The sequence below is a fragment of the Hesperophylax consimilis genome, chromosome 11, assembly GCF_061612785.1.
Source record: "Hesperophylax consimilis isolate HC1 chromosome 11, BYU_Hcon_1.0, whole genome shotgun sequence".
NCBI lineage: Eukaryota > Metazoa > Arthropoda > Insecta > Trichoptera > Limnephilidae > Hesperophylax > Hesperophylax consimilis.
In genome coordinates, this window is record NC_142846.1 from 5,321,945 (window position 1) to 5,382,892 (window position 60,948).

At 32.4% G+C, this 60,948-nt stretch overlaps 1 protein-coding gene across 1 annotated transcript; it reads left to right on the top strand.

Moving 5' to 3' along the window:
- Window positions 1–7,954: 7,954 nt before the first annotated feature.
- Window positions 7,955–60,582, top strand: LOC149419690 (uncharacterized). Its single transcript, XM_089637521.1, has 8 exons — window positions 7,955–7,960; window positions 12,881–13,121; window positions 23,646–23,803; window positions 27,084–27,192; window positions 31,566–31,789; window positions 39,799–39,913; window positions 56,489–56,641; window positions 60,476–60,582. The coding sequence occupies exons 1-8, from the start codon at window positions 7,955–7,957 to the stop codon at window positions 60,580–60,582; spliced, it is 1,113 nt and encodes a 370-aa protein (XP_089493647.1).
- Window positions 60,583–60,948: the final 366 nt, after the last annotated feature.

A 60,948-nucleotide genomic window follows, 5' to 3' on the forward strand; every position in this document is an offset into this window, starting at 1 on the left:
AATTTTTTTCAATAGAAATGTATGAACACATAAAGGGAACAACTTTTAAAAAATACAGTATTATAGCTAAGATTATCTGTGACAGTTTCACTTGATTAACTTTTTTGCTTTCTTATAAAATTATTTACAAGATAAATAAAAACCAGTTTTATGCTTGAAATCGAACGTTTCTAGACTCCGTTTGCCAAGCGATTTTAATGCCTGTTACCTACAATATAAGGTATACCCAGAATTTACGTATTTTTGGCTTGTAGCTTCATCTTTAACGGCTACAATTCTTTCATTTTCTTACATTAGAAAAAAGAAATAGGTTGTCTTAACATGTACTGACTCATTTATACAAAATTATTCACAACCGGCTTAGAAGTACTTATTGTCTAAGTAATATTCACGTTAAAGTTCCTAATAGACGTTATAAATTCATTTAATTTTATCGAGTGTTATTTGATCACAATGTTATTCAATACAACGTCCTAAATATGTAGAATGTGACGATATAGACATATGTATAAACAGCGTCGTATATTAAAAAAAATGCGTTTATTTCATCATCTGTAAGTGATGTCATGTTAAATAGAAGTATTTAAACTAAAAATTATGTTTTTTGTACTATTTTTATGACAAACTAATGATGATATAGACAATGTAAAGGTTATAAGCCAACGTAGCGCAATGGTAGAGCAGCTTACCGGCAACCAGAAGGTTGCGCTTACAGTTCCCGTCGGTGGCATTTATTTTTTTTCGTTTCTATGGGTGTTTCAGACTTATAATTATTGCTTGTATTAAAACATTACAGAATCGGTATACTATGGTTTATTATTATTTCTTTTCTTTCTGTCTTTTCTCACTTTCTCTGTACTATGTATAGTTGCGCGTGAGGTTTAAAATTGAATAGCCTTAAATGTGTACCCTTCACTCCCCTTTTGCCCCTTGTCCCCTTTCCTTGACCCGGGTCCAATGACAAGGAGCATTGTTATCGTTGCATTTTTACCGCGAACATTCGTGTATCTTGAAACCCGCATATGTTGAACTCGGCTGTGATTGTTTTTGGAGCACACATCGTCCAGTGAAACGTTTTACCCGCCACAGTGAATGTCACTGTTTTTGTTTTGTGTTAAGTGAATGTCAAAAAAAGGGAATTGCCCCTTAATTGTATGCAAGCTGATAAGTGTAAAATAAGAAACCAGCGGCTTATGGAGGACGAGACCAGGGTAAGTCTTTGGCCTTTCCCAATCATTTCCTCTTGCAAACACTAAGGCAATTCAATTCGTTTTTGTTTGTCTTAGTCTATATCGCACCACCGCATCCGCACCCCCGCACAATTGCGAACAAAGGATTTGCGCACCACCAATGTTTATAATACTATGTTTTATATTTTATTTTAGTAACAGATAAACCTCGATGTTCGCATGCTTTGAAGCTTTTCAATTGGAGTGTACATCTACGCACATTACAATGGAAATTTCATTAATGTAATAATTGGTAACACTCTGTTAATTTTTCGAACAATTAATAAATTTGAGATTTTCACGGCCAAAAGTAATTTTGTTATTTGTTTTTGGGGTGTTATGCCGTGTTGCGCTAACTCCTTCTTTAGCCAACGTTTCGGACAGCATTGCAGTGTCCATCATCAGGGCAGATGTGTTATTTGAGTAATTGACGGCTACACCAGAGCTAAACGAAGAAAACCACTTTGAATAAATAAAAAATAAAAAAATAATTCGTTAATGTTAGCTCAGAGGGTTGGAGCTGGCAACACGGTATCACAACCTCATACATAAGCTCACATTTTTACACAACCTCAAATAACACATCTGCCCTGATGATGGACACTGCAATGCTGTCCGAAACGTTGGCTAAAGAAGGAGTTAGCGCAACACGGCATAACACCCCAAAAACAAATAACAAAAAAAAATTAATAAATTAAAAAAATTATGTTTTGTTATCATATTATATTAACAACATTTTTTTAATATATTGTTGACTGCTGCTTTAACTAGAATCATCGTAATAAAACGATTTTCATAAGATATAGGCATGATTATAATAATGTCCGTTTAATGCTAATTGTTTGATAGCGCTGGGATTTTAGCGTGTAATTGGCAATGATGGTAATTACCAAAGCAGTTAAAACCACATTAATTTTGCATTATTTTATAAATGTGATAATGTCGGTTAATTCTTAACACTTATCTTGAAAACAGCTTCCTTCCTGATTTACGGATCGTTCTAGTTCCAAAACACTATTTTCTTGAAGGAAAATACTAAAATGTGTAATGTTCTCATTAAAACACGCCTTATTTACGTTTTTCTCAGCAAGAAGGGCATTAGGTGTTTGTTTATTGCAAACGTAGCTATAGTTTAAGATGTTATCATTTTAATTAGATTTTTATAAAAAATATTTGATTCTTATAAAGAGTAACTATGTAAAACTTCATTTCCGTCCGGGTTAAATCTTCCCCATAGGAAAAACTAAACCCTTCCACTCACTTTTCCACAAATGATCATCTAGTCAATCAACACTATGCAAGTGCATTATATAAGCAAAATAAATACAAAACAATACAAGAACAACACGTCAACTCACCAGAGATCAAATGGGAAAATAATTCACCGACTCCAGATATTTTCATATCAGAGGGTTCGGCTCGGTAGAACTTCTAACAGGGCCTATAAATCCTACTGATCCCTCAACATAAATATTTAAAAAATCTTTCGTTATCCTACATGTATTCAAAATGACCGACTTTTGCATCTTTATATATAAATGTTTTGATAGATCTAATACGCCTAAATTTTTTATGAGAGAGCTAGGTATAATGCCAGTATCCGAAATAACGAATGGTAATATTTTTTTAGTCTTAAAATGCCAAATTCTTTTTTTTATAATATTATTATTATTTGCATTTTTAAAACAGTTTATTTTAAAAAAAAATTGTAATTAACATTACGCTTCGCAGCTATTTCGTCTTCGGAATGATTCAGTTCAGTTCAGTTTCAGTGCCGGCAACCCGGGCGTTTATTTAATTTCATGGTTGTTTCCATTGTTTTCTTTTCTTTTACCCGCCTCACTAGACAAAGTCTGTTCCGAGGCGGGTAAATCACATATGTTCCAAAAGAAATCTATGTATTTAAAAAAAAAAAAAATATATATATATATATATATATATATATATATATATATATATATGTAAAAAGACAAAAAGATACAATTATGTGGTGGTATATTAAATATTTACATACATAATTTTTTTTTTTTTTTTTTTAATTTTTTATTTTTTTTTATTAGTTACATTCCATGAGAAGATTGCCTATGTAACATAGATAAAAGAAAATTAAATTTTGTGACAATTGAATATAGATATAGCGGTTACATGATAATTAGTATTGCAAAATTGCAGTTTCTCGCATTTGTTTTATTTGAATATTATGTAATTTCGTGAGAAATTTATATAATTTCGTGATAAATTGTATGAAATGTTATTTATTTAGAATATTTTGAATATCTGTTCTTTCCTTTTCATTCAGCCATAATACAAATCTATTGAACAGCCAATTCAAATTATTTGGGGTGACGTAAGTTTTTGTTTGTGTTAGGAAGGTATTGAAAATGTGTGGTGCTAGGTAAGATTCGTGTTTTTTTGCAAAAGTTGATTTGATATGGGGAACTTGAAAGTGCTTATTAATTTTTGCTCTTGTGTTTTGCGAGTGAGGTATGTGGAGATGTGATGTTTTGATACAGTTTTTGTAAATGATCTTCCTTATGAATAGTTTATTTACGTCTAGTAATTTGTTTTTGATCATTAGCTGTTCCGTCGGATGTTGGTAAGGTTTTTTTAAACATAATTCTAATTATTTTTTTGTGATTTATTTTAAGAGAATTGAGTTAAGTATCTGCTGCTCCTCCCCAAACTGATATTCCATACGTTAAAATACTTTGACAGAGTGCGAAATATATATTTTTTAGTTGATTTAATGACATGATGTTTCGTATTGTTTTGAAGATGTATGATAATTTTCATATTTTTTTTGATAATATATTAATATGGAGATCCCATTTTAGTTTATGGTCAACAGTTAAACCTAGATATTTAATATTGTCTGCATAAACAATTTTGTCACAAGTACAGCATGTGTTATTTGACGAAATATTGGTGCAGGGGTTAAGATGTAGTTGTGGTTGGCTATGTGGTTGACCAGCCTTTTTTTTTTTTTTTTTTAAAAGAAAGACAAACATTCCCAGGTTACGAATAACCCAACAATGTTTGAAAATCTCCTACTACCACCACAGAAAGCCGAAAATGTTGCTTGTGTTGTGATGGAGGACTTAGCCAGCCGAGGAATCGAACACGCGACGCTCGGGTGAGACCCAAGCGCTATGCCCACTCAACCACTGACCGGTCTTTGTTTTGCTAAAAGTTAAATATTTTGTTTTTGAAATGTTCAGTGTTAGTAGATTATTTTGTAGCCATTTATTTACTACAGTCATCCCTGTTTCTGTGTTTTTGAATACCTTTTCCCATGATTGTGCCTTGAACAAAATTGCAGTGTCGTCTGCATAACTGATTACTTTGTACTCAATTTTTCCTAGGTTTATCTCAGTTAGACTATTTATATATATGAGGAATAGTATGGGACCCAAAACGCTGCCTTGCGGTACTCCATACCTGATATCTGCTTTGTCACTGCTGTATTTATTTATTTTTACTATTTGCTGTCTCTTTTCAATGTAGCTGACAAACCATTTTAGCGGTTGACCAGTTATACCGATATTTTTGAGTTTTTGTTGTAGTAAGTTATGCGAAATGGTGTCGAAAGCTTTTGCTAGGTCTAAGAACACCCCAATCACCTTTGATCCGCCATCTATGCTTTTCACTTGGTAGTTGGTTAATTCTGATAAAGCATCTTCTGTACCCATTTTGGCACGAAATCCAAATTGACGGCTTGAGAGCAGGTTGTGTTTTTCAAGGTACGCAAGTAATCTTTTTTTCATAGCTTTTTCTAGAAGTTTAGATAGTGAGTTTAGCAAAGTGATTGGTCTGTAATTTAATATCAGAGTTTTGTCTCCCGATTTATGTATTGGAGTAATACATCCTATTTTTAAGTGATCAGGGACAATTCCGAGCCTAAAACTTTGGTTGAAAATGTGTTGAAGCGGTATAAGTATGTATTCTCGTAGATTTATTAGTATTTGATTGGAAATGTTATCCGGTCCCATCGCGCAATTTGGTTTGAGAGATTTAATAAGATCCGAGATTTCCTTTGTATTTACTTGATAAGCATTAAACGAGTGATTTGGTCGTATGGAAGAGCAAAGTTTGGATAAAGAGTCTTCTGATGTACAGTTTTTTTTAAGAATTTTTTCCGCTAAGGTAGAGCCAACTTTTGAGAATTGTGTGTTAATAAAATTAACTATTTTATTAGGTTCATTGTTTGTTAAGACTTTGTCTCCGTTTATTAATAGTTCTTTGATATGTGAATCTTTCTTCAGAGTGGAATAAGTAATATTTCTTACAATTTCCCAAATTTTTTTAGGATCATTTTTGGCGATTTTTATTTCTTTTTTGTAATATTTGTATTTGGCTTGTTTAATTAACTTATTACACAGGTTTCTATAAAGTAAGTAATCATTCATTAGTTTGTTATCATTCGGGTTTTTGTGGACTCGCATATGCATTGCATCTCTTTTATGAATACTGTTGACTATTCCTTTCGTGATCCATGGTGTAATTTTTTTTTCTTTATATGTGTAGTTCTTTTGTGGATTTTTTGTGGTGTGTTTGGTTATGTAGGTTTCAACCGTATTTATAAATGTGTTCAGCGCTGTGTTTGGGTCTATTTCATTTAGTACGTTAGTCCAAAGTTCATCGTGAATATCCGATTATAGGGACTTCAAGTTTATTTTGTCTTGCATGTTGTCTTTTTTGTTTTTACTTTGTTCTTGGTTAATATGTATGTTTAATGTAGTTGTAAAATGGTCAGTGACAGTTTAGCGAATAATGGATGAAAAAGTTTTTCTTCTAGTTTTAACAAATATATGATCGATGCAGGATTTGGAGTGTGATGTAGTTCTTGCTGGCGAGTTTATTGTAGATTTAAGTCCGTAGTGAGTAAAAAGATTTAAGAATTCCGTAGTTTTTGGTAGGCAGTTTAATATGTTAATATTCATGTCACCAGCAATAATTATTTGTTGAGTTTTTTTATGTTCTTCAAGAAGTTTATTTAAGGAATTTAAGGATTTAATTTAAGAATTAAAGGATTCATTTGAATGCTTTGTATTCTGATGAAAAAATCTTAGGTATTGAAAAATTTGATATTTTTTGTTAAAAATATTGATGTAATCAATGTTTTTACATTCAATTTGAATAAATTATAATTTTATAGTTGATGGAGAAGATCTAAATGATACATGAATCCGAACAAGCACAAAATAAAATAAGATAAAAAGGGTCTGAACTGGGGAAAAATATAATGGAATAAATTATTTGAAGAAAGTATTGTTCATTTTGAAATTGATATCCGAGATCTACAAAACAACGTAAATAATTTAGTATTTTTAATGATAAACTAATTTTTAAGAGACAATGCGTTTTATTCATAGCGCAAAGGATGACGTATAATGATTGTTAAGAAATAATTATTAACTTAAAAATCCTATATAAATTGAAAATATCTTCCGAGAAATTGAACCCGCAGCCTGCTGATTGCCAATCAGGTTTTCTAATTTCAGGATAATAATTATTGCTTTAAAATAAAAAAATATTGAGTTTTCAATGTCCTTGTTGGTTGAAGTGTTTTTTCGGCTAGACAGAGATCCTGGGTTCAATTACCATTTGCGACCGTTACGTTTTTATTTTTCTGCGTCTTGTTTCGTTTTACGTTTCGCTATTAGCATTATCTTCTTCTTCAATTATGTATTACCCTGTTGAGAAATAGAAAGTTATTAAAAAAAATATATATTTCAATAAAATGAAAGAGTAATTACCTTGCATTTAAATATTAAATAGTGTGATATTATTTCTAATATACCTTAATAGATGTACGTAGGAGAATTATTATTTCCAAATAATTTTCATCACGTAAATCGTGTTTAAAGAAAGGTTCTATTTCCTTTAAAATAATTGCCCCTTTTTCAATCTCACTCATTTCGTTACATTATTTCCGTTGCATCTTCACGTATAATTCCACCACGTACATGGTAATAAAGCCACGCTTTATCTTGAATCTTGCTTTATCTCTGACAAAACTTAGAGCTTTTACCTTGCGGAAGCTGAAAACTTCCGCGAGGTGAGATGACATCTTTATGAACTGCGAAAGACATGATTAATTGTCACCGTAATTCAGTCGTAAAAGTAGTGAATATATCACAATGAAGATTATTGCTTTTATGTGCATTTAAAAGTCAGGTATAAATTAGACAAGTTAGGCTAAGCATAACTTTTATTTAGTTTTTGGGCAACAGTAGGTAGGCGAGATCGCAGGTAAAACGGGGATACTTGCTCAGTCTGGGTCCTACTGGAACTTTCTTTGGCGCTGCTATTACGCATAGGCGATAGGCTAGAACCTTCTAGTGAGTTAGCGTAATGTGCCAGACCAATTCGCGACGTATTGTCGTAGGTAGCTCTAGACGTCGAGAGTAGGTAGTCACTCACAAGAAGAAAGGTAGGTCGCGTTGTTTACAATTAGCGAGACAATCTAGATTAATCTCTAATCCCCACAAGTTTACCTTCCGAACGTTAAAATAATGTGTTTGTGATTATACTTTTTAATTATGTAATTAACGGAAATTTACTTATATCAATGATCTTAAGTGGTAAATAGCTCCCACTTAGATCAAGAAGACTCTTCTGACGTTATGATAAAGTCATGTATCCTAACTAACATGGAGAAATATAACATTTAAAAACCACTCAAAATTTTTCATGTTAGTGTATGTATGCATTTCCAAATAACAATGAAGGTACGTCACCTTCCAATATTGTTATTTTTTTTTTTGATAATGTGAGTGCCACACTGGAGTCCCAACTGCCCCCAACCGTCTGGAGCCAAGGGAGAAAGGCATCCTTAATTGGGATATGCTGTGAGACTGAAGATAGAGGGAGGGGAAGGAGATATAGTTGAGAAGGTAGGGAAGTACCTGGCTTTAGTTATTTTAAGCATTTCATTTACAATTTGGGAGGCGGTTATGGATTCCGCCAAGCTGAGAACCATTTGCTCACCTGCTACGTGGCGGGCCGGAATGGGAGACACCAGTTGAGGGAAAACTTTTGACCTCTCCAACAGGACAACAGGACTTCAACCCGTCGCCTTGTGTCGTAGAGGAAGAGATGAATTATTCATACGTCCGCCACTCCTAGACATACTGACCCCCAGATAATGACCTTTCCCTTTCCAGAACGTTTACTCCTACCTTTCTTTAAAGATCCACCAACAACATCCCCAAAGATACCATAAGCTCTGGGGGAAATTATGGTCATCTGGGCCACCTATGTGGAGCTACTGTAAAAAAAGCAACTTTTCATTTCTGAATGGCGGTCTTTCACCAACGCGATACTGATAGTATATAATGTACTATACATTTTCTTTAAATTATTGATTGTGAAACACACACAAATTATTTAAATACAATTTATTTTTACCATAACAACTTTAATCGGCAAGTGGATTGAAGAAGACGTCAGGGCCACCCCAAAAGTAACATTACCTTTTATTTTATTTATTTGATTTTACGCCCAGCTGGGCTATTACACGGATTATAAGAACAGAATATACCTAGTGAGCTATTGGAAATTATACACAATGTTTCTAAAGCATTAAATAACATTAAGCTGATAAACTAAATATGTAGAAAACAGTAATGTAAAATAAAACAGAAACTAGAACAATACTCCACATAAGAAAAATCACTAAAATTAACAACTCTATTAAAATTCAAAAACGTGCTGGTATAGAATACGCTTATTTCTAAAAATGGAGTCAGTAAATATATCAATAGTACCACCAAATTTGCTGCCCGAATCGTGCATCCTATTGGTTTTGTGTTGATAGTTGTTTATGCCTGCACTGGGTTATTTTAGGAATTGAAATAACATAATTCTACGTATACATCCGCGAGCTGAACTGCCGAACTGAACCTCAATTTATGAGAAAGAAAAAAATGCAAATGGCCCGAAACGCCGCTCGCAGTTGCTTCGTTTTTTCCCGCAATTCGTGGTACGGTTCTCGTTTCGGTTCGCAAATGTATACGTACCCTAAGAGGACATTGTGTGCTGCCATGTACAAACGTGAATTATACATGGCTTGTGTTGCTATACCGTGTTGAGAATCTACCTCTCATCTGTGTCTACCCTGTGGAGAAACTACGTGATGGTTAATAATTACTACATTTATTTACTACGGAGAACGTCAGGTTTTTGGTCCGGATGTTGTGATTATAATATACAGGGTTTTCCAATAAGAGGTGTTATTTTGAATAGTCCGCTATTTCGGAAGATTTTACTTTAGAAGCTGTCATTTTTTGACATTTGACAAGTAGAAACTACGTCATTAATAAAAATGGAACGATACATGCTTTAACAACGCATTGAAATTATTAAAATTCACTTGAGTGAATCAAATGCAAATCATCTTGAGTGATGAGGCCCATTTCCACCTCGGTGGCTTCGTCAACAAGCAAAATTGTCGCATCTGTAGCTCGGAAAACCCAAGAGTTATTGTTAAAAAGCCTTTTTATTCTCAACGTGTGACTGTTTGGTGCGGTTTATGGTCCGGCGGAGTCATTGGACCTCACTTTTTCGAAAATGAGACTAGAGCAACAGTTACGGTGAATTGATTGCGCTATCGAGAGATGATTAATGATTTTTATGGCCGAAATTGGATGGTATTGATCTGTCACTGTTTATTTTCAACAAGACAACAAAACAACCATTGATATTTTACGATTGAATATCAAAATAACACCTCTTATTGGAAAACCCTGTATATATTCCAACTAGGTTGAATAGTCTCGCTCCATTGTATTTCAAGGTCTATATCAGGGCTATAAAGGTGAAATTTTTATAAGGAGACTTTCGTTCAACGGTGCCTGAAATAGGTAGATAGTAAACATTCTACTCGCTTACAGTAATTTCAGAATGACGCCAATTATATTTCTGTGGAATTTCAGTTTAATTTGAGAAACCTACTTTCTAGTCAAATAATTCAAGCTTTAGTTAGAAAGTCTAAAGAATCATTTTATTTATTTATTAACAAATATTTTGTGCTGAGAATGACTATTTAATTATAAATATATGATATAGTTTTTTTCTGAGAGAATTGTAATATAGTGTTTTCAGAGTAGTTCTGTAGTTTCGATTTCAGTCAGTATTTGGTGTCTGTATATTTTCTATTTCTAATATATCTATGTTTTTTATCCAGCTTTTTATTTTACATTTAAATCTTGTAATGTTGATATGATTTGCGAATGAGAGTGGGATTTTGTTGTAGAATTCAGTGCTATAGTAGCTTTTTGTCCTGTTGATTAGTAAAAAAAAAGTTTCTAAGATTATTGATAAAAATAATACTGATGGTATAATTTCTAGATATAACATGTATTTTTTGATATTAAAAAAAACATTACATATTTATGTACTGTGGTTTGGTATGTGCTAACATAATTTTTTATCGTATGTAAGATACGTTCATACTAACTAATATTTAAAATTACAAATTACAAATATTAATAATTACACTTCACGCATTTTGTCACTTCTTTTCAAAATTTTAACGCATTTTCCTCTCTTTTTATATCGGTCGATATTTCTTGAAAAATCTTCACAGCTCTATACACAGTGTCCGGAAACTCGTAGTACAAGCGGGAAACTGGATAATCTACACCACATGGGGAACCCAAATAAACATAAAGTTTTTTGATTTGAGCATTTTCACAAAAAAAAAAACCAAAAAAAAATATTTTTCAGCTATTTTAGGGTTAAAGTTTTTTCTGGTGTTTAGGGTTGAGCAACAGATGTTTTAACCCTGCAGAGCAGAAATATTTTATGATTACACCGGATTAAATGAAGGGTGATTTCAAAAAAATGCTTCAAATCCGAGTTTCTTCATTTGTTTTACTTTCAAATAGTTTTAATTAGTTGGGTACTTTGATCTTCAGTAATAATTTATAAGAATTTGATTTTAAAAAAATCAACTTCTAACTCGATTTACTCGATAACGAAAGCTCAAATCAAAAAAAAATATACTTCAAAATCGACTCCAAATGTGATGTAGATTCACCAGTTTCCCGCTTGTACTACGAGTTTCCGGACACCCTGTATAGTAATAAGTTCTGTGAGGGTAGCCTTTATTTTCTTCTTGTATGATTATATGTGTTGATATTTATTAAGTTTTCGCAATAATTCTGAACATTATATGTGTTATAACTTGTTCTGTTAATCGTGAAACAATTTTAAAAATAAGTTACTTGGCTGAATGATCAGTGTTAATACATAAAATCATTTTTTGATAAAAACCGAGAAGGAAATCACCGGTGACCGGTGAGAGGTACGTCTCTCAACATCTCGTATATTGACATTATTAGTTACAATGGTAATTTATAGTTAATATAGTAATAACCTAATAACTTCTGGGAAAACAAACATGCTTCCAGTCGGGTACTCCTCTACCTTACTCTTCCTCATCACCTTCCCTTAAGCCTTAAAATATTACTGATTTCGGGTAGGTTGGAGAGTTGTACAGTTTTTACAATTTGAAAAAATGTAGTTTTAAATTCTGATTTTAATTCATTCGGTATAAAATTTAACACATTTTATAACTTGTGAAACCAACTGTAGACTCATTGATACGTATGAGCAATTGATATAATGACGTTGAACGCATCACTGTTTCGCGATGACAAGTGCATCTTTTCATGCAATCATTCTTGTTTGAGCAGTGATAGAGATAAGATTTGCTCTGCTTCTGTTGGCAAAGTTACTACAAACTCTCTTCAAAGAGATTTCTCACGGGACACTTGAGTGCAGTGAAGCGTGTTTTCGAGGTGATTTATGTTTTTGGAATCTACCTAAAGAACAAGTTTATCTCCAGGATTTGGAAAAGCCTGACGCTATCGATAACTCTTGTGAAAACAAACTAAAACTAAAACCTTTGACAATAATTCAACGCATCAAAAAGCTTACTCTTTAAAGATATTAATTTAATTATTATGGAACCCTTTGAATCATGGAAATATTCACGTAATTTTTGGGTAATTTTATTTGTGTGTTTATGCCTCCCAAGAGCAAGCATTTTCTTCGAAATCGATAGATCTTACATGGTTGGAAAACATGGTTACAATTCTTTGGTAGACTACGATTTTTTAACATCTAATTTTACAATGCCACCAAACAGGCAAAATGTTCAATTCTCGAACATAAACTCGCGCAGAAGACTTCAAAGCAATCGAAAGAAAAACAGGCAACGATTTTTCAGAATAAACACAGCGAAACGTTTCGAACCTGGCGACGATTCGTATGCAAATTTATTTTCCAAGAAAATGTCTCAAAATCCGAATTCAAGCCTTGTTGTAAATGTAAATAACGAGATTAATGAGAAGAATACATCTTTAAATTCTCGTTACGCCATCGTGCAATTTGTGGAAAAAGGCTCAAAGAAATACAAGGAGAGTTTTGGTGGCGACTTTAAAGAAAATGACAATTTATTCGAACCAGAGAAATCACAGACGCCGGTGAACGAAAGTTATTTTTATGAAGTGCCTACGATCCCGAGACCTCCTGTAAATAAAAACTATGGAAATGTTGATGAGGCAGTTGTCTTAGAGAGGAAACCAAAATTTTCAGATTATATCCAAGTACCAGATAATGGTAATAGAAATTCCACTTTGAAGTCTAATAAGGATGTCAATTTGTCAGAAAGTGGAAGAAGTGTTTCAAAGGCTATCGTTTTTCCTGATGCTGACGTCTCCTCTGGAAGGTTCTTGAGTATTTTTGAAGTGGTTAACTTCAACAATGTGGACTGTTTATCCAGCAGTGGTTTGAAGGGTACTTGTCTTCACAGATTGGAGTGTTCTTCTATATCTGGAACTGAATCTGGCGATTGCGCTGATGGCTATGGGGTATGCTGTGTGTGTAAGTTTTTTATTATTATTATTTTAATCATGCCACTAAGACTGAATAGCCAATTAAATATCGTTAACTCAAAGGCGAAAATATGATTTTTCCATGAGTTCGACAAAAATGTTTTATGTCAGCGTTTCTTGCGCTGGCAAGGTGCCTAATTTTCAGATATTCAGATATTTTATTTTATTAAAAAAGGACACTAAATTTTTAAGCTTCAGTTAGCAACAATTAACTTGATTAGCGTGGGACTTTCTAAAAAGATCTCAGGATGATATCAAGATGGATGGAAAAAATCTGAAATTCCGCAAAATGCTAAAACCGTGTGAATAAATTACTCTATAGTCAAGACTTAATTATTCTAATAATTACTTATTTTTATGGTATTTTATAAAATATATACTTTAAATATGTGCTTTTTAAGTGGACGGTATATTATGGTGTAAAGAAAATGCATATACACGCTCGCTTGTACCTAGATTGCGTGTACTTGGCAATATTTTTTAAGAAATTGTAGATTTGTTCAAGAAGGCTATAATAGCATACATCAAATAATGTATCACTCATCGATTGTATATATCTGTACTCATTGGCTAAATTGTCTCCATGATAACTGCTGCACTACTATTATAAGACAAATCAGAAAACAAATTTGCCTGAAGCCTAAAATAATCTCTGTTTTATAGGATTTCAGATTTTCAATGAACTGTCGAGAGATGTTAGAGAAGCTAAATGCCTTGGTGCTTTTCATGGGTTATTCCTAAATAATATAAAGAAGTGTTAGATGTAGTTTAAAGTGTACCTAAATGTCATAGAAATTAGTTTTTAGTAGTTGGTAAAGGTTCATACTAGATAAAAACATGTAATTTTTATAACTATATAAAAAATTAAAAAATATATAAATACGCTTATAGGCGTAAAAATAAAATTAAAAAAAAAGCAAATAAGTTCAGGAACAACTTAATGCCAATTCGAAGGTTATACCCATTAATGTTATATATCATTGAAGAAGAAGATAATAATAATACGTTTAATAAATAGGTCTCAGTGGTCAAGTTGGTTAAGACGCCTGTCCCGGTAAGACAAAAGATCGTGGGTTCGATTCCTAGTTGTGATCGTTATCTTTTTTTATTTTTCTGTTTCTTGTTCTGTTTCATGTTTCGTTAAGATTTATTAGTGTTGTGTTCCCACAAACATTTCTCCAAATCGTCGTGGAAGGAGATTTTAGAGAATAAGTTCCTTATATTAAATCAGGGATTTTTTGAATACTTCGCGTAGTACAACAGTGACTTCGATGGTCGACCTAACTAGGAGCTGGCTAAATGAGATCTGCAAACATCATGTTTGTCTGGAAGCAGCCTAACTGGCCCTAACGACTACTGACTACAAGCTTCCATCTTGCGGTCTTCCAAGCAAAGCTCTTTACACTGCCCTCTATGAGTAAATCTGTGAAGCTCTTAGCTGACTCACTTCGCAACAATTTGTATTATCTTCTTCATCAATAACAAATAATTTGATTTGTTATTATTAATTATCACTTGAACAGATATCGTAAATATTGTGATGCAACATTATTTGCAACGATAAGTTTCCTGTCGTTCTATTTTGTATGAAATCATGGAGAATTGATGAAATCATCTGAAAATGATTCAACAAACCATACTTTTAGTATTTACGTTTACATAAATCTAAAAAAATTAAGTCAAAAATTAGTATGATTAAAAATTTAACTTAAGCATGGTGAAATTATATATGGGTAGTTAATTTGCTCTTGCTTATAAAAGTTTTTAGAAGTTCAATGTGGCAAAAAAAATGGATCCCTCTTTTAAATGAACAATTATTTTCGATGGTACTATCCATCTTCAGTTGTCAACTATGCTGCCAATTAATGTTAACACTTTGTTATTTATGGACCGAGGATAATTGAAACCGCGAATATAAACACATGATAATATTAAATAAATCATATTTGACAGCTCTGAAAATCTCTTGCCAGGTGTTCTGTAAAAAAACACGGTTCAAACAATTTTAACGTCCGACTTATTCGCATTGATGTTGTCTTCTACAGTGAAATTTCATATTTTTTCAAAATTATCGTATAAATTAAGAGCATGCTGAGAATAGAATATTTTTTGGAAAATAATGATATTTGCCACCGGCCAAAAAGCGCGTGACATCGCCGTACGTGCGCGGCGGTATTGCAGCACTGCTGTGCGAATGATGAATTATTGAACCTATTTGTGTATCACGTAACGTCACTTGAAACCATTGCATACATTTTACCTTTGTTTTCTTTGAAGGCTCATAACTTAATGTTTTTTTGAGAAATCGAAAAACTAATATTGTTGTCGTTATAACTCTTTAAATATAATACAATTTCATAAAAAAAATGTCAAACATCATTCGGTTGCAAATAATTATTTTTATACCGGTACAAAAAAGCATTTCTGTAAACGTTACACCTATCCAAAAATAGCTTTATGAAACATTCAAGGGGTGAAAATGGTATTGCTGTCTAAAGCAGTCACGCATACATATCTATAAGCTACAGGGAACATTACTTTTCCCGATACTTCAAAAGAACTCCTTGAGAAAATCTTAAAAACTTTGCTATCAAAATAAAGATAGACGATCAGTTGTTTTTATATCAGAGCTTCTTAGTCTACTTGAGGTTTCCTTAAAGAAACAAAGCCACGATGTTCACTAACATAGAAAGAAAAATTATTTTTGATATTAATTTTCATCTCCATTGCGAGATTTTTATTGGTTTTAGGAATTTCCAAATAATATTTAACTGATTAAAAATTTCCATTTATCATTTAGTGGTTTAAAAAAAAAGTTGTTTTAGTCTTCAATAAAATACTAGCAGAAAAATAGTTTTCCAGTCTTTAACACTGTTAAAGGTACTTCAATAAAAGACTAGCAGGAAAATAGTTTTCTAGTCTTTAACACTGTTAAAGGTTCTTCAACAAAGATAAATTTTAATACTAATAAATTTTAGATACATTTCTGCACCTTTGCTAATTTCATGGGCTTTTAAGTAACTAAAAACTATTAGAAAATTTTTGACTTTTTTAATGTACCTACTAAATATAATATATAAAGCGTTTCGCAATGTTTTTACAAAGTGAATATCTCTGCTTCTCTTATCCATGGTTGATTGTTGTAAACAAACTTAGAGTTCTATGTTCATTATGTTCTAGTTCTATTTCATAATGCACCACTTTTCATACAAATCAGTTCAAAAGTTAGTCATACAAGACGGCTACCAGGCAATTTCTGTACACTGAACTCAGTCAGAAGCTCTCAGATCAAATTATGACTTTTGGCCAGCCTTCCAGAAAATGCCTAAAAAAAATTTGTGGTTCGATTTTTTTTCATCTCAATACCGCACATGCGTTGCAACTACTCCTAATCATCTGGAGCCAGTAAGACTATGTCATCCCCAATCAAATTCACCGTTTACTTCCAATGATTGGGAAAAGAAAGTTGACAAATTACCTAGCTATTCAGCTATAGTCACTAATACGGCTAAAGTAATTTCAAGTGACGATACAATTCTGAATTCAATTATTACACACGCGTACGTTCCACTCTGGAATGTGCGGCAAATATACTATACACTATTTTAAACAAATTAATAGATTGTGAAATAACCCGACATTCAAATAAAATCTACTTTAAGGCGATGCCATACGTAGTAATTCAAAATCATGTGTTTTTGGTTTGAAAATTTGGTCGTCTAGAAATGTTTCAGATGCTTTAATTAAATACTGCGAGTAGAATACATTTTGGCCTTTGAAATAATCGAGTATTTTATAGATAAGTCTTTTTATAAGCCCAGAAAAAAATAATGTATAAGGCCTATGAAAACTGCTTTAAAGTTCAAAATCTCCTACTTACAAACACATTTTCGGTTATAATTTTATTGTATAATATGGCAGATTAAGTTATTTATAAAATGATCGAAAAAATTTTAAATATTTATGCCTAAACTCCACAAAATAACATAAAAAGCACTTTTTGGCCATGTTTTTTTCTTGCATAAATCAAAACAGGCGGATGGTGTTAAGCGGGAGTTTAAACCTTTTCGCCATCTACGTAAGGGTTGTTATTGATAGCGGCTCAATTTAAAATATTACACGACGTAGTGCATCGCCTTAAATTGCAGTCAGTGGATATTGTGTTGAAGCTATGCTTATTTAACCATCACTTCAATGGAATGCGAAGATAGACAAGTAAAAATGAAAATAACTTTATTTTAGGTAACATGTTATTTTTTACGTTTATTTTGATTTTTCGAAGCTCAAAAGATCATGATGAAAATGTGAACTAAGAATAGTTTTGTTGACATTAAAATTGAAATAAAAGATTCCAAACAAATAATATCGCGAGATCAGACTTCACCGTTTTTTCTTCAGGCATAGATTTTTACTTAACCTACCGGCGGGAGCGCATGGTGAATGACACATCTAAAGTCCAATATTTTCATCAAAATATATATTTTTTTAATTTATTATAACATAAAAGATAATTATTTAAATGATCACAATAAGTACATATTTCAAATTACAATTAAAACATATTTACCTTTACAAGAGTCTAACACTCGTGTGTAAAGGGAAAAAAATAAAAGTTAAAACATAACATACACAATCTTATGTATATGAGAAGAAAAAAATTACACATAAAGTGAAGAGATTTTTTTAAATATAATAATATAAAAAAAATAATATAATACGCAAAACACTTCAATTATCTCAACCAAACGTATGTTGACAAAATTAAGTCAAACAAATGGTTGAGTATTGGAGAGTTGAGCGCAGAAATAGAAGGATTTATGCTTGCAATTCAGGATAGAGTCATTAATACTAAAAATTATAGAAAGCATATAATCAAAGATACAAATCAAATTGATGATTTGTGTAGAAAATGTTTGGCTTTTCCGGAAACTATAGAACATATTATATCGGGATGTTCTATATTAGCACCGTCCGAGTATACATTTAGGCACAATCAAGTTTTAAAAATAATTCACCAAAATTTGGTAATTAAACATAACTTGATTGACTGCCGTAATGTAGTACCATATTATGAATACGAACCAAATTCATTTTTAGAAAACGAATTTTATAAAATATATTATGATAAAACTATACTAACAGACCGAGCGATTAGTCATAATAGACCCGATATAGTTTTACATGACAAAATTAAAAAAATAACTTATATCATTGATGTTGCTATTCCAAATTCCTGTAATATTCAAAAATCTGTTAGTGAAAAAATAAGAAAATACACAGATTTAGGAAATGAAATAAAAAGAATTTGGCATTCTCAGACTATAAAAATATTACCATTCGTTATTTCGGCTACTGGCATTATACCTAGCTCTCTAATTAAAAATTTAGGCGTATTAGATCTATCAAAAAATTTATATATAAAGATGCAAAAGTCGGTCATTTTGAATACATGTAGGATAACAAAAGATTTTTTAAATATTTATGTTGAGGGATCAGTAGGATTTATAGGCCCTGTTAGAAGTTCTACCGAGCCGAACCCTCTGATATGAAAATATCTGGAGACGGTGAATTTTTTTTTCCCATTTGATATCTGGTGATTTGACGTGTTGTTGTTCTTGTATTGTTTTGTATTTATTTTACTTATATAATGCACTTACATAGTGTTGATTGACTAGCTGATCATTTGTGGAAAAGTGAGTGGAAGGGTTAAGTTTTTCCTTTGGGGAAGACTTAACCCGGACAACTAAATCGGAAGTTTAAAAAAAAAAAAATATAAAACGAATGCACTAAAAAGTTTTAATGCATGTGAGTAATGAGATGTCATCGTGATTCTAATTAATTAGGTATTTAAGTAATAATGTTGTCATGTTTATGTGGAAAATTAAAGTTGAAGACGAATAGAGTTGTTCTGTATAATTCACATTTATTTAAAGAATCATAAAATACTGCTAATTGTCATAAAAACATGAAATAATACTTCTGTAATGAAGAAAAACAACCTTGAATAGAAATATTTTCAACCGGCCCGGGCTATGTTGACATCTCGTTTGGGTTTATTCTTCGGCTTGCTAATTCCTCCACCACAACACACATTTTCCGCTTTCTGTGGTATAATATTGTCAGGTTATTCGTTACCCGAGAGTGTTTGTCTTTCTTTAAAAAAAATACATTGGATGCTCTAACAGCATTATTAAAATGAAATTGAAATGAATAGTATATTTGAAAAATATGAACATACACTATGCATTCATAGTTTTTCTCTGTTCATCCTTCAACTTCATCTTCGACATAATTCGCTGTGGCAATGTAGGTTTATGTCCGGCAATGTTTAGCATACTATTTCCCGAACAAAATGATTTTTTAAAGTGTGCTTGATACATGTAGACAGCTGATGAAAGAAGCAAAATATGTCATCTTCACTTATAACACACACCACACACGGACAAAGACACTTTCAATACTACGCAACCAAACTTTTTAACACTATGCCCATTACTTTGAAACAACTAATGACTACAAATACATCTACAAACTTTCTCAAAAAACATATCGTAGCCTGGATAAAAAATCAAGATATTCACTTTATTCGAAAGATTATAATTCCAAACCAAACACAACCAAAATATGATAAATAAAATTAAATATTATACACGTTCTTCAAGAATTATCCAAAAATTACATACACGCACATATATATCTGTGTTTTCATGTTTCAATATATGTCTGTGAAAAAAAAAATAAAAAAATAACTTTCTACTACAACACATAAATACCTGTCACACTTAATCACAAACACGTTAACACCTCAGCACAGTTTCTCCTAGTGAGGTGTTCACGTAACATACAATATCACCCACACACAGTTTTACCTATATCAACCTATGTTCTTTATTTTTTATACCTTTTTTCTGTACTTTTTTCTCTGTACTACAATATAAACCACTGTAAAAATTTGTAAAATGTGTATTCAAGAATAGACATAAATAAATAAATGCATACCTTGCAGAAATAAATAAGTAAAAATGTATTTTAAAAAAATAAAAAGAGAACAAAAATCTAATTTTTGTGAAGTTTTTTAGACACGAGAAGCGGTCGACTAACATGAAAATAAAGTGTAGAAGGTGATGTGTGATAAGAATAATGCGTATCAGGAATATAAAATAATAATATTATTATAAGCGGCAGCGTGTCTCACTCTGTGCAATTAGGAGTGAAGCAAACTGAAAATACCGAGAGTAACGGGACCGGGCGCGCGCCTCACTCACTGCGGCAATTCGCGACCTCTCATTTTTGTAAAACGATTGTGATAACAAGATAATGGAAATAGAATGAAATAGGATTACATTAACCTTCCGAGACATTTTGTCTATTCCTTCATCTCGCAAAATACAAACAACTGGGAAGTGTGAATGCCGCACGCAGCGCGGCCGCGCGCCCGCCGGTAGGTTGAATATGAAGTTATGATTTATGGCGTTGAATACTTTTAAATAATTTTACTTTATACTTTTGAAAGTAGTTCAAACAAAGTTACCCCATTTCGTTAATTTTACTTTGTTTGCGTAGGCAGTTGACGACAATTCAATAAGCACAATTTATTTTTGGTCTTGCGATGGCAGTATTTTTATATTTTTCAATGTTTTTTTTAATTGAGTTAATCCAAAAAAGGTACCTTTTTTTAAGAAAGCCTGCTTTCACTAAGCGAAAAGCCATTATATGAAAAGTTCATTACACAAAGTGCTGCTTTAAAGTGTTAGAAAGCAATTTTATATTTAAGAAAACAGCTAAGAGATTTAACTTTTTTGTGCTCAATTGACAGGCAAAAACAATATAAGACCACGAGGATATAGTACAGGGTGTATCGGCACGTACCCAACAAACTTTAACCAGCTATTCCTTAGCATATTTGGAGTAAAAAAAATTATGTGCACTTTGCTGTCCGGTAACGTTTTTTTTAATAAAAAATTTACTATTCATATTTTCACCACATGTCACCACTGTTTTATCCTTTGTCAAAGTTTAAAAACCCATCTGGCAATATTTTATTCGAATTCCGTTGAATAATGTACGTGTGTACCTATATTGGCGCGCTTTTACAATCACAACGAAATGGCACGGCACCATTCGTCTCATTTTTAACTATTATTATTTAGTGTGTGCGAAAGAGCGAAGACGCTCTTCGACTTACTTGCTAATAACAGCTGTTGAACACGAAAAGCAATTCCAATGACAGTGATGTAGTGTGGAAATTTTTAATAATAGATTGTGACGCAAAAGGGAATGGTGGAAGAACTAGGGAACGGTAGGGAAGACAAGGCACCACCAAGTGAATCAAACACCTACTTGATTCGATGTAATATGATGCATGGATTTATTTTATTTTATTTGGATTTATGCCCAGCTGGTTTTTTACATGGATTATAAGAACAGAATATACCTACTGATCTATTAAATATTATTCACAAATTTTTCAAAGTATGATATAACGTTACTGATAAACCAAATATGAAACAATATTACTAAAACATTTGACAATAATGTAATATAAAACAGAAACTAGAACAATACTATATATAAGACAAATCACTAAAATTACATTACCAACACTACTTTCATTTCAAATTGTTGGAATAGATTACGCTTAGTTCTATAAATGGTGTCAGTAAATATATCAATAGTATTCCCCCAAAGTTAGTGATTGTGTCTGGTATAAATTCCTAATACACTTAATTTTTTTAGATTAATACATATAGGAAAATACCTAATATAATATTTGCCAAAAAAAGATATTTAAATACAAGTATTAAAAGAAAAATAAAAGATATCAATAGGATTTTCCTTTTGAATCTATCCTCGCTGTGGCAAAATATATTGAAATCGCAAGAGTGCGCAAACTCTTGAAAAATTAGGACATCTGACCTTACTTGTTAAGATTCCATAAGATATTTGGGCAAAAGAAATACAAATTTGTGCTTTATCGCTTCCCTGAATTATTGAGACGATCAGTTCCAATATCGGAAATGTAATTTAAATTCAAAATAAATCCGATTTCAGTGAACCAGATTAACAATCACTCACAGACAGACCCACGTATTTGTTTATATATATCTAATAAAAAATATCCCACATTCCTGTTTCAAGATTGAAATCGAATAACGAAACGCAGGATAAAAGAATGGCCACAGCGAATTTGTATGAATGAATGAAATGGCTACAAATAACATCATTCATAGCTAAATGAACGGAACGCGTTAGAAAGAGATAGCAATTCAAAGAATATGTGTAAGGGTGAAACGGCTATATTATTTTGAACGCCCTTTGTTTCTCTTGCCTCCTCGCGACAACAGTTGAGAGCTCAGCATAAGAGCTCAGACCAGCTCAGACTGCTCACCGCGCACATACTCGCCAGTATGTGTATATGGATACGTAAATGGGCTGCTTTTACCCTGTTTCTGCGTTCCCTGTCTCATTTTATTATATTCGAAAAGCATTGTTTTTATTGAAATAATCAGGGATTTTTGAGTACACGCGAATAGAAAGAAAGTTCTTAAGATTTAGGTTTTGCTGGAGAGTAATTTGTGCACATCTCGAAAGCACAGAAAGGTATGTTTTTCATACAAAAAGTGCGTAGAGTGACGTGTTTGACAACTTGTCATTCCGACGGGCTTATGTGCGACCATTGTGCGATACTAAACTCAGTAAATCACCCGTTTGTCCACTGGACCCAGTTCAGTGCAAACACCGGGTTTTTTTAGTAACAACGCCACTATTATTGCACACGGGTTCCTATTTTTTATAATTTTGTAATTACCTACCATTACCAGGTCTGTACTACTTATGTTATGTTTATGTTATGTTCTGTTTATGTCGTATAATCATCTGTATATTTATCTACTCTCCGTTGCTGTATTTGTTCATAAATTTGTCCATTTCATGGAACTGTAGTTATGTTAGTATGTTTGATACTGGTATTGTAATTAACCTACTGTTAACACTCTAGTACTTAATTTGAAAAATAAATACATATTATATTTTGATAGTTTTACTAATCGACCGTTGTAAGTTTAACTACGCCTCTATTCGATGAATAAGAACAAAACTTATGGGTGAAAGCTAAACAAATATTCAAACAAAAAATTATACCACGTTTATTACTTGTAACAATAATGATTTTATGGTGACACTGAAGCAACTCTAGTTTATATGCATGGACCATAGAGATGCAATTAGAGGCGCTACCGACTACCAATTAATATATTGACAAAACTTGTTCCACTATTAGAACGCGATAAGCGGTGCGCGTAGAACGGATTCCGTAGTTTTAGTTTAGCGCATTGGGAGAGTTTGAAATCGGCTGTAGGTAAAAAATCGGAACCTGTTTTTTCGCTTCGTGTCTCATCTAAATATAGTACATCAGTGGAATGGACCGGTATCCCAGCGTTTTGAATTTGTTTGCTCTGACTGCTTTCTGTAATTGACTAATCTATCACTTAATCGAGAAATGTCTTCATTTCAGTTCAGTACACCTGTGGGGAACAAACGTCCTCCAAGTGTTCGATCTTCACCAACCCTGGATTCCCGAGTCCTTCACAAGAAAGGCTCGCTTGTACCCTCACAGTTTACAAAGCAAGCCCTGATGTTACGCAGTTGATGCTGGACATAGTACAAATGGAGGTCAGTGATTCTACAAATTCTGCTGTATAGTTCGTTGCTTTGGCAATGAATAAACTTTCTCCAACAACGTGACATTTAATTTATATAACAGATGCCTATGTAACCTTAGAGGCCGAGAACCTTAACCCTTCGATTAAAACATGATAATCACTGTCAAATATCTATTGGTTCTTGCAAAATAGTATTCAGAATTAATTTGATTTTTAGAAATCTCGTAGTCGCTGCCCACCCGGGCACCTAGTAAATTCTTAAAGTTTGAACGCTCGCACGGTTTACTGCTGTTGCGCCACTATACCAGTCCCAGCGAGAGGTCGTAAGTGACGTCATCGTTCTAGTATCTTCTGTCAGGACAATCGTCGTGTCTATGCGAGCTCCCGCTGGTACCAAACGGAGAGAAATGAGTATTACCAATTTATCTCTTCAAATTATTCGTAATTCGGTTAAGAACGGGATTGCAGACTCTTAACGAACGAATTGATAGATTTTGTGATTAACTTTTAGTAAAACTCTAATGTATTATGAATTTACTAAAAAAATATCAGGTAATGGCCTGCAATCCCGATTTTAACCGGGTAATCAATAATTTGAAAAGATTTTTAATATATTAGCGATAGTCTTTTTTCTTCGTGTAATACAATATGTATGTAAAAAAAACATGACAAAGGTCACCGATTTCCTAAATTTTGTTTTCATTTTTTACTCCAAATAATGTCAGGAATCACTGGTTAAAATAAGTCAAAACGTCATTTAACACTCTGTATTATTTTGTTTTAGATGTATTTTATTATTTTATGTATAAGTATCATCGCGTTTAAAATCAACACTTATTTCTCTGTCGGTCAACTTAGTTCCTAACATTGTATTACTTAAAAAAAAATCATTTTTGTTCAATACTTTTCGAAATCCTTTCACGTTAAGTATTCCAGTAGAGTAAATTCTAAAACAAAATGTTTTCTGAACAGACATGTTATTACCAAAATAAATACAAATAACCAAAAGGTAAGAAGCTTAAAGTAACTCATATTTTAATTAAATGAATTAAGGGATTTGTGTTCAGCTTGTGTTTTCGATAATCTATTTTCCAAAATCCAATAATATCTAATCGTGTCTTTCTTTCGGATAATAAAATTGAGTATTAAGGTTTGAAATGCCAGATTTACAAGAGTACTCGTTCAACGCTTCTTTATTAAATTATTTATCATTACGTAATTTTCCTGTCTTTTTATAATTTTCCTGCGCTATAGCTAACGGAATGATTAAAAATATGCTAATCACAAAATTTTACCTGCATGTAGTACCTATACAAAATTATTTTAAATAATGAGATCGTTAAAGATTTTTAATTATTAATGTTTTATTGGTATTATATCTGAAACAAATATTTGTACATTAAATTATAAACAATAAACGTTCGTATGTTCTATACCAATCAATAAAATTCCATTATATAAATTATTGATTTAGTATTTGTACCTAAACAACATATTACAAATAACACAAATAATTGTTTAAACAAGTAAAAAGTACAGTTTTCTCTTGATTATACTATTCAAATCAATAAATTAAACTACCGATAGTGCTGGCGAAGTAAAAGTATTTAAAGTTATCAAAAGTGATTTGCATTTTATTTGTTTTCAGGTTAAATTTGAAAATGTCTACGTGAGGTATTGTGAGTTTTACAGATACTTCATATTAAAGAGTTTTACAGTGTGGTGTTCTAATTAAGTCATTCGATCTGGCCTGCGATTCTGGAGTTAAGCGATCAATCGTTTTCGTATGCGCCGCCTTCGAGTGAAAAACTACTAGTCGCCGCGACTAACTTTTTCGAATGTTTCAATTTTACGTATTCTTGAGCGTCGAACGGTCGAAGTTGGTAGAAGAGATGATTATATTGGCACCCCTGTGAATATTGTCTATGTTCCTGATGTTTTTGGGATTTCTATGGTGTGACTGTCAAACAGACAACAGTTATTCGTTATTCAAAACAGAAATGGCTGCGGGACATATTACAAATCGTCAAAAGCAACTCTTAATTAAGCTTGTAAGCTCCGATAAAGACTTAGTAAGTGGGAAATTTTCACCCATTTTTACATTTGCGGAATCCGCGCGGTAAAACAAAAATTGACAGCTAGACTATATTTTGACAGCAAATTCCATAGAAACGCCAACAACCTACCACTCGCTGCCCTGTTTCTACTGGTTGCACCCAGTAGATGTTGTGTGGAATGACTTTTGACGTTTGGCGTCAATTCAATTCAATTCAGTGCCGGCAACCCGGGCGTTTATTTATTATTAGTTATGTACATACATGATTTTTCTCCTTACCCTCCTCACTAGACAAAGTCTGTTCTGAGGCTGGTAACTAACAATTTCTAATTACATAAAAACAAATAAGTGGTTAAAAAAGAAATATAAATATTATAGTAAAAACAATAATAATAAAATAAGAGGAAAATCAGAAATTAGAAACAGAGTAGAAAAAAGAAAATATATAATTTTAGATATTAAGAATATTACTAGAATATTACTATTATTAAGAATATTCAAAGTATGTACCTTTGACCAATTTCGGGAATAGCAACGACGACCAACGTACGTACTTTCGACGGCGATTACGAGCGCCCTCGATTCAGGAATAGAGCCCTTGGGCCTCGATTCTCGACGAAGTCATTCCACTCGAATAACGAATGGTTTGACCCACTCGTTGTTCGATTGGAATGACTTTTGATGTTTGGAATATGTAAGTGTGTACCTTTAACGAGACTTAAGAATAAGAGTGTCGATAAATGTATGTACTTTCGACGGCGATTGCGAGCGGCCTGGTTCGGAGAATCGATACCCTGATGTCGTGTTCAGGGCAACGAAATGCAATATTTCTAACAGATATGATGAATCAACGAGATATTTTACGATTTTGTAAAATAAAACGTGATCAGAGAATTTTTGTGCGTTTATATAGTAGGGTAGGGTTAAAAGCACCTTAGACATGTAATTTTTTTTTTTCGATAAACGCTATATTATCAGCACTGAACTGAAAAAAACCGAATTCCACACATATCTTTATTTTTCATTGAGGCTTAGATTTATTCAATTTATATAACAAGAAACAAAAGACACAGTCCCTTTCTTTAAGTAGTTTACTTTTTTCAACCCATGAAATCACTCATTAAAAAATTGTTTTTTCTCGATTTTTCAGTTATTGGTGTTTTAAATATTAGATTACAATTGGTTTAAAAAAGATTATCCTGAGTTTATCTTAAATTAAATTCTGATATTTCAGCTCCAGCCACCCACAAATGGAACATGTGTCGAGGATCAGTTTGTTATTACTGGACAAAACATTAACAGTGTAATTCCAATTCTTTGCGGGATCAATAATAACCAACAAAGTGAGTATAATCTTAAAAAATAGTAATTATTAATATTTTTTAGATCCATGTCATTGTTTGCTTGTTCCTATACCTACTGTTATATTAATGATTAGAGATTATTTATATAATGATACTCAGAGTTTAGATTTCTTTAGTTTATTTTTTAGCCGAGTACAGAGATTATGTATTCGTGCTATCTAGTTGTGAGCTTGGATGTGCGAGAGAAATAAAACTAATGCATGGGCTTTTATACTACTATAATATATCTTTTTCGCTCTACACGAACGAAGTCTTTTTTGTCCCACACAAGAATTGATTTCTAAAAACTTAATCACTCAACAGGCAGATGGATATATTTGACATCATGGAAATTGAAAAGGCAATGACGTGTAAAAAACCTGAGTAAAATTTACTTCACTTCTAAATACATCCAAATTATATAATTCTTTGCTTCGTTTGAACTTAATTACTGCAAGAAAAAAATATATAAGTATCGGGGTAGATTGAAAAAAACATGCGTAAAATACGATCTTAGTTTAGGTTATTTAAATAATTATTGCGTATTTAGATCGGAATGAAACCTTACGGCATTCGTAATAACAAGATATTCTCAGTATCGCCTTGGTGCAAGACCACCATTCAGAAATGAAACATTACTTGAAGTGACTTTATCCGTGTTTGGTGAACAGATCTGAATATCCAGATACTTCACTACCTTCCTATACCCCATCACATTCCCCTTCCCACTACCTTAACCTCACAACATACCCCAATTGGATATGCCATAGCCTCACTGGCTTCAGACGATTGGGAGCAGTTGGGACTCTTTCATATTGTTAGAAACCAGCACCGCATCACCAGTATAAATAGGTAGCATACTTTGAAATTGCTCAAATTTGCGCCCAATCCCATATCATTGTTCGGTATTAACACTTTAAAAATCTGTAAATGTTTCAATCTACCCTACACATTGCTGTCTTTACAACGTGCAGATCTTTATAATGCTCTCATGCCCAATTAAATTTCTGAGTTCATTTCAACTCCACATTGTTCTTTTTCTAGCATAGGTCCAAAGAATTCTCGACGTCATAATAAATTTCTGAGTACAAATTCTCTGATATTTAAAGAAAAAAGAACCGGCGTACATATATATAATGAGAGTTCAATAATTTTGCTCAGGACACATTTATTTTATGCACTTTCTAAGCACATACTTACGTATAAATTGATTAAAGCGGTAGTCTTCCCGCACGATTCAATCGCATCGATGTACTAATGATCGAAAAAAAATCTATTGTTTTTTACGGCTCTTTCCTACAGCTTTTATGTCAGGAATGCTGGGTATCTGCAATGCAGGCCGGTATATACTTTTTTCGGATAATAATTTTAAGCCGCCAATACAGGCTTCTAATTCGGTCCAGGAATCGAAGAAATAATTTAGCAATGCTGGTGCTCCTAGGAAGACTTACTAGGTCTGTCTCGCAGAAAATTTGGATATTTTCCACTTGTCTTTCAACAAAAATGAAGTATTGTCAATTATCTGCATGTAATTTTATATATTTAATTAATTAAATAGTATAAAACTAAGTCTGTCGGTTTGTGCGCTTAGTTTTTCCAAACTATGCAACGGATTTTGACAATCTTTTCACCATAGTTTAGAAAATTTCTTCCGGAAGGTTTATATATAAAACATACTTATTATACCTATGTATAGAAATTGGGGAAAATTCGATGTTTTGTGTTCAAGTCGTAATAAAATAATTTCGGACACTTACATTGCTAACGCTGGCTAAACCTTATGAGATATACCAAAATAAAGTACAACCATAGACATATGAATATTAGTAGACCTGCCCTAAGTGATTAAAAGCGTATTATTCCCCACTCCCCATACCGGTTCCATTGGAGCCGGCTGGGCTCGCGTATGGCTTCCCGTGAATCTTGAGAATGTGACGTCATCATTCTTGTTCGAACTCGCGTCGAGCTATGGTCGAGGCATTTTATGAAATAACACGGCAAAATAGTCGCTTGTGATATGAAAACTTGTAAAAATAGATGTGAAAAAGAGAATAAACCCAATTGCCGTATTACATTCCATATGTAAGCATCATTTCAAGCTTATTCACGTCGTATAATATATGAATCAGTTGTAGAAACATATACTATCACATCGAGCCAACATTGGTCGAATGTAGCGATTCTCAAGTGTGCGCATCGTTGTTACTGGGAAGTAAATTATGAACACTTATAAAATAAATAAACTAAATACGTAAACAAAATATTCGACTCTGAAAATAGAAGAATTTTTTTTTGCCAAATTTGGACTTCGCAAATTTGTTCATAACGTGGCGAGTAATTTGCGCTCCCATGTAAAAATGTCTATTCATTCAAAAGCAGATTTTACTTTTAAGAACTAAATGGTGATATTATAATGCGAGATGCCTATATACTGTCAGATTGATTTATTGACGAATCACAGTCAGCTTTACCCCCTTCGTTCTTCAACAGTTGATTTTACCCCTCACTTTTAATTTCTAGTCTATATATTCATATGTCTGTGAGTACAACGGAATTGTATATCTTTAAACGACCTGCAGATAATTTCGCAATGGTATATCTCTTAAGGATTACCCCCATCAACGCCGGGTACACTTTAGCTAGTTATAATATAATGCGGTTTACTAGCCAACCAATTTATTTTGTAATTTTCTTCATCGTTTTTAAAATGTATAGGTTTTTATACCGCTTAAGCAAAATAAATAAATTGAGTTATGTATCCACAAAATAAGTTAAGCGTAATTTATATAATCCATCACTCATCCAGACATCAAAAGCTTTGAGAGTGAGATACTAAGCAAAGTTTATGTTGGTAAGAAGCACTTAAAAGTTCCATTTACTATTATTACGAGCCTCTGATAAGGAAGCCTTTAGAGGGAACGAAAATATTATGGAAATAATTTATGTTTATGTTGATTTTTCACTCATTTTCATAGGTACCATAATTTATTACTTCGAATATTATTAAGTACACGCATTATAATTTCTCTTTTGGTTTATAGCATAATGCTTTTATAGAATCCGGTGAAAATCTTAAATTCGTCTTTCGACTGAGTGAATTACAATATCTATTTATTTTATATGTATATCTTTAACGCCGTTTGGCTTTTGCATTAACTTAAGGTACAAGACATAAACTATAATACGAAAATTAGATTTGCTTAAGTAATAAAAAGCTTTATGAGCGTTTAAAACAGCAATTTAGGAGGTGGTGTTAGGTATGGGAACCATTTATTGGATAACCAACGCCTCTGCTATAGGTCACCTCAAGTAGTTCGTTACGTTTGGTGATTTAGCAGGGGTGACCGGGTTCATCGGGTGAGGTGTGTTCAGGATGCGCTTGCTTACCAGCTGCGTGGCGTGCCAGATGGGGAGAGGCTGGTTTGGGGAGACCCTTTGACCTCTCCAACTGTCTCTCGACCCATCGCCTAGCATCGTAGTGGTGGGGATATATTCATATGGCCGTCCCTCCTGGACACCCTGATCCCTAGATTCCTACACAATACTCATACCTTTTACCTTTTCAGAACTTCCTCTCCCTCCTTTTTTTCAAAAAGACCCTCCACACAGCATCCCAAAAGAAATTATTTTCCTCAGGGCCTTCTGTGTAGGGTTAGTGTAAAAAGCACAGGTTAGTAAAAATTAGTTAAGATTATAACTAGTGTTTTGAGTTAGGCTTGGTTTCGGTAATGCCGTCATCATATTTGTTAGTGACCCTCAGTTCTATCTTGTACATATAGCCTTTAAAGATACAGTTGGGCGTATTAGCATTCCAATCTTTATTTGCGTTTATCTCAAAACTATTTTTTTGTAACTAAGCCCTTGTGATCCTAAACCCAAGATGTATAAAACCTTTCTTTATCTGTGGTGTGTATTTAATAAACATTGCTTTTTATAACTTTAATAACTCTATAAATATAATAAAATCGGGGTTCAGATTTTAGGTATTCCTCCGTTATACATTTATGCACTGAATTAAAAAATAATATTTTACATGGTTATTACAAACAAAAAATCAGAGATTTTTGTTAAAAATCGGGAACAAATACACCAATACAATCAACGCAACGCAACGCAACGAAATGACACGCTATTGAAGTATTTTTTATTATATTTAATTAAAGGTAAAATTATGTTTTTAAAAAGCAAGGTTTTAATGCAAAACACAGAGAATAATAAATTATTAGCCTGGAACACAAATCCGTGGGCTAACTCAGAAAACGTTAGCCCACGTCAATTTATATGCCATATTTGTAATCGAATGAAACCGAAAAATAAATAACTAAGATTTTTGTTATAAATTAATAATTTCGTAATTCATTTATTACTTTCAGTGTTCGTTGAAATTGGAGATTCACCCGGTCCATTCTACCTGTCCGTTTTATCCTCCGAGCCCGCCCAGCGCCTGCTGCAGGTAGGGCTATGCCAAGTATCGGGGGGCACCGGTGCGGCTCCGCGGGGCTGTCTGCAGTTCTACCAGGGGGTCGAGGGGCTGCTGGAGTCCTTCAATTACAGGATCAGTGGGAATCTTCCAGGATTTAGAGAACCTGGATATTTTGTAAGTGAGAGATCTTTCATTTCAGATAAATAACTAAAAAGAGACACTTTCATTCAAAAAGTATTCTACCCAGGAAAGCTTAAGCTTTCCGAAACCGATATTTTCCAATGGAAATAAATTAAGCACGGGAGGTATCTTCCTTTGGGGATATGGAGCGTACGGAATACGGATCCCGCTGCAGTGAGGAATTCTCAAAGTTTTTGGGGCATTCTATGTCACTTGATCCCTAAATATTATTCTTATTATACTTTTTCCCTGGTAACGTATAAAAAAGTCGACATACTTATACCTGCCGGTATCTTGAGAGAAAATCCGCTGTACTAATAATGCTATGTGCAGAGAGAATATACGGATGAAGAAGAAACTGCAACGGGCCGAATTATTTTTTTAATAATGATCCTGTTAAAAAACGTGACAGCATGCGATCTTTAGGAAAAAAATATTAGTCATTCAGAATATATCGATAACACGTGCTCTTTTCCTAATAAATATGCATCAATGTAAGTATTTCAGCATCAATATCAGTAATTGAATGAATTTGTGTTTCGCCGTCCTCTCAAAACATTTGATTTTGACTAATGTTTGTTAGGAACTCTTTCAATTCATTCGTTACAGCACCGCAATCTTATTTTTAACAGGAAAACTTATAATTTGACCAGATTTTCAACAAGTTAATAGTTTTCAAATCAGTAAGTTTTCTTCGCGTTGGGATTTGTGTTTTTCATAGTCAGCACAAAATATAACCAACTCTACTACTTATAATAATAGTTATAATTTAAACATACGTTTATTTGTCAAAAGATCAACAGCTTGTTACAAATTTGTCGTTTGACAAAAGTTCACTTTTACACTTCGTGTAAATATGTGAAACATACGTGGCCTTTTCAAATGTTGTACGACACGATTTATTCCGGCGGAACTAATTGGACACGGAATATAAATAACACTGGAGATGTTCTCCGTTGGGGGCCTAGAAAACACGGAATTCTTTACAAAAATAATATTATTTTCAAAATAATAACAATAATTAATTGATAAATACGACCGGTCGGTGGCTGAGTTGACATCGCGTTTGGGTCCCACCCAGGCGTAGTGTGTTCAATTTCTCGGCAGGTTTAGTCCTTCTTCACAACACAGACAACATTTTCCGCTTAGTGTGGTGGTAGTAGGAGATTATCAAATATTGGCAGGTTATCCGTTAGGGAATGCTTGTCTTTCTTTTTTAAAAATAAAAGAAAGAAAGATTTGTCTATCGCCGTTTTTGAGCAAAATCTCCTCAAGGGCCCTGTGATCGTATATTTATTTTATAAATTACAACGCTTTAAAAAATTAAATTATATTCGATGGCTCGCTAGGTACATTATGTTCTTAAAATTCATGGAAAGGCCCGGCTGGGCGTAAATAAAATAAAATGAAATGGAAAGACATGAATGTTGTGTTAATTTTAGAAAAAGAGGATTATTTTTTATGTGTTAAGGCAAAGCGTTAAACATTTCACATTTTGTGATATATTTATTTGAATCATTTGTGATTCTCTATGCCTAGTAGGGTAGTTATGGTTTACAGATTTTTTAAATTTTGTTTTCCAGATTTCATCCAGTTAATTAGTAATTTACTCTCACATGTATGGGGAGCAGATTATAGTGGAAACATTTTTTTACAATCGCCTTGTTCTATTGATAATCGATTTTTTTTCTGAAAATATAAATTTTACTAAATGAAAATATTGTTCATATTACATTGTAGCGTAGATAACGTGGACAAACATGACATGTATGTCGAATAATGCGGATAGCCGAAGGCCTGAAGTCTGTAATCAAACGATGTCTCCAGTAATATAAGAGTTACATTGTAAAAAACATTCACCCCTCCTACGTAAAACATCGTATATCACAAAATGATCATTTTGAGTTTTTCATGTATTTAGTTTGGATAAAATATATACTTTATGTAGGTAAATAACTTTAGATAACGTAATTTACCGTAACTCAACAATCCAATATTATTTTATAACGTTCATTATCATGAGTGATTTTACTGTAGTTTACGCGGGGCGGTGTGCGAAAAAGACACAGAAAAGTTTGCGCAAGTTTATCGCGCATTTAATGTTAAAAAAACGTTCGAATTGATTCTGCTTTTCGATAAAAGTACAAAAAAATATCATTTATCAGTAGCTTGCAGAACTGAATCAGTTAATAAGGTGCCATTACCCAGCAGGGATTCTGGGGAAAAAATGAAGAATTGGATTCGCAAGATTACGACAGTAATTTTCGTACAAAATGAAAGGTGAATTATCTTTTGTTCGTAATATAAAATAAAGTACGTAAATTAGTATTTTTTTCCTATTTTAGTAGTGAGAATCATTTACGATGGTTTACGTCGTTTTTTTAAATCGAAAAATTATTGTATTACTTTAACCCTTATAATTTTGTACGTTGGAAAATTTAACTTAAGGCGATGCCATACGTAGTAATTCAAAATCATGTATTTTTGATTTGAAAATTTGGTCGCCTTTAAGTGTTTCAGATGCTTTAATTAAATACTGCGAGTAGAATACATCTTGATTATTTCAAAAATAATCGAGTATTTTTTAGATATATCTTTTTATAAGCCCAGAAAAAAATAATGTAAAGGCCTATGAAAACTGCTTTAAAGTTCGAAATCTCCTACTTACGAACCCATATTCGGTTATGATTTTTTTGTATAATGTGGCAAATTAAGTTATTTTTAAAATGATCGAAAAAAAAATATTTATGCCTGAACATCCAAAAAATAAAATAAAAGGCACTTTTTGGCCATGTTTTTTTCTTGCATAAATCAAAACAGGCGAATGGTGTTAAGCGGGAATTTAAACCTTATCGCCATCTACGTAAGGGTTGTTATTTATAACGGCTCAATTTAAAATATTACACGACGTAGTGCATCGCCTTAAAATATATCGTATTTATGTATCAAGTATGTATTTTTTTAAAAAAAAATTTTATTGAAACATATAAACAAGGTTACAATTTTATAACAATATAAACACCAATATTTCAATCACTCTCCTAATAAAGCAGCTGCTTGTGTTTAGGAGAGGACAGCAAAATATTTTTACATTTGTTTAAATTAAACAAAAAATATTAGTAATTTACCAAAAAATAACAATAAAAGTAATAAAAATATAGGTTAGTTAATAAATGATTCAAAGAATTGAAAAGGCAAAAACATATTTCTAAACAATAAGTAAAGTTATGAGGTGGTACAAGAGTATTTTAATGTTTTTTTTTTTAATATTTTTCGTAGTTTTCTTCCGATCGTATATCAAGGGGTAATTTATTAAATAATTTTACACCCTTGAATATATAGTGATGCTGTGCTGTTGTGGTTCGTGCTAGTGGCACGGTTAGTCCTCCAACAGATATTATTCTTTTGCTAATATTCAATTGTGGTAAATTATTTTTACTAAAGAAATCTTTATGTATTTGTAGAAGTGCAATTTTGTCATAAATTTTTATAAGTGGGGGAACCGGGAAATCTTGAAAATATGTATATCACTCGTATGTGTGTATATCGGATATATTGCGATATATCGTATGTTATACTTCTGATAGTAAACATTTTATTTACGATACTTTACTACTGAAAAGTTTGTTTAAATAAATAAACATAATATTTTTGTTTATATTCCTATTACTTCACTGAAGTGCTCTTAAAGTTATTTTAATTTAATTATCCTATGGTAATACCACTAATAATGTCACATTTCCATTATTATAACAAAAATAATTAACATTACGCATGAGCATGACCTTGGTACACTCTCAAATGAGCAAACTGTGAACGAGATTAGCGAATAATTGACGAAATTTAATGTATTATGTTTCTTGATATTCTTATAATATGGATTGTTTTATTAAATAAAGAACTAAATGATAATACGAAAATCAATATCAACATATTTGGTATTATCGTTTTAGGTGAAGCTTGGTTGAAATAATTAGTTATCCCAGGTATTACAGGATATTCAAAAAATATTTACAAAATGATGATGTTGTCATTTACTAACGGAATGGTGTCGTAGTTTCTGAATCTTAAATTACAACTATCTTATAATGCATGTGTTATAGCAATTAATATATCTCTTTCTCAAGCACACATTGATACTTTTCTTGACCACCTAAATGATTTACTTCGTTCTGTACTAACACATAACCACGAAGTGATTTTATGTTGCGACATCAATATAAATATTTTAGATACGAACAATGCAAAATATCAAAAATATCTTTCACTTATGATTCTTCACGGTTTATAACCATTTATTACTTCACCGACTAGAGTTACTTCAAGAACTGAAATTCGTTTACACCACACTATGAGTAAGTCAACAGAGGATCTGCAGGACTAGTTTTACAGACCATTTTGCTACAATATTGAAATCTGAAATCGCAAATCTCCAGCATCTCATCACAAAACTACATATTATAAAAGTAAATAAATATTACAAACAGTCATATTATAAAGATAAGTTTATAGAGGTTAAAGGCAAAATAAAATTACAACCATGTGAATAAGTTTTCAGTGAAATAGGTCAAAATTTTGCTAATATATTTATTGAAGTTCGAAAAACACCAGTGAAGAATGTTTAATTAAAAATAGTAATCCAACACGTTTTGTGAAAAATGCCAGTTTTGAATTTAACCCGAAGAATTGTAATAAAGTTCTAAAGGTGATTTAAGATCTTAAATCAGGTCTTACGAGTGGAAGTGATAGTTATAGCTGTGGTTAATCATCACATTAATTCAAATAAATCAATTTGCGTGGTGTTCCTCAGGGTAGTATTCTAGGTTTTATTTTTGTCATATATTAACGACTCACTGGTACTTCAGTTGTATTCGCAGATGACACACTTTTGGTATTTTCTGGTGATATATGGGATGAACAAATGCTAAGTTCGAGGCGGAATTAAGGGCGGGAAACAGTCAAAATTTGGCTTTATCAAAACCTTAAACATGACCAAAACAAAACATATTACTTTTAGCATTTTCTCTGTCAACCTTTAGAAAAATTAGACAATATCAAGATATTTTTAGTAGATATTTTGTGATAAAAAATATTCAATGGGTTTCAAAAATAGTTATATACAGTCAAATAAACGTTTATTCACATTAAGGCCGAAAACCGATTTTCTTTCAGAAAATTTTATGATCTTCATAAAAACCTGAGTTAGCAACGTTTTCGTTTTATCAGATTAACTGTAAACCTTTAAAAAGCATTTTTGCTATCCAAGGTGAAAGTAATAAAACTTGTTTTTGAAACTAAAAATAATTATGTAATTTCAGCAACGAATTTTAATTATCTAAGGAAAGAGGTGGTAGAATTTCAGTAAAATTATTAAGTTTCCTAAAATTATTTTTAATATTAAATTTATTAAATTTATATTTCATAATATTACGGAAAATGAAGAGATTACAGAAAAGTAGCTTAACTAACAAAAAAATCTAATGTACAATCATTTTTTGGGGATTTAAAATATGAACAGTTAATTTCGCAAAGTGTGGTGTATACCCTATTCCTATTTCGTACCAGTTATACAAAAATGGTTATAGCGAATTTACGCAGGAAGAAAAATTAGTATTGGTGATTTATTAAAATCCGGTTATAAATGGGATTGTAGGTCATTTCGTATTAGGTTTTTAGAACATTCATAATATATCGTAAAATGTGTTCATGCACCTTCATTTGTCCTGATAAAACATAATGACGAAATGCGAAATAATAATGATATAAATAGAAGGATTTATGCTTGCCATTCAGGATAGAGTGATTAATACTAAAAATTATAGAAAGCATATAATCAAAGATACAAATCAAATTGATGATTTGTGTAGAAAATGTTTGGCTTTTCCGGAAACTAAAGAACATATTATATCGGGATGTTCTATATTAGCACCGTCCGAGTATACATTTAGGCACAATCAAGTTTTAAAAATAATTCACCAAAATTTGGTAATTAAACATAACTTGATTGACTGCCGTAATGTAGTACCATATTATGAATACGAACCAAATTCATTTTTAAAAACAAATTTTATAAAATATATGATGATAAAACTATACTAACAGACAGAGCGATTAGTCATAATAGACCCGATATAGTTTTACATGACAAAATTAAAAAAATAACTTATATCATTGATGTCGCTATTCCAAATTCCTGTAGTATAAAATAAGAAAATACACAGATTTAGGAAATGAAATAAAAAGAATTTGGCATTCTCAGACTATAAAAATATTACCATTCGTTATTTCGGCTACTGGCATTATACCTAACTCTCTAATTAAAAATTTAGGCGTATTAGATCTGTCAAAAAATGTATATATAAAGATGCAAAAGTCGGTCATTTTGAATACATGTAGGATAACAAAAGATTTTTTAAATATTTATGTTGAGGGATCAGTAGGATTTATAGGCCCTGTTAGAAGTTCTACCGAGCCGAACCCTCTGACATGAAAATATCTGGAGTCGGTGAATTATTTTCCCATTTGATCTCTGGTGAGTTGACGTGTTGTTCTTGTATTGTTTTGTATTTATTTTGCTTATATAATGCACTTACATAATGTTGATTGACTAGATGATCATTTGTGAAAAAGTGAGTGGAAGGGTTAAGTTTTTCCTTTGGGGAAGATTTAACCCGGACAACTAAATCGGAAGTTTAAAAAAAAAACTTTAATATCGCGATAATACATTCATTTTTTACTAAAAGGTTAACAGGAAACCCTTTTTTACTACAAGTTAAAAGGGAAACCGTTAAGGGCCTGCAGTTACGTTTTTACCTGGATTAGGAATAATTTGAAGATATTTTTAATAAATTAGCAATATTTTATATCGGTAAGTTTGTATGTGCCTAACACCATTCAACTTTCTCTGAAACCGAAATGTATGATTAACAATTTTATTGTTAGTAAGGACAAATGGAGTTTACTTCGAGGCACATTGACGTGCCCATAGTAGATTTCTAAAGATTTATTTCTCCAGTGGGTTACATGATGACATAATACAGAAAATTATAAACTTTATTTTAATTCGATTATTTTCATAGATTTTCTTTTTTTACCCTCTTTAGAGCGTCATTATTTTATATAGGAAGAAAGAAGGAGGAGGATGGAACGATATGAGAAGATGATTAAAAAAATATGTATAAATGACTATGTTAAAACATTACCATATAATACAAGGTTTTCCAATAAGAAGTGTTATTTTGAATAGCCCGCTATTATCTCAACATTAAACTTCAATCATACAATCTGTTCATAGTACAGCCACAACACCTCTTATTGGTTTTCCAATAAGGGACGTTATTTTGAATAGCCTGCTTTTTCGGTAGATGTTACTTTTGAAGCTGTCATTTTTTGATATTTGACAAGTAAAAACTATGCCATTAATAAAAATGGAACAATACAAGCTTCGACAACGCATTGAAATTATTAAAATTCACTTGAGTGAATCAAATGCAAATCATCTTGAGTGATGAGGCCCATTTTCACCTCGGTAGCTTCGTCGAAAAGCAAAATTGTCGCATCTGGGGCTCGGAAAACCCAAGAGTTATTGTTGAAAAGCCTCTTTATTTTCAACTTGTGACTGTTTGGTGCGGTTTATGGTCCAGCGGAGTCAATGGACCTTACTTTTTCTAAAATGAGGCTGGAGCAACAGTTACGGTGAATGGATTGCGCTATCGAGAGATGATTAATAATTTTTAATGACCGGAATTGCATGGTATTGATCTGGACACAGTTTACTTTCAACAAAATGGCGCTACGTGCCACACAAGCAACGAAAACATTGATCTTTAACGATTTAATATCAAAATAACAACTCTTATTGGAAAACCCTGTAGATAGTAATTACTGTTATCAAGGCATGTTTCCAATCTTAAAAAGGGTTCGATTATGAACTATCACATCTCTAATTCACGCATCGCGCACTTTTCGTTTAAATTATAGTACCAATTAATATTTTTTTCCAGAATAACCTGAATTACGCCATTTGCATAGAACGTGCCACAAATTCCTGCAGTATAACATACACCAATTCAGATGAAAATGAACAATATGAGTTCCAGATCTCAAACTACGATGCAGGTAAGCAATTAAAATTGTCTTATTTTGATGCGATACTGGACAAGAGTTATAGTTGCACAGAATCATTGGGTCTATGGCTTCATCCGTGTAAAGAAATTTTGTCATTAAGAGTTTTGGAAGAGTTCCACAGATCTGGTCACTTCACGATTCTAATTCTGAATAGTCATATATGTATTCCACATTTAATGGAATTATTTAAGTTTTATGTTCCCTAAATTAATGTTACAAGATCGCGCAAGCACAGTGCGTTTGTTGTTCCGAGATGCAGAACTAACCTACCCTTGGTAATACCGCACGGAAAAATGATAATTCTTTTAAAAACCCTGTCCACTAATTTTTTTTATTTTTTTTTATAGTGAATACCTCACAAGAGTCCCAACTGCTCCCGTCTGGAGCCAGTGAGACTATGGCATCCCCAATTGGGGGATGTTGTGAGGCTGAAGGTAAGTGGAGAAGGGAAAGAGGAAGGTGGGGAAGTACCTGGCTATTCAGATCTAGTCACTAAACACGGCTAAAGCCATTTGGAGCAACGTTTCAATTCTGAATGGTGGTCTTACACCAGGGCGATACTGGTAGTATCTTCCCCTCTGGAACGTGCCGCAAATATACTTTATATTATTTTAATTAATTAATTGTGAAATAACACAAATTAATCAAATAAAATTTATTTGCGCACGCCGGGTTCGAACCCGCGACATTCGGAATGGCAGTCCAATGCGTTACCACTGGACTATGCCGGCCGTCATATATATTTTTCACATAAAATTTTCAACATCAGTAATTTCAAATTTTAAGTATAGATTCTTTTCTAAATGTTTGTTGGTCTTACACCACGGATCGTGACGCAAATTTATACAAACACATAATATTCATACAATGATTTTTAAACGATAATTTGACACAGAAAAATAAAAAAATATAGGTAATTACCAGAACTTAAACCCAGGACGGGGCGTTGCTCTACCAACTGAGCTAATGGGACCCTATTCCTTTCGGTTATATTTAACGGCATCATACTTCGATCAAGAAGCAATCTAGATAGCGTCTTGGATAAATATATCATAATTGGTTTTTTTATGTACAAGTCTAGGATGAATATTTTTTTTTTGGAATAACTTAATACGTAAAACTTCAAATTATAATATTTAGATATTGAAGACAATTTCAATAATTAAATATTACAATTAGAGATTTTATTTTTTAAGTTATTCCAAAAATTAAATATAACATTTTAATGCATTCCGTGTTCACATATTAGTTTTATCGGCATTCGTAGAGTTAAACCAAAAAGCTATTTTTAAATAACCTTAATAATCAGATAAAATTAACATTACATGTAAGTGAATTTTACATATTTGAGCGAAATAATAGCAGAGGTCAAGCGCCTGATAAAATACGTGTCATATAAAACGAATTTGTTTTCTGCATTCATTACACGTAATAATGTCATAAATTTCTGCATTCATTAGTAGGTAATAATGAAATAACTTTTTGCATTCATTAGTACGTAATAGTGTCATAACTTTATGCATTCATTGGTAGGTAATAATGTAATAACTTTCTGCATTCATTAGTAGGTAATAATGTTATAATTTTCTGCAATTATTAGTAGGTAATAATGTAATAACATTCTGAATTCATTAGAACGTTATAATGTCATAACTTTCTACATTTATTAGTAGGTAATAATGTAAGAACTTTCTGCATTCATTAGTACGTAATAATGTAAAAACTTTCGGCATTCATTAGTAGGTAATCATGTAAGAACTTTCTGCATTCATTAGTAGGTCATAATGTAATAACTTTCTGCAATTATTAATAGGTAATAATGTAAAACCTTCTGCATTAATAAGTACGTTATAATGTCATAACTTTCTGCATTCATTAGTAGATAATAATGTAATAACTTTCTACATTCATTAGTAGGTAATAATGTAATAACTTTCTGCATTCATTAATAGGTTATAATTTTCTAACATTCTGCATTCATTAGTAGGTAATAATTTCATAACATTCTGCATTCATTAGTAGGTAATAATGTCATAACATTCTGCATTCATTAGTAGGTAATAATGTCATAACTTTCTGCATTCTAAAAGAAAAATAAATTACAATAACGAAATACACGGACACGGAACGAGAAATTCTAAGCAAATTAGATTGCCAACAAGAAAAAAAACAAGCACCCAAAAATCTCTGATGTACTCGTACCAGGCCGTTCAACTCTATAACAAAATCCCGAAGGAAATTGCTGTGATAGAAAATATTAATAAGTTCAAAAATGAATTAAGAAAATAATATGTCTATCTCAATTATTAATGTTATTTTTTGTGACTTTATTGAAATATTTAAAGAAAGATTATGTTTGCCAAACAATGTACATGTTTATATGTTTATAAAACTATTAGCACACACGAAGATGTGAGCTAACTTAAGATTAATAAATAAATAAATAAATCCATAAGTAGGTAATAATGTAATAACTTTCGTGTAATATTTAAAACGTCATTGCTCAGTTTGCTCACCTACTTAGTCTTATAATGCGAATTTTTGTTTTTTTTTTCTAATACCTGTACAGCTTCCGCGCGTTCACGTCAGCGGCTAAACCATTTTATAGCATATTGAATACGTGATTTTGCGCAAATGGTATAATTATTACGAGTAAAGGAAGCTTTTCTCGTCCACGTTTTTGCGAAACGTAGATTTAACGTTTTACGTTTTTACGGTTTTAGACCCAACGGATTTACTCCTACAGCAAACTAATTATGATATTATGGAGGTTGTCTGTTTTTAAAACTGCCGTGTTATTAACTTTAATGAATTGTTCACAAAACAGCGCTTCTTATTGCCTCTGATGATGTTTTGGTATCGTAGTACTTGTTGTAACTTCTTGGCAATCTAAAACTTTTATAATGGTTGCCTCTTTCTTTCTTAGGCTCTTGAAGATATTGTTTTTTTATATCCTGTACCGACAGGGTCGATCCTGAGCCAAATGGCGCGAGTAAAACGTTGGACACCCTTGCCAAAACCAGTAAACGTCTAAGTAGACTATCGCTGTAATCAAAAATATTCAGATGTTTTTTATTTTTGTGTATCTCCATTTACATAAAAAAATAATCTCATGGGAGATGTTTTAGCACTGTTAGGTGTTATTTATCAACGTTTCGGCACCTTGGCAACTCGGCGCCCGGAGCGGACTGCTCCAATTGCGCCCGAATAGGGTCGGCCCTGTGTGCCATCTTCAGTTCCTAGTATCGTATTAACTCACAATAGGGATGTTTCTGTATTATTCGATGAACTTTGCTTAACCCTTTCGTCCCGGAAAGAAAAAAATCACATTGGATCCGAAGCGGGGTCACTCAATCCCCCAATTTGTTTTGCTTATTAAAAGGTGTTAATGACATAATTCGATGAAATTTCTTTTGGTTATAATTAGAGGGAAGTATATATTACATATTTCAGTAGTTGTTATCAAAATCGTTTCATAAATAAAGTCATAATTAATGTTCTAATGAATTTAGACCATAACGCATATGTTTTCAAAGAAAACAGAGAAGGCGGGTACGTAGCAAGCATCGCGCCTCGTTTCCGAATCTCGACTGCCGATAGGCGATTAAGCGTCGACGTGGGTGGCTAGTTTCTTGCATAGGGTGGTCTGTAAATGATGGATATATTTTTTAAGTTTTAAAAACCTAGCACTACTAAACTAGGTGCGGATGTTATTTCGAATATTATGTGAATATTTAGATGTAAGTGAAGATTATAATTCCTAATTTATTATTTTATATAGTATATTTACATTTAGGGTTAAATCGTAGTGTTTGCCTTACCAAAAATAATGGGTTCGTTTGTATGTCGAGGGGTTCGAGATAAAACGAATTTTTGGAAAATAGTGAAAAATAAGGTATTTTTAAAACTTAAACGTGAAGTAAATTATTTTTCTATTGTAACCTCAGATATTCCTGTTGATTTTTCTATGTGAAAACACCACAACAGTCCCAACTGCTCCTTATCATCTGGAACCAGTGAGACTATGGCATTCCCAAATGGGGTATGTTGGAGTAATAAAACTTCTAACTTTTAGGTGTACTAAAGTGAAAATATTTCAATTATTAGTAGACCCAAAAGTCACGAGCCGCTACTGTTATGTTGTAAGGCTAAAAGTAGTGGGGAGGGTAAGGAGATGGGGAAGAGGAAGGTGGGGAAATACCTGGCTATTCAGATCTGGTCACCAAACAAGGTCAAAGTCATTTCAAGCAACATTCGAAATGAATTCTGGTCAGTAAATTGTGAAATATCACAAAGTAATCTATTAAATTTTACTTACGCACACCGGGATTTGAACCCGCGGCCTCCGGTTTACTAGTCTAGAGCCTTACCCCTCGACAACGGATGCTGTAATATTTATGAAAGAAAAAATATATTATATCAAGTTGCAGGGCGGTAGATGCTTTCAGTATTGGCCTAGTAAAAGACCACCATGTAGAATCCAAACGTTGCTTGAAATGACTTAAGTCTATATGGTTATTAGATTTGCATATGCATGTACTTCAACCTTTGTCTTTCCCATATCCTCCCCCTCCCTATCCCAACTAACTTCAGCCTCACAAAATACCCCAATTGGGGATGCCATAATTCCACTGGCTAGGACGGCTCTTGTGCGGTTTTCACACAAATGAATTAAAACGATAGAATTTTCTGATCTTATTTAAAACATTGGTAAATATGCCGTAATAAACTGCAATAAATACATGCCGACTGATTACATAAATTCTAATATTGTAAGTACAGAATAAATATTTTACAACCCTGAAATAGATATTAATTTATAAACACCATTTCATAAGTGTAAATGTACTGCTTACCAGTCTGAAGATGCCCATAGCAGGGCGAAACTAGTCCGCTTTTACAGAGAATTATTTACCACGAAAATTTAGAGAATTAGCAACTAAAACCCAATATACAATTTAACAGAAGTTTGCGATAGACTTTTTAACCATATAGTACTTAGTTTTTATTCAAGTTCCTTCAAATTACTTAAAAATGTTAACAAAATGTGTCTCTTTCTGACCGATTTATTTTCCATGTGAGAAACAGAGACAGACCTAATTTTAATAATGTTTCTAAACATGAGAAATTTACCGGATGTATGCCAGACAGGCCGATCTTAGTCCAGCAAGCGAGCATTTTAGCATCGCAAAAGGAAATACCAGAAGTGCAGTGTATGCGACCGGGAGTTAGCCCTTTCCATAAAATGCAACTTTTACGGTCCAATACGCTCGTCTTTTACGCTCGCTGGATCGTTCTCGGTGGAGAGCGGAGAGTGGGGATGAGGACGGGGGAATTTTAGCCGATGCTACGAAGCTGAGGTGCGGGGCAGGGGACAGGAATTTTGCCGGAATTTTGTACAAACTATTTAATATCTAAGAAACTAGAAATAATATATAATTTTTTTAAATGCAGATCGATAACCAAATAGTTTTTTTAGGAATACCTAAATTATATAGTATGTGGTGTAAAAAACAACTTAGATATAGCATAAAACTCTCGTTAGTGTATGTGTGTTCCCCCCGTCCGGTACGGGAGTGTTAAACTGGCAAAGCCTCAGATGCAATCACAAGAATTGACATCATGCAATACCGGGTCATTATTTTTTTATTTAGTTATAAATACATATCTATTTATTTTTTTTTTCTTTAATGACTAAATAAAAATATTTTTATACAAAAAAATTATACAGGGTTTTCCAATAAGAGGTGTTATTTTGATATTCAATCGTAAAAATTCAATGATTTCGTTGCTTGTGTGGCACGTAGCGCCGTTTTGTTGAAAATAAACGTTGTCCAGATCTATATCATCCAATTCCGGCCATAAAAAACATTATAAAAATCATTATTAAATTAATTATCTCTCGATGGCGCAATCCATTCACCGTAACTGTTGCTCCAGCCTCATTTTCGAAAAAGTAAGGTCCAATGACTCCGCCGGACTATAAACCGCACCAAACAGTCACACGTTGAGGATAGAGAGGCTTTTCAACAACAACTCTTGGGTTTTTCGAGCCCCAGACGCGACAATTTTGCTTGCTGACGAAGCCACCGAGGTGAAAATGGGCCTCATCACTAAAGATGATTTGCATTTGATTCACTCCAGTGAATTTTAATAATTTCAATGCGTTGTTGAAGCGTGTATCGTTCCATTTTTATAAATGGCGTAGTATTTACTTGTCAAATATCAAAAAATGACAGGTTCAATCTACCAAAATAGCGGGCTATTCAAAATAACACCTCTTATTGGGAAATTCTGTTTATAGATTAAGCCCTTAGAATTACTTAGAATTAATTTCTATAACATTAAGACACATTTTACATTACATATGAAACTTATTCTTTATAGCATTTAGCATAACCCACTAAAGGCTGCAAAGCTTTTAGCTTCTTTAACATCTGTCAGTAGCTCATTGAATATCTTGAATCCTTTAAGGCCCCATAGTTAGCATTTAAAGATGATTTCAAAGGAAGATATGTAAATACGAACGTAAGAGGGAGCGCGTTAATTTAGCGAAAATGGTGAAAATATTTAATAAAACACGACTTGTTTGAAATAGAGCAAAAATCTATCTAATAACACATTAATAACAGAAAAAAAAGTGTTTTTAATAATGTTTGGAGCTTGGCAATTTTTTCTATCGAGGGAATTTCATATAATTAACGTTTCGGCATAACAAATGTTTGGATTAGCGATTTTTTCTATCGAGGGAATTTCATATAATTAACGTTTCGGCGTAACAAATGTTTGGATTAGCGATTTTTTATATCGAGGGAATTTCATATAATTACGTTTCGGCGTAACAAATGTTTAGATTAGCGATTTTTTCTATCGAGGGAATTTCATATAATTAACGTTTCGGCGTAAAAAATGTTTAGATTAGCGATTTCTTCTATCGAGGGAATTTCATATAATGATCGTTTCGGCGTAACAAATGTTTAGATTGGCGATTTTTTCTATCGAGGGAATTTCATATAATTATCGTTTTGGCGTAACAAATGTATATAGATAGTATCTTCAAAAATTACAATATTTTTTTTTGGAATTTAAAAATTTAAAGAGTTGACCAGAAACCTATTATAAATCGGTAGAAATAGGGTATGCGGTAATTTTGGGTCCCCGACAAATTTGCTTGCGGAAGTCTAAAATCTCTACTACTTCTCTTCGAGTAGCCATGTATTTCAAAATACAAATTTAATTACACTTGTTTTTTGAGAGAATTTTATTTTTGAGCATAATAATAATGATAATAAGAGATTATTACAGAATTTATACAGGGGTAGTGCAATGCAATAGATTTCATATTTTGATATAACAAACAATTAATAATAACATAAAAATTCGGAATAGGAATGAAAAAAAAACATATACACATTAATTTATTGTATTTTTTCCGCTGCCTCTATTTTGAATTATGTGCAATTTTTTTTTATTCTAGTTTGATTGCACAAGAAAAGGTAACTAGCGCAGTAATTTAAATGAGATGCTACTATAATGTTAGAAACTAATTTACTTGTATTAAAATACATCTAATTTATTTCTTATTCTTTTTTAAAAATTACTTTTTTGCCATTTTCTTTCTTCCTCTTAACTTCCTCTATTTCTTCGTTATCTATGATAATTTAATGGAGTCCGTTGATTTATTTACTATATTTAATAGATTTTTATTTTCATATTTAGATAAAATTTCTTTATCTTTAATTAAAAGTTCTTTAATTTCTTTCCTATTATATTTAATCAACAGCAAATAAGAATGTAACGGAAGTTTTGACATCACAATATAAAGTGCAGTAGTAACTCGTATCTTTAGTTATAGTAAATCGCAATTGTTTTATCAATCTTAGCGCCCAAACATTGCTAAATAGCATTATGTTATGTTATGAAGGCCACCAACGGTAATTAATACGGGTTCAAGCAAACCCCTGTTATTATAGTCTTAGTCACCTTAAGTCATATCCGCAGGTGCATGATATTTCTATAGATGATAAAGGGTACAAACACAATTGAGATGGAGAATAGGATTAAGAAGTGTAGGAAAATAATTGTGTAAAATATATCGAAATAAATAACCTCCCTTTTAGAGCGATTCCTACGAATGTAAGTTATTTATATTTAAGATGAATTAAAACAGTACCTTATGCAGGGATTATATTTTTATATACAATGAATTTGTAGCTTCCCAATGGATTTCATCAGCAATAAATAAAATAAACTACACGGACAGATCGATGTTTCAGGCTTGCTAGGGCCGTGCGCCAAATATTGTTTTAATACGACTACTTCAATTATGTTGTTAAATTTCCTACATTATTTCAGAGATTTGTTATGGCAAATTCAACCGTAGGTCTGTCCAATACACCAGGGCCCCGCGTTGCATATTTCTGTACATGGCTTCTTCACTTACGCCGTTAAGATTCCCACGTTAATTTAGGGAATTGTCTCGTCTTAATTATATAAGGCATCAATTTTATTAAGTGTGGGTACTAATGAAAACAATCATTTCTAGGCTGAAACAGTGGGAGTCTTCCATTTACTTCTGAAATCCGTAAGTTCTGGGGGTCTATGGGGTTGATAAGAAGATTTGTGTTAGATTGTTTTTACTGCAATAATAAGTATCTCTCAGGATTTTTTGGGGATGTTTTATTTCTCTGCCATACTCCAAAAGGAACATGCTTTATATTTTCTTGCGCTTCCTAGTAAAACGTACCATTTAGTTTAAGAGGGTTAAGACATATCTTCAAAGTGGTATTTTGACGACTATTTTGGGAACACGTGTTTTTTACTATTGTTTTATGGTAGTCAAACGAAATAAAGAAATTTACAGTGGAGCTCTGTTTATTTCACTAGGTAAAATGATTGCTTTATCCTACGGAAAAAAAGCAATATGTGATCCGACACCAAAAAAAATATTGGCATCAAGTAACTTTCGTTTTTGTATTTTAACCGGTTTTATGCGTAATCATTTATATTTAAGATCCGCATTACGATTTCAAAGATTCTCTAATATTTACAAATATTTGTGATAAGATTATTGTAAAATTAAAAATAAAACTAATTTAGAAAATAAATGAAATTGTTAAAACAGAACGCAAACGTACTTACTTTAAACACAAATATGAGATAAAAGTAATGATTTTGATACATGGAGAAAAATGAGTAATGCTGTTTTATTAAAAAAATCTTTTCAAATTATTGGTGATATTTTAAAAACGGAACTGCAAGTCGTTTCCTGATAAAGTGTTAGTTCATTTATAATAAGTGGGCTATTCCAAAAGTAAGGTTTCAAGGACTCCTTGGGTCGGGAGAAATTTTGTTTCGAAGATGACGCGCTTGGCGTGTAGGGGGATCCTAACGGCCAGTTTGTTTGATCTCGCGTGTTTGTCATCCAATTTTTTCAGTCACAGTTAGGGAATGCAATCCCGCAAGAAAATGTCAATCCAGGTATTTGCGGGACTGAACAATCTTAGTCCCGCTGGATCCAGGTATTTGCGGGATCCAGCAGAGTGGACTTAGATATCTAATCAATCGTATAATAAAAACCTTGATCTACAAACCTTGTTTTTAGAGTTTTAAATTTATACCTATAATAAAACAAGTTCTTTGGGACATTTTAAATTATTTATTAATAGGTATACCTTTAGTTAGACATAGGTAAAGTTTAAGTCATAAATTGGCAATGAATAAGATAAGACATAAATTTACATAACATACCCAGCTAAGTGACAGCTCTCCTGTCATTCGAATTTCCTCTGAAGCAGATATAAGCAAAATAGCATGACTCTCTATAAATACTGTAATAATTTCACTTATATTATTCAAACAAAATCTTTTTTCTTTTCACTTAGTTTCGCATTTTAATTTTATTTCACTTACATTATCTAAAAAAAGTATTTTTTTCTTTTCATTTAGTTTCGCATTTAATATTATTAAATCGCATACAGAACTTAAACTTAAACTATACTTCATTTTTTATATACTAACTGTCAGTAAACAAACTACTTTCAATCAGATTATGGCATGCTATACATCTCGTGAGGTATTGAATCTGCATCGATCACTTTTTATCTATATGAATCGAACTCACATACTTACTTATTATTATTATTTTTATTATGGAAAATGTATTTTTCTGATATTTTATCTTTGTAATACAATATGGCTTCCTTAACTATATATTATCAAAACGTACGTGGTTTGCGCACAAAGACGCATGATTTTCTAAGGGCTGTTCTAAACAATGACTTTGATATTATATGTATTTCAGAAACTTGGCTTCTCGATAATATTTGTGATCCGGAGATTTTTGACGACAGATATAATGTTTTTAGACGTGACAGAAACTATAATCTCACAGGTCAAACATTGGGAGGGGGTGTTCTTATTGCTGTCCAGTCCAAATATAATGTTACTCATCAAACTAGCTGGTCCACACTAGAAGCTGAAGATATATGGGTAACTATTACTTCAACTACCTCTAATAAAAATATTAACATTTGCTGCTCTTACCATCCCCATGGTACGAATCATATTAGAAATCTTAAAGCTCACTTTGAGTCCGCTAGTCAGCTCCGATTGAACTATCCTGATGATGACTTTCTTATAGTAGGTGATTATAACATTTCTAGACTTATCTGGAATCTAAATTCTGAAAGACAGATGATACCACAAATACCTGTTGACGAAGCCAGCTTTACTGTTATAGACTTTTTATCTCTTTGTGACTTTTTTCAATATAATAACATCTTAAATGTTAATCAACGTGTTCTTGACCTAGCCATTAGCAACATGAACTGCTCATTACAACCTTGCATTCCACCCCTTTTAACTGAAGATTTGCATCACAAATCTTTCAAAATAGAAATAAGACTAAAAAACGAACCTTATTTAATACATCAACCACGACAAGTCTTATTATTTAATTCAGCTGACTACGTCAAGATTAACGAGTTTTTGGAGCAATTTGACTGGTCGAATATTTTTTCTTCAAGGGGTATGGAAGAAGCAACTGATAAATTCTACGAAATTATTAATGAAGCTATTGATCACTACGTACCATCAAAAACCATTTATCTGTCTCCCAAATATCCCCCATGGTACACTCCCTACCTAATCAAAATCATCAAAGAAAAGCTAAAGTATCACCGAAAGTTTAAAAATTATTCACACCCCTCAGATTATCATACCTTCTCATTACTCAGGACTCGCCAAAAAAGAACAGAAAAAGAATGTTATACTAATTATATAAAGAAAGCCGAGGTAAATATAAGGAAAGATGTGAAATATTTTTGGACTTTCGTGAAATCAAAACAGTCATCTTCTGAAGTACCTAATAACGTGTATCACAAAAACATTTCCTCAAGTGATGGTCAACGAATTTGCAATCTTTTTAACGATTACTTCCAATCTGTCTTTATCCCCGATAAAACTACTAATAATACTTCCACAAATATTGTTGATACAAGTAATGATGTTACCATAAATTCAATTAATTTTGATTCAATTGATATAACTGCACCATTAGTGTTAAAACATCTCAAAAATGTGGACACTAAAAAAAGTGCCGGTTGTGATAAGTTACACCCAATTTTTATTGTTAATTGTGCTGAAACACTAGTTACTCCTGTAACACTACTGTTCCAAAAATCTTTTAAAGAAGGTGTATTTCCTACCATTTGGAAACAAGCTTTTGTTTCACCTGTTTTTAAAAAAGGGGACAAACACAACATTGAAAATTATAGACCTATCTCTAAACTATGTATCTTAAGTAAAATCTTGGAAAAAATCGTGTATAACCAACTTTTTGACTTATGCAAAAATACTATTATTAGCCCGCATCAACATGGTTTTTTTCAAGGCAGATCTGTTGATTCGAACCTAGGACAGTTTACTGATTTTGTTCTTAACTTTATGGATAATGGGAAACAGGTAGATTCCATCTACACAGATTTTTCTAAGGCTTTTGACAAAGTTAATCACGACATACTGTTAAACAAGCTCTCGAAGATTGGTATATGTGGAAATCTTCTGAGATGGTTCTCTTCATATGTTAAAAATAGAAGTCAAGCTGTTGCTTTAAAAGGTTACATGTCACAAATTATAATTATTCCCTCAGGGGTACCGCAAGGCTCCCATCTAGGGCCTCTCTTGTTTATTTTATACATAAACGACATGAATCGTCTTATTAGTAATTCTTGTTTCCTATTTTACGCTGATGACATGAAATTATATAAATGTATTAGCTCCATAGATGATTGCGACCAATTACAAGAAGACCTTGGTAAAATTGAGGAATATTGCAAAAACAATCAACTATATCTAAACATAGACAAATGTAATGTTATTACTTTTACACGAAAAAAACATTCAATTTATTATACTTACAAACTAAACCATGTACCTCTACAACGAGTAGAAACAATAAGAGATCTTGGAGTAATACTAGATTCTAGAATGTTATTTAGGGATCATATTGAAAATATTCTAAAAAAAGCTTATAAGCAATTGGGTTTCATTATTCGAATTACAAAGCCTTTTACGGTAGCACACACCCTAATTCTATTATATATGTCATATGTACGGTCACAACTAGAATTCGCCTCAGTAATTTGGAATCCTCAATATCAAACATATATTGATCGCATTGAAAATATTCAGAACAAATTTATGAAACACCTATCGTATCGTTTTAGTGACCATCGATTTGTCCCTGTCACTTTAAATAAACGTAGAAAAATCTCTGATGCATTATTCTTACACAAAATCGTAAACTGCCTAGTTGATTCATCATATCTTTTAGAAAGGATTGCATTTCGTTGCCCCAAGCAAAACACCAGATCGAATGATTTATTTAGAATACCACATTGTAAATCCAAATACGCGCAAAACTCTGTAATAGTACGTATCTGTGAAACTCACAATGCCTTACGAGATGTTGACATTTTCAACCATAACTTAATATCATATAAAATTCAGCTTAATAAATTAATAAATTAAAATACTTTTATTTTACTCAATTTTTTTTGTTGTGAAAAGTACATTATTATCACCCGTAGTGAATAGTATAACTATGCGAAAAGTTGTATTTTTTCTTTTTGTTTTTATATTTATGTATTTCTTTATTATGTTTATTTTTTGCCATTTAATATGTTGTGTAGGTAAAAAATACTAAATCTACATTTAATTTAATGGAACTTAATTGGTCTAGAACATATGAATGTTTATTGTTATAATTTTTACTGTACGACTGTTTGCTTCCTAAATAAAAAGAAATAAAAATAAAAAAATAAATACCCGCCTCGGAACAGACTTTGTCTAGTGAGGTGGGTAAAAGAAATCTATGTACACAAATAAAAATAAAATAAACGCCCGGATTGCCGGCACTGAAACTGAAACTGAAGTGAAACTTAAATTTAAATTTAAATAATAACGTTCACACGATAAACAATATTCTTGCACAGTGAGAATCATAAGTTTAATTAAACGTTATTTTGGAAATAGCTTCGTAAAAAAGTAAAAGTATTAATTGTGTCATCTGATAGACGGCTTCTGATATTGGACACAAGGTAGCAAGCGGCTGAAAAAGCTCGTTCAGCTTCCACGCTGGTTGGCACAATAGTCATTAGCGCATTGTAAGTGAATTGAAGGTAATTCTCTGTAATCCCGCCAGTCCAGCGGGATCCCGCAAAATTTTCGACCGAGATTAGTCCCGCTAAATGTCTGCGGGATCTCGGTATTTCGGGATCCCGGTATACCGGGATTGCATTCCCTAGTCACAGTAAATTCTTCAGATGGAGAGGTCGTCGCGCGTTCCCGCCACCTTCCGCCCGTGAAAGATCTGCGTGAATTTTTGGTTCGTTTCGCACAGGAGGGAAAAGCTTTTTCGGGACTGTATCGTAACGTGGGATGGAACGTCGGTGTGTCACTACGCCCCTAATCCAAAAGACAATTACTTCAGTAGCGTCATTCAGCCTCCCACAGGAGCTGCCGACATCGTTTGGATGAGATATTTAATCCCCCCACCCTCTATTCACATAACTTGGCGCCTTTGCACTATCACCTTTTCACTAAACTAAATAAGTTTTTGGGTGTGAAACATTTTTCCACCGACCAGGAGGTCGAGGAAGCTTTGAAGAAGTGGATGAAAGAGTTGACGGTGAGGTCGCTGACCTAGTCTACAAGAGCTGGTGCCCTGATTACAGAGATGTCTATATCCCAGCGGCAATTACGCAAAAAAATAGTTTATTATATTTGTGAAGAATCTTGTAACTTTCATTTAAATACAAGCATTTTTCAATCCTACATAAATGTGTAACCATACTTTCTGGATGACCCTTGTAATTACGAAACAAGTGTTCATCCACCTGTGTTTCTCTTAATAATATATCATAAATAAATAAATAAAATACTCTAAATTCGACTGTTGCGAACTTCTGCAACTCATAAACTTACGAATACTTACAATAACAACAAGACATAATACACTATTCCACTGCAACACACATAAGCGCAATTACATTGCGAACTCCCCAATACAGCGGTTTCACACTATCGGAAACCAATACTAGGTGATGTCGATATATTTATTATTAACTTAGCGAATATTGTGGATCACGTAAAAGATTTATTTCAAAACTATTCTTCAATGGAATTTGTATTTTTGTAAACCAGTCGGTCGATTTTGACGGCCGGCATAGTCCAGTGGTAACGCATTGGACTGCCATTCCGAAGGTCGCGGGTTCGAACCCGGCGTGCGCAAATAAATTTTATTTGATTAATTTGTGTTATTTCACAATTAATTCATTAAAATAATATATAGTATATTTGCGGCACGCTCCAGAGTGGAAGATACTACCAGTATCGCCCTGGTGTAAGACCACCATTCAGAATTGAAACGTTGCTCCAAATGGCTTTAGCCGTGTTTAGTGACTAGATCTGAATAGCCAGGTACTTCCCCACCTTTCTCTTTCCCTTCCCCACTTACCTTCAGCCTCACAACATCCCCCAATTGGGGATGCCATAGTCTCACTGGCTCCAGACGGGAGCAGTTGGGACTCTTGTGAGGTATTCACTATAAAAAAAAAAAAAGTCAAATAGCTATATTTTTTAATTTATGTTCTTGTTCTTTTTAATTTTGTTTCTTGCATATATTATATTTTAACGAAATTTAATTTTTATTATTTCTTTCTCATGTTTCATAATTGTCTGTCATCAAAATTGTACTAACTACATGTAAAAGCCGTCTGGGCGTTAAATACATAAATAAATAAATTAAAAATTGCAAAACTTTTTACGAACACGTGTTCGAACACCTTGACAAAACATTGGAATCTTGCTTAAAATTTATCAAGATACCCATCAATTCATTCGTTAATGGTCTGCAATCCCGTTTTTAACAGGAGTACGAATAGTTTGAAGAGATTTTTTAATAAGTAAGATATATATTTTTATCAGAAGATTTTCTCCGTATACGTTAAATATGTATGGTATTTTCATAAAGTATTTTTTCCTTCATGTTTTGTATCTACTTCAGCGAAGCTTAAGTCAGCAATTCCATGATGTTTCTGCTTCAGCGAGGTCTCAACTGCTCGCCAACTGTAAGGAATCTTTGGTATCCCCAAATAGGGTTGTAACAAAATTAATATTCAATTATGGCAAAACAAACCACGTATGGCGCCATTGTGACAAATTAATATTGCATCGACTTAATCACCACGTTGAGTGCCAATGTAACAGAGTGAGATATGTATTATTGAAATAACTTAAGAATGTCACAAGACATAATTTATTGGTAAAGAACGAAACAATCCTTCCAGTCTAATGTGTGTCCTTTCTCGCTGTCCTTTTGGTACTGAATTACTCGGTGACCGTCAGTAGCGCTGCTGGCTCCGATCAACCATAGACGGCAATCCCATAGACATTTCGGCGATCCGAAGATAGAGTTATGGATAAATTAACCATAAATATAGCGGGGCAAAAGTGAACGGCAACAGGGTATGTTGTGAGGCTGAAGAAAGTGGGGAAGCTAAAGAGCTGGGGAAAATGAGGGTTTGCATGTACCCTAGGTAATATTTCACTATTTAGATGCCTCTTAATACGCATAGATTATCGAAATAACACAACGATTCAACTTTATCACTGAAAGAAACAAGTGTTGGCCTAAATGGAAAGCAATTAATTAAAATTAAAATTTCGTAAAAAAAAATGTATTTTAGGTTGTTTTGTTTTTTGAAGCAATTATGTAATATAAAGGTATCAATATTATCTTGAAAGAGTGATAAAAATAAAATAAAAGTCAACCTAACAACCTAAGAATTTAATATCTACGATATAGGTCCTTAGGTTATGTTTTCATATTAAGAACAAGTCTGAATAGTAAAACATTATCATACCCGTACCTGGCTATTCGGATCTGGTCACTAAACATGACAAAAAGCATTTCAATTTGTCACGTACTGTTTCTGAATAGTTGTCTTCCACTAAAGTATCCTTACAGAGTATCCACCACTGTCCGTAAATGTTTGATTTTAGATGGAGTGCCAATATTGCCACCGGGACAAGCAGGTGCAGAGATTTTCAACTGCCCAGATGATTTTATTGTTATCAACGGGATAAGGCTGTGCGGAGAGAGGTTGAACGACGCCAGCATCACGGAGGACTTTACCTTGAATGCTCCAGTCACTGGTCTGTATATTGAGAGATTTTCATTTTTAGAATTTATTAATTGCCCAACCTTTGACCCTCTTTTACATTAGCTCCACACAGAAGGCTCTGAGGAAAATAATTTACTTCAAGGCCTATGTCATCTTTGGGAATGTGTGTAGCGGTTGATTTAAGGAAATGAATAAGAGGAAAATCTTGGAAGGAAAATATATGAGGGGTGATAAAGATAACAGGAATATGGGGGTCAGTACGTTTAGGATTGACGGATGTTTGAATTCACTTTGGTGCAGGGCGATATGTCGAGAAAGTCTTGCTGGAGGTGAAAAAGATTTTCCTCAACCTGATCTCGAAATCCATTCCGCCTCACAGTAGTGTGCAGACGCATCCGTAGCCACGACCTAGACATAGACAATCCTTACCCAATGAACCCAGGCACTATCACGACTAAAGCAGGACTTCTTGGAACGTACGCTCCAAGCAATCGGATTGGTGGGATTACAAAGGAACTTACTGTGAGAGTACTAATATTTTAAAAAAATAAAGGAAATAAAATAAAGTAATGAAATAAAAAAACAACATATTCAAATTGAATATTTATGAATGGAATTTGTCTTTGCATTCTTCTTATTTCTTAAGAATATTAAAGTTGTTCTCTTTTGTGTCTATATCGGTTAGCCAGCGCATTGACCCATTTGAGAATGAGGTAAAGTGGGCATCCTTCATCATCCACTCAATACTATTTTTATGTTGTGTAGATTTTCCTGCATTTTCATCCAAATGTATTTATTTGTTGAAATGTATTTATTTATTTGTTGTATACGATTCCAAAATTGGTAGCTTGCTTTATTTACTTCTTATACTTGTTCAAAAGCGTTGAATTTTTTCGTTTTTAAGAATTTGAATCCTAAAGTATTAATGGGCAAATTGTATTTTTATAAAGATTTGAACGAATTGAGATTGAATGTTATAGAAATAAGATCCCTGAAAAATAAATTATGTTCGTTCGGAGACTCGCAAATAATGCAAGGCTGATGTAGGCGTATTTAATAATGTTTAGAAAGGGGCGCTTAGATGATATAGTGAATGAACGAAGAAAGGAGTGTAAGGAAAATATATGACGAAAACTTTAATGGTAGAAGATGTTGAGGATGCCTGAGGAAGACATGGCATGATCAAGTGAACCAGATACTTGAGTTGGGACATCTCAAGATTCGGAATAACAGAAGAGTGTGTATGAGACTATGTATGAATGTGATTAAGGTAAGGAGTATGTGCCAATACCGAGTTATTAAATGGTCCGTCCTCTCTGCCTACCCCTGTGGAGAAACGGCGTGATGGTTAGTTAGTTTTTTAAGTATCCGAATTTCCTTTCCCAAATTTAGAACTTGTTCGAAGTTTACATATTAAAATAGATTTTGTAATAATTTTAAAGAGTTTCTGTGTGATCAAACAAACTAAAACGGTAACTGTAAAATTAGTTTTACGTTCTATTTTTGTAAAATGCGAATAAATGTATTAATTTGTATTTCTTGTGTTTTGTATTTATGAGTGTATTATTGTAGAATAAAGTGATAAAGTATTTTTTTTACTCATTTATTAAATTCAACAGTTTCTAATTTCAGACAGTGTTCAATTACTGTTTTTATGTGTCTCATTTCAACCTATCAAATTACAAAAATCAAAAGTTTTTTTTAAATTCAGACTGTATCTAATTTCAACTATTTACTAATTTCAGACAGTTTCAAATTTCCGATAGTTTTTAATTTCAGATAGTTCTAATTTCGTACAGTTTCTAATTTTAGACATTTTCATATTTCAGACAATTTCTAATTTCAAATAGTATCTTATTTCAGTCAGTTTATAATTTCAGACATTATCTAATTTAAGACTGTTTCTAAATTTATATTTCAGATATTTTCTAATTTCAGACGGTTTCTCATTTCAGACAGTTTCTAATTTCAGACAGATTTTAATTTCAGACGGTTTCTGAATTTATAATTTCAGACTGATTCTCATTTCAGATAATTTTTGATTTCATACAGTTTATCATTTCAGATAATATCTATTTTCACACAGTTTCTAATTTCAGACAGTTTCTCATTTCAGATATTTTCTAATTTCAGATAATGTCTAATTTTCTCATTTCAGACATTTTTTTATTTTAGACAGTTTCTCGATTCAGATAGTTTCTAATTTAAAATTCTTTCTAATTTCAGACAAATTCTTATTTCAGACAGTTTCTCTGTTCAAACAGTTTCTAATTTCAGATATTATCTAATTTCAGACATTTTCTCATTTCGGATAGTTTTTTTTTAATTTCCGATAGGAAGTGTAATTTCAGACATTCTCTCAATTTACAGATTTTTCATTTCCGACATTTTCTTATTTGAGACAGTTTCTCATTGCAGATAGTTTATAATTTCAGACAGTTTCTAATTTTAAATTGTTTCTAATTTCAAATTGTTTCCAATTTCAGATTCTAATATCAGACAGTTTCTCCTTTCAGATAGTTTCTAATTTCAGATATTTTCTCATTTCAGACAGTTTCTTATTTCAGACAGTTTCTAAATTTATAATTTCAGACAGTTTCTCATTTGCGATAACTTCTAATTTCAGATATTTTCTCATTTCAGACAGTTTCTTATTTCAGACAGTTTCTAAATTTATAATTTCAGACAGTTTCTCATTTGCGATAACTTCTAATTTCAGTTAGATATATTAATATATATTAATTTTCTTAATAAAATAAAATACTTTTTTGTTTTAAAACCACGATATTTATTAATTTAAGAACCGACCGGTTTCGCTTTACTTAAGCATCATCAGGTATCTCAAGCATCATCATCAAAAATTAATAAATATCGTGGTTTTAAAACAAAAAAGTATTTTATTTTATTAAATATGTCAAACCACAAAGTGATTGCTTTCTACAATAATATTAATTTTCTTATTTCAGATAGTTTATTATTTCAAATAGTTTCTAATTTCAGACAGTTTCTAATTTCAAACAGAACTAATAGAAAACACCACTTAATGTGGTGTTTCACTACAAACGTTGCTTCTTTAGGGCAGTAATATGTGGTGCAAATATATTAAACTTTCACAGTGGAGGAGTTAGTGGAAGTGTGTAAATGGATTGGAGAGAGAGTTCACTAAAACATTCCCTTTGTTGTTCCCTATTGACAAAGAGCACTTTCTTCCCGATCCGCTACCCAATTCTACTTCAACTCCAGTGAAGGAGGTAGTAAAAGTAGATAGTGGATTGGGAAGAGAGTTTACAACAACCTTCCCTTTGTTGTTTCCTTTTGACAAAGAGCACTGTCTTCCCGATCCACTGTGTATCCAAGTTGCTCGAGGGTAAATTGCACTTACTTCGGGAGATTCTACGTGAAATTTCGTACAAGTAAAAAGGACAAATTACTTTTTTTTATATTCCATTGTTTTCAGTTAGTGTTCAGATTAAAAAGTTAAATTGTTTGTATTGAACAAATCATATTCTTCTATGAAAAAATATTTTCGTATGGGAAGAAAACAATGGGATTTCGTAAAGTGTTATTTTTTTTCAAGATGTAGAATCACTTCCCAAGGTTAGAGCACTTTACCTCCAGACACTTTGTATTTATACACCTCGCAATTACACCACAAAATCGACTCCATATCTGATAAGTATGCTACAAGTTTCCGGACACCGTACACATATTTATTTAATAACATAAATAATGCAATAATGCTATTAAGAACTTGCACAAATAACTTTTTGCATATTTTTAAAATTTCTGTAAATATTTTATCTGGCAGAGACATAACCACGCTTTTTACGTATGATTGATTTATTTTTGTGTTTTCTCTTTTCAGAGCTTGGTGCCGGACCTATTGTATTCACCTTCAGAACAAATGGAAACGTGAACGGAAGAGGATTCAGAATATCCTACAAACAAAATCCTTGCGCTACCCCTAATTAGGCTTTAATTGCAGGTCGTATAGCTGTCCGGTACAAATAATAACAAAACTTAGCCTTACGTAATAAATTAAATTATATAACTATATAAAAATAAATTATATAAAAATAATGCAGTAAAATTATGTTAATGAGAATAAGTGTAATTTACTATAAACGCACAATTTAAATTTAAGACTTTTATGCTTGAGTTCCGAGCGTTTTTTTGTATACAAACCACTATTGTCTTGGAAATGTATGTACTTGTCATTTTAAATACATAAACAACAAACTTTGTTTACACCACTATTTAATCAACATTATTAGCATGTTTCTGAACAAAATATATTTTGAACTTTTTTTAAATATTGGTGTAAATATATCAATTTAT

Bases quoted from the DNA above. Each gene is read 5' to 3' on its own strand.
- LOC149419690 (XM_089637521.1), top strand. The intron at 13,122-23,645 runs GTAAGTTTTTTA...TCTTCATTTCAG, and splicing joins CTATGGGGTATGCTGTGTGT to TTCAGTACACCTGTGGGGAA. The intron at 56,642-60,475 runs GTCTGTATATTG...TTCTCTTTTCAG, and splicing joins CTTGAATGCTCCAGTCACTG to AGCTTGGTGCCGGACCTATT.